This window comes from Thamnophis elegans, chromosome 2 (genome assembly GCF_009769535.1).
Source record: "Thamnophis elegans isolate rThaEle1 chromosome 2, rThaEle1.pri, whole genome shotgun sequence".
Classification (NCBI taxonomy): domain Eukaryota; kingdom Metazoa; phylum Chordata; class Lepidosauria; order Squamata; family Colubridae; genus Thamnophis; species Thamnophis elegans.
The window spans coordinates 45,132,699-45,204,787 of record NC_045542.1 but is presented as its reverse complement, the minus strand read 5'-3'; the positions used below and the strand labels follow the sequence as shown (position 1 = coordinate 45,204,787).

The following is a 72,089-nucleotide window of genomic DNA, read 5'->3' as shown; positions in this document are numbered from 1 at the left end:
CTAGAGAATTTAAAAGGTTATACAGCTTTTTGTTTGTTTGTTTGTTAAATTGGTCGGCTTGAATAAAGTCTTCACTTTGCCACCATTTTGGGATTTGTTGTACCCTTATGAGCATAAGTTTAGATGTTCTATGAAGAATCTTCTTCAAATATCCCTGTCAAAGGCTCACAGGGAAGAGTTCATTCTTAGTTTTAGAAGCCCACTGAGGGAATGTTCTCCCCAAAGAGACTTGTCTGGAATTCACCCCACTTTTCTTTTTAGTGCCAAGCTGAGATAATTTTCCCAGGTATTTCTTATGATAGCAACTTACCTTTGGGATGTGTTTACATTATAATGGGAGTGTGGTTTTAATTATATTCTTTTGTGGTACTTCTGATGTTTTTATTACTTTGAAAAGTTTTGTGATCCGCTCTTGTTATTGGAGGAATTAAATATACGTTGCTTTTCTGCAGTGCGCTATTTCAAACTGCAGATGGGAAATAAATATTGAATGTTCACCCATGTCATAGACTCTGGAGTTTTGCACAATAAACATGTTAGGAGAAAAGAAACTTCTCCCCGACATGTTAATTTTCTTGGCATAGGGACTGCTTTATGTGGGAAATACTCAGATTTATGAAAGTCCCTCTTGTATTCTTAAAAAACGATACAGCTAAGCAGTAGATATATGGATTGCTTTCCTATTTTGGAACATAGGAAACTGCCATATACCATGTACCCTCTTTCATAATGCTAGAACCCAGCTGTCAGCCAATAAAGTTGAATGGTGGGAAATTAAGGACAGAAAACAGGAAATATCTTTCACATAGCATACTGAATAGTTAAAATGAGCCATTTGTTTTCACGAGATACAGTGAAGGCTGCCAACTTGGAGGGCTTAAATGGAACTAGACAGATTAATGACAGTTAAGACTATTAATGGATACTAGTCATGTTGGCTATATATTAAACCTGGTAATGGAGTTGTTGAATTCAGTTGGGAGAGAAGATGGTTGGAAGGGTGCTGCTAAGCTCATGTCCTATTTGCAGGCTTCTTGCTAGATCTTAGAGGGATCTAATGGGCCATTTTAGGAACAGAACATTGGTCTGGAGAATGCATTCATTGGTTCCTATACAAAATATGCTCTTATGCTTCCTGGGAGCAATTTTCCCAAAGTGCAGGTTGATGGTTTTTTGCCTCAATCTCTTGCTCCCAGATCCTGGCAATGACATGTAAGGTATGGCTTCTCCATTGACTTAGGAGCCTGTCTAAGAGGGAACATATTGATTTAGCTCTTTGTGTATATGTATATGATGGCCCTGGAAGACCATTTTCTTGTACTTGTGGAACTAAGCTCTCTGGATAACTTTGATTCTAAAATAGAGATCTTGACATATATCTCCTCAAAAGCAAAAAACCATACTGAAAAGGAATAGCATTCTGAATAGAGCAAGGATCTTGTAAAACTGAGCTTAAAATGAAATGCTGGTTTCAAATGTAGAAATACTTTGCCTGCTTGCACTGTTGCTACTTTATTTTAATTAACTTATACATTTGAATTTTGTCCACATCCTCGCTCAGTGCTAAAGCCAGGAAATATTTAAGCAGATTATTTTTAAATGTACCTGTGATATATAATTTAGGTAGGAAGATGAGCTGAAGGTTCTGCTTTGATACCTGTTTCCCCAAAGAATAATGGAGACTCAGTTGTGGAGACAAAAATAAACAAGAACTGAAATACAATACATAGGGAGATTCAAGCTTCAAAAATCTAATCACATTGCCTAGGGTAATAGTAGCAGCATATCCATGTGCTAGAAGTGGTAGGATGAAGGAGGCTGAACAGCACCAAAGTAGCTTCCACAAATCTAGTATTGCCCATAGTGTTGGTGGTCCTGTGTTATGGGCTTCTAGTTTGAACTCCAAGAAGGCAATTTTTCAGCCAAGGGATCTTCCTTATCCTTAAGGGAAGAAACCAGAATCAAGTCAAGTATTTTGAAAGCATACAAATTGTGTACAAAGCTAGCTTGAATTTCATAATGATTAACTTATTAACATCTATTCTCTCTATGGAAAAGAAAGATGCTTCCAAGTTAATGCAACTGTGATGAGCAGTAATATGCTTCAAAGATAATACTATGAAATTTACTGTAAATTCAGTATTTTTACGTAAAAGCCATTACTGTCTACCTACTAATTATTCTGACTGATTCAGAATTTTTGATTTCTGCAAGACCCACTCTGAAGAAGCAGATTCCATTTCTTTTTGGTTATTTTATCTATGTGTTAGATATGTAATAGGTAGATAATTTTCTATTTCACCTTTTCTTTAGGAGTTCAAAGCAGCTTATGTGATGATCTTTCAGATTATTCCTACAACAATTGTAATCTGCCCAGAAACAAACAGTGCATTCCCATGATTAAAAATACCTTGGGAGTCTCACTTTCTCTCCTAAATGTTTTCAAAACAGAATGAATGTGAGAGATGGGTTTGCCTGGTCTTCAATAATTTTCTCAGCTGGCTAATCAAATAAGGTACTGCTGAACTTTTATCAAGTGCAAGTTCTTTAGATATACTGTACTATTTTATTCCTTCCTCATCTGAGTACAATGAACAAGACTGCAGATTTCCACAGTGTCCCTAAATGTCATTCTTTTGTCAAAGGTATTGACATTTTCAAAAAGATCAACCAGAGTGGCTTATTTCTGCCATAGAAGCAAATTACTAAATTCATTGAAATGATTCAACAACTTTTTAAACAGTTTGCCCCTTAGTTCTGTTAGGTGTTGTAAAGATTCACATTTTTGTAAGTCATAGTGATTTGGCATTGGGATGTTGAGAAAAGGGGAAGGCACTAAGCCAGTAAGTTTCATTAGGCGTTTGCATAATGCTTTCCTGCAGTACATTTTGGCAAGTGTACAGTTCTGGAGACTTTAGAAAGGATATTACAGTCAAGAACTGGTATTAAAAAGGGAGACTAAAATGCCAAAGAGGGTAAAAGATGGCAGAAAGAAAGAAAGAGACACAGAGAGAGAGAGGGAGGGAGAGAGAGAGAGAAAGAGAAAGAGAAAGACAGAATGAGAAAGAGAGAGAGAAAGAAAGAAAAAGAAAGAGACAGTCAGAGAGAAAGAGCGAGATAAAGAAAGAAAGAAAGAAAAAGACAGTGAGAAAAAGAGAAAGAAAGAAAAAGAAAGAGACAAATAGAGAATGAGAAAGAGAGAAAGAAAGAAAGAGAAAGAAAGAAAGAAAACACAGAACAGAAGAAAGAAGCCTGTTTTTTTGTAATCATATTTTAGTGTGATTCCTAACAATACACTTAGATGTTAGGCTGGGTATAATGACTTGGAATCACATAAGTTTTGCAGTACAAGAAAAAGGACAAATTGGAACCAACACTCTTCACCCTCCCCCCCGCTCCCCACCTCCACCCCCCCCCCCTTATTCTGTGAATTTTGTATTGTTACATTCAAGCAGCAGATTCCTCCAGAAGAACATCTGGGAATTGGGTGGGTGAAAATTATGGGCTCTTTCATCTCCTTATAATATGAATAGGAACCAGATTTTTATGAAATGATCCTCTTTTACTGTCTAACACCCCTCCCCCCCCCCGCTGTGATGTATTGCCCTTCTGTTCATGCTACTTGCCAGATACTGTTGAAACAGTCTTGTACCACATAAAATGACCATAGAACAACTTCTTTGTGCATTCTTTAGGGGGAAAAATCCCTGAAAGAAGCATTAACATTGAAGTAAATGGAATAGTTGACCTGACATTATCAATGATAATTCAGACCAGAACCTTTGAATCTGAACCAGTTTCTTCACACTTGCATTGAATCTCTTCAAGACAAATAATACACAGGGCTCAAGCAATTGTCTGATTCCTATTCAGGTGCTCAACACAGACAGATTCAACCTACACAGTTTATCAGCATGGTGCTACAGAAACAGCCTTTAGCACTTGCTAGATCCTATACCCAAGATAATAATTTTTAGTTTAAAAAAAAAAAAGATTTATTTATTAAAAGTCACTCCCTACAATACACATAGACAGAATGATTGATCTGATAGAAACTTCAAAGGACACTATTTTGGGGGAAAGCATCCTTACATATTACCTTCAAGTAATCAGTATTTTATAATTAACTGTTTCTACTATACCCATTTGGTGAATAGGCAAATGGGCAAGATTTTCTCCTAGCATCCATTTTGTTTGAGTGTCATAGCATGCTGTTCCCAGCTGCAAAAGTTGAGGACACCCATCCCATTGGCCATTCGTCTTTGTATATCCAAATCAATTTGCTACATGGGTGGGCAAATATGGACCCTTTATGACTTGAGGACTTCAAGTCCCAGTATTCCTGAGTCAGCGACGGCTGGCTTAGGAATAATGGGAGTTGAAGTCCACAGGTCTTAAAGAGGCCATATTGCACACCCTTAGCAGGATGTGTTTAAGTTACCTTCCCATAAAATGAGCAATTCTATTAAATTGGATGTGTGGACAGGAACAAAAAATTGACTTTATTTCAGTTTATGATGATGCCTTGCCTGCATAGTCTTTCTCCCCCAAATCAGGTAAAACATCCTTGGACATCAACAGTTTGGTTGCTTCTGTACAAAAAAAAGAGCTTCCAAATCATGAACGGACATCTATACTAATAACTATTATAGTTAACCATAAGAGCGGCATTGATTTGTATCCTTTAGAAAGTTAAGCAGCATAGCCAGTAAAAATAGCTTCTTACCAAAAAAGGAAAGGCAAATGAGAAGTAATTAGTATTCAGTGCCAGATAAATTCCACAAGACAAGTATTTCAATGATACAATAATGAAATGGAATATGCCTTGCTTATTCTTTGAAAGTAGAGCCATGAAGGAATTCAAAACATTATCTGAGTATCTGAACAGTGTCCTTAGGGTTGGAGAATTAATTTCTCCTGGTTATAGTTCCCCAACTGTTACTGATGTATATTTCTAGCAGCACCAGCAGCAAGATGGGTAGCAGAAAGTGAGAAATGCTGGCTGTTATACAGGGGTGCCTATTGTGCTGCCGAGAGAACCAGTTCAGGGGCGTGGCAGGCCGAGTTACTACCTACCTTTGGCTGAACCAGTCCGAACCGGTAGGAACCCACATCTGATGTTATAATTCTGTGGCACCTGGAAGGCTACAGGTAAGTGCTTCTTAAGATATATAGTAGTGGTGGTATTCAGCAGGTTCTGACCAGTTCTGGAGAACCGGTAGCGGAAATTTTGAGTAGTTTGGAGAACAGGTAAATACCACCTCTGACTGGCCCCGTCCCCAATCTATTCTCTGCCTCCTGAGTCCCAGCTGATCGGGAGGAAATGGGGATTTTGCAGTAAACTTCCCCTGGAGTGGGGAGGAATGGGGATTTTACAATATCCTTCCCCTGCCATGCCCATCAAGCCACACCCACCAAGCCATGTCATGCCCTCCAAGCCATGCCCACCAAGCCATGGCACGCCCACCAAGCTATGCCAACAGAACCAGTAGTAAAAAAAAATTTAATCTCACCACTGCTATACAGGCCTCAGGCTGTGCAGAGCATTAAAGGATAAACAGTTACTGTCTGCATATGGATGTAATCTACACTAGAACCAGGGTTGAAATTCAGCAGGTTCTGACAGGTTCTGGAGAACCGGTAGCAGACATTTTGAGTAGTTCAGAGAACCGGCAAATACCACATCTGGCTGGCCCCAGAGTGGGGTAGGAATGGAGATTTTGCAGTATCCTTCCCCTGGAGTGGGATGGGATTGGAGATTTTGCAGTATCCTTCCCCTGACACGCCTACCAAGCCACACCCACATAACTGGTGGTAAAAAAAATGAATTTCACCACTGACTAGAACACCAAATATTGGGAATGAATAACAAGGCAAAAATGGAGAACATTTGGTTTTCCAGATGTTGCAAATCTCTGGTCAATATGGCCAGGATGAGGAATATCATTTAGTAAAAATTAGGATCTGCATACATTTCTCAGCCCTGCAAGAGGGAATAATTATCATGATAATCTGTTTATTTCTATACTTTCCAGTTTTCACCTGGCTAGTAGTTGATAAGAAATCAAATACTGGATTGTAAATATTAGGATATTAAATTTAGTAGCTGGAACAATAAAGGCGTACAATGGGCCAGAACACACAATTGTAGTTGATTGGTTGAAGAGTTCTGTTTCCTGCATGAGGCAATCTAGAGTTTCCCCGCCTTTTTCTTCTGTGTGCTCTGTATGCTGTTTGGATTTATCTTATGACGTTCCTATGTTCCTGTCTTGTCTGCTGTAAATACAATTAAATATATTTATTTATATAAAACTACAAGTTCATGTTAGTGTTTCTGACTTCATTTGAACTCTTGCTGTGCAATTCCCTAGCAGTAATTTTTTTGCATGCGATTGTGAGAATTCTTAACATTCTCAAACAAGAAAGTGGTGTCCTTGTGTTAAACCTGAAGTGAGTCATGGTGCACAGCTGAGTCTCTGTGGAGAGCAAGGGTTTCCAAAGTAGGCAACTTTAAGGCTTGTGGACATCAACTCCCAGAATCCTGATGCAGAATTCCTGGGGAATTCTGGGAATGAAAGTCCATAAGTCTTAAAGTTGCCAGTTTTGGCCATTCCTGGTTTAGAGCAAGCAAGACAGGGAAGGCAAGGTTTAAATTGATTTAGGCAATATAAAGGAAAAACTAAGCCAGAAATCCTGTTGTCTTTTGGTCAGAAAGTGGGAGATGAAAATCAGAGATAGGAAACCACAGGAGTTGTAAATCAGTTGAGCTTGGAGTAAGAGCCAGGAAGAGGCTAAAGATCAGGAAGGCAGTTGGAATAAAGAGCAAGGCAAGGAGCCAGAAGAAGAACCTGGAAGTGACATGTGAAGCAAATGGTTTGTGGCTTTCACACTCTTCAACAGGAGACCCCTAAACATTATACAAACAACATTTCTAGCAGCCCAAACTTCACACAATGATCTTTGGTAAAGGCATGAAGCCAATCAGGATGTTGAATCTCATTTTTGTGTTGCAACTGGCTAAAGGTTAAGTCCAGCTTCCGAACATGTGTGCAACTATAGTTACTCATTTCCATTAATTTGTCTGATGCAAAATCTAAGCAAGATTTCCCATACATTGCTGAATCTGAATTGCTTCCAAGTATGGTCACCCTGTTGGGCTGGGAACTTGGAGAGTTGTGTTCCAACACATCTGGAGAGAGTGCCAGGTTGAAGAAGGCTACTGTGACACATATTAACCTTTAGGCATTTCTCATCTCATTGCAACACATTCCACAGGCAGATGGGCTCTCAACTGAGCCTGAATTTAGAAATGAAAAGTTAGTATATTCTGGAATCAGCTACCTTACTGAAAGAAAAGTTAGCGTAATGAAATCAACCTATATACATACAGACCTCTACTTACAATTGTTGTTTAGTAACCATTTGAAGTTACAATAGCACTGAAAAAAGTGACTTGTGAGTTTTCACCCATAGGGACTGTCAGGCGTGCCTCTTTCAGTATCCAAGAAAGAAAACCCACAACTCCATTTGAGTAAAGATACTTTTACTGGGCATGAAATGAAAACAGCTAAAGTGAAGCAAGATCTGAAGCAAAAAAGCATGAACGTGTACATATCAAACATTTACCCAGGACCCTCCTCCCCCAGTTACCCCAACCCAATGTCCAATCTGCGACTCCCAAAGGTGTCATGTGAGATGCATCTTCTTCAGCTGGTATGCAGAGACAGTTGACCTTGACCAAGCCCAAACATGAGCCATCAGCATGCCCAGAAGATGGTGAGAACAAAACTCCCTTCATGATAACTTCTCCAGCACTTAGCAATCCCCCCCCAAATACCACAAGCCCCCACCCTCCCCATTACTATGGCAGCCGATAGCAAGCAAAGAAGAGGCTGACAGGAACGTTGCAGAATCTCCATGGTCCAGTGGTGGGATTCAATTTTTTTTACTACCAGTTCTGTGTGTGTGGCATGGTGGATGTGGCTTGACTAGGTGGGCATGGCAGGGGAGGGTTCCTGCAAAATCTCATTTCCTCCCCATCAGCTGGGACTCGGGAGGCAGAGAATAGATGGGGGCAGGGGCAGTCAGAGGTAGTACTTACTGGTTCTCCGAACTACTCAAAATTTCCGCTATCAGTTCTCCAGAACTGGTCAGAAGCTGCTGAAGACCACCTCTGCTGGGGTCATATGATCAAAATTCAGACACATGGCAACTGGCATGTATTTATGACTGTTGCAGTGTCCCAGGATCATGTGATCATGTTTTGCAACCTTTTGACAAGTAAAGTCAGATTCACTTAACAACCATGTTACTAATTTAACAGCTGCAGTGATTCACTTAACGACTGTGGCAAGCAAGGTCATAAAATGGGGCAAAACTCACTTAGCAACTATCTTGCTAACAATGGACATTTTGGGCTCAATTCTGGACCTAAGTCAAGGCCTACCTGTATCTAATATTTAGGACCTGCTCACCTTATTTTGAGAAAATGTGTATTCTTCTAAGCCTTCTAAACTAGCTACCTGAAGACAAAAAGAAAGCAGGAACATAGCTTTCTTTCCTGAGATGTTATTTGGATGGATCATGCTGGTTTCATGGAAGCCCATTCAATTATTAAAGAATAGATAAAGGTAAAGGTTCTCCTCGCACATATATGCTAGTCGTTCCTGACTCTACGGGGCAGTGCTCATCTCTGTTTCAAAGCTGAAGAGAAGCACTGTCTGAAGACGTCTCCATGGTCATGTGGCCGGCATGGTAAATGCCGAAGGCGCAAGGAATGCTGTTACCTTCCCACCAAAGGTAGTTCTTATTTTTCTTGCATTTTATGTGCTTTTGAAGTGCTTTGGCAGAAGGTGGGACAAGTAATAGGATCTCACTCCTTTACGCAGTGCTACAGATTTGAACTGCCAAACTCCCGACCTTTCTGATCAACAAGCTTAAGCCACTGAGCCACTACATCCCCTGAGCTACTGCATCCCCTAAAAAAATGCATACCTATAAAAACCCCGTAAATCTGAAGCTAGATGAAAGAAACTAGCTAACTTAGAGAGAAGGTAAGGAAAGCCTGGTTAGTTCTTCACTGAAGTTCAAATTCTGGTCATGTTAAATAATTTTGATTTATAACTTAAACAATCAGGTACAAAAGTGTATCAGAGAAGTAACATTCCTAGAGGTCAAGGATAACAATATAAGCTAGTAAGCAGCTGGACTGAACCATGGAGACAGTATAAATAGCCCACCTGGGAAAGATATATGAGAAGGTAGTCCTGTTTTGGGAGACAGTAGAAGAGAATAAATACTTGGCATAGCATGACAGGCGCCCTCTGTATTGATGCAAGAAAAATACTGGAGCAGCGGATTATGTGAAGACGTGTACTTCATAAAACTTGTATTAGGTGCTGGAAGACTTTTCCTTGTTTTGCTGCAATAAGTTAGGATGGTTACACCTTTAGAAAAGGTTCTCAAGATTAAGGTGTAGCAAACCAACTTTTCCCAACCAAATTCCTTTCAAATGCATCTCTTTGTAAGAACATCCCACGTTACCTTCCTGATTATTCGTCCAGAGGCTAGCAGGCTGTAGAAAGCTGTGCCTGGAGGCCAATTCAAATATCACATTATGTTTTTTTTTCATGCAAAATATTGAAAGAACATATGGGCTTCCCTGAGACATATTTTCTGGATTCTAGATAATAAGAGTTGTTTTATCTAACAAGGACATGTTTCCTGAAATTAGGGAATTGCTGCTACAAGCAATAGAGAGCTGTCACATAATTTGTGCAACTTCTCCTTTGGGAATGGTTAAATGCCCTCTTTGCTCCAGAAGGAGAAATTATGCCTGAACCAACTGTTGAATAATCAAAATAGTTGCTAACCTGCACAATCCCAGTCTTCCTGCATGGGAGGTAGAGCCAGCCTTACAATACTACCATTACAGTGATTATGTTGGCTATTTATTATATCTTAGCTGCAGATTGTGGTTTTTATATTATATTCTATTTTTGCACTGTGTTTGTGTCTGCCTGCCTGCATCTATCTATCTACAGTATCTTTCTTTCTTTCTTTCTTTCTTTCTTTCTTTCTTCCTTCCTTCCTTCCTTCCTTCCTTCCTTCCTTCCTTCCTTCCTTCCTTCCTTCCTTCCTTTCAACTTCTAAACTGCCTATGTCCCTCAGAGGGGCTCTGAGCGGTGTACAATATCATACAACCAATAAATAAAAATACATAAAAATTAACATTAAAAAATAAACTAGGGTTAAATTTAAAAAAGATCTGGGACCTTGATACTTTCTGAGCTTGGTTTCTTGCAGACATTTCATTACCCAAACCAGGTAACACCATCAGTGCTAGAATAAGTACAATTAAACATCAAAAGAGAGAAAAAAAATCCTAAAATGGCCATTTAATGTTGGGAGTATTACAGATGGTGGGGGTTCATCTCTCAAGGGATTAGACAGTCCCACAATTGTGTGGTACTCTGTGCCTCCCATGCAAGGCCACAGAGCCAAGATTTGACCCCTTTTGTGGAAGGCCAAGAGATTGGGGGCTTTCCTCAGTTTGGCGGCAGGATGTTCCACGAAGTGGGCACAGCGCAGTGGTGGGATTCTAATTTTTTTACTACCAGTTCTATGGGTGTGGCTTTGTGGGTGTGGCAGGGGAAGGTTACTGCAAAATCCCCATTCCCTCCCCATCCCACTAACCTGCTTTCCAGCTCCGTTCTCCAGTTCAGGGCAACAAAACAAGATTAACTGGGAGGCTGGGAGGCAGCGGGGGCAGGGCCAGTCTATTTGCATGTTCTCCGAACTACTCAAAATTTCCACTACCGGTTCTCCAGAATCTGTCAGAACTGGCTGAATACCACCTCTGGCACTGCGGCAATTAAGGCTTTCCTTCTAGACCTCACCAGTTTTTAATTGCTATATGTTGCCAAAGGTCATATATTTGAGATGGCCAGTTGTATCAATTGGAAAGGAGAGAAGGCAGGGATAGCCGGAAAGCTACTTTAGAAAGGTGAATCTGGGTACAGGTAGTCCTCAACTTACAACCATTTTGCTTTAGTAACTCTTTGAAGTTCCAATGGCACTGAAAAAAAGGATCTAGGGCTGTTTTCCACATTTATGACTATTGCTGCATCTGTACAGCCATGTGTTCAAAATTCAGATAGTTGGCAATTGGTTCATATTTACGATGGTTGCAGTGGCCCAGGATCATATAATGATCCCCTTTTGTGACCTTGTGACAAAGTCAATGTCAGGGTTCCAAGTAACAACCCCAACGAAAGAAGTCACCAAGGCTTGAAGTTCCTTAAAATTCCATTTTATTAGAGATGTCATATTGGCACATCTGGGAAAACCTGAATCTGAAAGCTTCCAGGTTTTCCCCACCAAAATGAAAGTCTAAACCCCTGCCCAGCACCCTCATGTCCATCACATGGCCCAATCAGGCACCATCCCAACTGGAGATGCCTCCCAGTCACACCACTCCAAGTGCAGGGCAAGATGACCTTGACTCTCTGAGAAAGGAATGTTATTTAGACTATATATCTCCCATACTCCATATAATCCCCCTCCCATTTCCCCACAGCATTAAATATGACAGGCATTAAGGCCCAATGCATGGTTTCCAGGCCTGACAGTCAATGGGGAAGCCAGACTCATTTAACAATTGTATTACTAATTTAACAACTGTGGTAATTCACTTAACGGTGGTGGCAAGAAAGGCTGTGAAATGGGGCAAAACACATTCAACAACTGTCTAGCTTAGCAATGGAAATTTTGTGCTCAGCTGCTATTGTAAGTCGAGGACTACTGTATTACGAAAAAAAAGGAAAGTGTTAGGTACTATCCTGTTATTCTTGTACTTTTTCTTCCCAGTGAAGAAAGTTGATTGTGATATTTCTGCTTGCGGTATCATAATAAACTTGATCATCATGCTTTGTGTGCCAGATAGCAAAATGTCCCCCCCCCCCCAACTGGGGATAGGATATTCAATTTAGTGCTCTGTGGGATGACTCACTTCATTATTCTTTTACTCTGAATAGCCCCCTTCCTCATAAAATTAATAAGAGTGTGGGTGGAGATTGCCAAACAGGATCTGTTTAATGGCCTTTTAACATTCATTTCGATGCAAATAGTTTGGGATGGGTTCGACCTACAGCGGTTTGGCCCAACCCAAAGATTCCAAGATTATCCCAGTACATGCAAATAGGGAAAGTATGATATGAAACTAGCTACGCAGTTAGATTAGAACATTAATTTTTTTTTTAAAAAGAATGATAAATAACATAAAAGTCCAAGAAGCAAATTACAGCCTTATTTCCCCACCCCCAGCCCAATCATCCAGAATAGCCATCCCCAACTAGAGGCCTTCCAGATGTATTCACCATCACCTGCCACTATGGCCAATGGCTACGCTGGCTGGTAGGGATAGGAATTGTAATCCATGATTCTGTAGGGTGCAAGACATGATGCTGTGTTGGCTGAGCCAAGACAAATTAGTCATTCAAACAAAATGCTTGCTTAATCTTAAACAAGCGGCTAAAATGTTAAAATTTGCTCACACTGGAAATGTCTTATCTGCTTGCAGGATTGGTACTGACAGCTACACACACACACACAAACACACAAATGTGCATATACACATCTGTGTGTGTATGTGTGTGTGCATGCGTGGGTGTGTTCCTGTGTATCTATCCCTCTGGTATTTTAGTTTGTTGACTTTGGCAACTTTTTCTGAACAATCCATCAATGCAACCCTAAAATTATTGAACTGATTAAAAAGTTTCATTCAAATGCCAGGGGAGATATTACAGGCTCTCATCCATAGCAAGTCTGGGGTATGCTATGATAGAGGCTAGGAGGTGTAAAATGACCCACTCTGTATCCCTAAACTACAATGTACTGTGGTTTCCAGAATAATTGTATTTGCTGCTTGCAGCAAAAAAACATCAAATGCTATGGCATCTTTATAAAAGAGCAAATATATACAGTATATCCAAGATTGGGCTGGTGGTGTAGTAAATAGTAAGAAAGAACACCTTCTTACTTCTCCTCCTTACAGGGATGGGATTCAAATTTTTTAGCAACTGGTTCTCTGCCTGATTGCTGGGTGGGTGTGGCCATGGTGGGTATGGCCTACTTGGCTTTCTGCATCACAGCAAGGGGGTGGTGGTTTCTCCCTTCCCAGACTCTGGAGGCTTTCCTTGAGCCTCTGGAAGGGCAGAAATAGCCTCCCCTGGGCTCCGGAGGTCCTTTGGAGGGCAGAAACAGGCCCGTTTCCGGACTTCCAGAACTTTCAGGAGGCCCGTTTTTCGTCCTCCCAGAGCCCTGCACTTACCTGGCATCTAAAACAGGCTGCGTGGAGACGCCTGGGAGACAAGGGCGGGGCCAGCCAGTCCTTGCAACTACTGATTTTGAAAATTAAATGTAAAATTAGCATCTAGTTCATCTGAACCAATCCAAACCGGCCGAATCCTATCCTTACCTCCTTCCTAAATATTGAAAGAACTTTACTCCCAGGATACAGAAAATTCTGCCAGATGTGATCTCAGAACCACTGAATGAAATCTTTGAAAGCTCCTGGATCACAGGGGAGCTGCAAGAGCAGCAGTCCCCAACCCCAGGTCCATGGACTAGCACTGGGCCATGATATGCCAGCAACTAGGCCATGTAAATAAGCAAAGCCCCATTCGCAAGATTCAGGCAGCATGTAAAACCATGCCACCTCTGGTCCATGGAAAAACCTTTCTCTACGTAACTGGTCCCTTGTGCCCAAAAGATTTGGAATCGCTGAGCTAGATGATTGGAAAAGAGCTGATGTGATCTCAGTCTTCAAAAAGAGGAAAAAGTAGATCCAGGAAATACAGACCAATCAACTTGACATCGATACCGGGAAAATCCTGGATAAGGTAATCAAGCAGCAAATTTGTGAGTACCTTGAAATGAACAAGGTGTTTAATAGAAGCTTGCATGGGTTCGTTAAGAACAGGTCATGCCAAATAAATCTTATTGCCTTCTTTGATACAATGACTAAATTAGTGGACCAAGGAAATGATGTGGATATAGTACAGTTGGATTTCAGTAAGGCATTTGATAAATTAGATCAGTTCTTTCTTCTTGGTAAGATAGAACAATGTGGGATAGATGGTACCACTACCAGATGGATCTGCAGTTGACTGACCAACCACATTCAGCATGTGATCCTCAATGGCATGACTTCTGTGTGGAGGGAAGCATGCAGTGGAGTAGGTTCCGTCTTGGGCCCGGTGCTCTTGAACATTTTCATAAATGATCTAGATGAGAAGATCGAAGGGGCACGCAAGCGTTGAGATTTGGGCCCCATCCAACAAGATGCAGTTCAGTGGAGAGAAAAGTAAGGGTTTACACTTAGGCCAGAAAAACCAAATGCATAAATAAAGGATAGGCAATACCTGGCTCAACAGTAGTGCTTGAGAGGGATCTAGGTGTCCTGGTGAACTACCACTTAGGTATGAGACAGCAAGTGTGCCACAGCTGCCAAAAACACCAACACAAGCTGGGGATAGATGGGGAAGAAATGGAGGTAGTGACAGATTTTATTTTCCTGGACTCCAAGATCACCGCAGATGGGGACTGCAGCCAAGAAGTCCTTGGGGAGGAAAGCTTATGGCAAACCTAGACAGCATACTAAAAAGCAGAGACATCACTCAAACAAAAGTGCGCAGTCAAGGTTATAGTTTTTCCAGTTGCAATGTACAGCTGTGAAAGCTGGACCATAAGAAAGGCTGAACGCCAAAGAATGGAGGCCTTTGAACTATGGTGCTGGAAAAGACTCATGTGAGTCCCTTGGACTGCAAGACAATGAAACCAGTCAGTCCTAGAGGAGATCAACCCTGACTGCTCTTTAGAAGTCCAGATCCTGAAGATGAAACTCAAATACTTTGGCCACCTAATGAGAAGGAAGGGCTCACTGGAGAAGAGCCTGGGGAAGATTGAGGACAAAAGAAGAAGGGGCCACAGAGAATCAGGTGGCTGGATGGAGTCACGGAAGCAGTAGGTGTGAGCTTAAATGACTCTGGGGAATAGTAGAGCAGTGGTCCCCAACCTTTTTATCGCCGCGGACCAGTCAGCCTTTGATAATTTTACCATGGCCCGCTGAGCGCGCGCAGGGGTGGGGGTGCGTTGTTCGCGATGACACATTGATTGCGTACCTGCGCGGGGCTCTCTTCCCTGGAGCCTTTGCGCACGGCCCAGGAGCTTTTGCGCACGGCCCAGGAGCCTTTGCGCTTCAGCGATCATGTCCCCCGGCCGCTGCAGCGATCATGGCCCCCGGCCGCTGCGCGGCCCGGTGCCAGGTACTCCACGGCCCGGCACCGGTCCGCGGACCGGGGGTTGGGGACCACTGTAGTAGAGGACAGGAAGGCCTGGAGGAACAATATCCATGGGGTCGCAATGGGTCGGACACGACTTCTCAACTAACACCAACACAAGCTGCATCAACAGAGGATCGCATCAAGATCATGAGAAGTGATAGTACCCCTTTATATTGTACCACTGAGGCCACATGTGGAATACTGCATTCAATTCTGTTTACCACAATACAAAAAAGATGCCGAGGTCCTAAAAAGAGGGCAGAGAAGAGCAACAAAGATGTTTAGAGGACTGAAGGCTAAATCCTATGAAGAACGGCTAAGGAACTATGTATGTTTAGCTTAAGGAAGAGAAGACTGAGGGATGATATGGCAGCAGTTTCCCAATACTTGAAGGGCTGCCACAATGGAGAGGGCATCCTTTTATTTTCCATGACACCTGAGGGTAGGATGAGCAATGGGTAGAATTTGCCAGAGGCAGATCCAACATGATAATAAGAATTTCCTGACAGTAAGAACTATTAAGTAATGGAACAGCTTTCCTCCTGGAGTTGTGGAAGATCCTTCGCTGGAAGCTTTCAAGAAAAGATTGGACAACAATTTGATTGTTGAACTAAGGTCTTCTAGTTCAACAATCAAATTGTTTCAAAGTCCCTTCCAGTCCAATGATTCTATTAAACAGAATCTCCCTAATAACTTACAGGACTTTCTAGTATCATCCAGCTGTTCCTAGTGCTGACACCAGAAATGAGGATGGATTTGATATCCTTCAGTGAGAGTTTGGTGATCTTAGAAAATGCTTGTGAGAAAAGTACCTTCACCAGAATTTATGTATTTATTTATTTGTCAAACATGTACAAGATAATAAGTATAGGTATGAACAAAGGAAGTAGATACAGATACATGGGACTGTGAGACGGGGATGGTAGGCATGCTGGTGTGCTTATGCACTTCCCCTTTACGGATCTCTTAAGAATGGGGAGAGGTCTACAGTGGACAGTTTGAGGTTGAAGCTGTGAGGGTTTGAGGATGTAACAATGGAGTTGGGTAGAACATTCCAGGCGTTGACCATTCTGTTGCTGAGGTCGTATTTTCTGTAATTGAGTTTACCTTGAGTTTGCATTGATTGTTTACCCATGTATGATTGTGGTTGTAGCTGAAGAAGTTGTTGACAGCCAAGATGTTATAACAGACAATTTGGTTGTACTAAAAGTTGGGGTCCCAATTTCCAAATGTTTTTTCCATTTTCTATATCTTCAGAATGATTTAGATTTTTAAAAGATTTTTTTAAGTACAGTTTTTGTGGTTAGTTTATTGTTAAAACAAACTATTGTACAGATAGTCCTCGACTTACAACCACAATCAAGCCCAAAATGTCCATGGCTAAGCAAAACAGTTAAGCGGGTTGTGCCCTATTTTATGACCACTTTGCGACAATTGTTAAGTAAAACCCTGCAGTTGTTAAGTGAATTATACGTTTGTTGACCTTGTCAACTGGGAAGGATACAAATGGTGATCACATGACCTTGGGACCGTGCAACTGCCTGTTGTCAAGCACACAGCTTTTGATTGTGTGGCCAAGGGGATGCTGCAATGGCTGTAAATGAGAAAAATGAATATAAATCACTTTTTTCAATGCTGTTGTGACTTTCAATGATCACTAAACAAATGGTTGTTAAGTTGAGAACTACATGCATTATTGGTTGCTGCTATTAGATATTGGTTCCTCTCCACCATATTATGCATCAGTTCATCATCCTGCAGCCACCTGATGTCCCCTAATTTCCAAAAGGCCCATGTAGAGTTTCCTTAAAAAGCTTTTTCTGAAGGACCAGATGGAACCTGGAAAGCCAGAGAGGCTGCAAACCACTGAAGAGTTGATCATTGGATGAAAAACAGGATATTTACACAACACCCGGACATTTTGTAAGTAGAGTAAATGCAATAATCTTATATCCTACCCATGAAAATGTCACTGGTCCCCCCCCTTTCTTTTCTTTTTAAAGCAATTTATTTTCTATGAAATTATACGAGCTTGAAAAAAAAACATCGCAGAGCTGTATTTTGGCACGCTTAATCTGTATCACCCTTAATAATTATTTGGAGAATGTCTGCTCTCAAGAAGGCCATTGTTACTGTCTATGACTTCACTCGTCTGATGAAGTGGTTTGTGGTATATTAATGCTTCTGCCATAATGCATTTGTTGCTCATGATTGGGCTGCAAGAGATTTAATGATTTGCCATCTTCAGCCACATCCGGAGAAACATCTACATTGGTTTAGATACATTCGCTATAGATTTTCAATGGTGTGTTTTAGAATGTAGGGACACCACATTTTTCCAGGGGTGGGAAAAATACTTCAAATTCCAAAGAACAAGTATCGAATATTTAGCCAGCAGCCCTGTACAAACCTGAGAAAATATTTAAATACTTAGGAAACACCCAGCCAATAGCTAATCTCCAAAGTGACAAACTGTCTGGAATTGTTTTGCCACTTCTGGTGCTTCCAGTGCTTAATTTCTAAAATAAGAGGCAGCTGCTGTGTGGATTGCAGAATGTATAGCCAATGATACGTCTTGTGTATATAGCTGTACATATAGACAGTAATGATACACCCAACAGCAGATGTTGAACAAGTATAGCCAAAGACAGCTTAAGACGTTCTGGTGCCGGAGGCAGAAAATCCTAATCACCATTCCCACTAGTATAAAATAAAACATAGACGCTGAATATTTGCTGCTCCTTAATGATATTCAAGATACTCCTCGGAGACAAGCCACAGTGCCTTGCCTGGCTGCAGCTCTAGCTACTCTCAAAGCTGTCCAGATGAATCTCAATCTGATCGTCCTATTTGAATTGTTTCAGCCCAGAATTATGGAATTTGAAGTCCAACACATCAGGCTGGGGGTGAGGGAGGGAAGAGGAGGGCCTGAGTTCTAGATTAACACAGTCTGGAGGGGAGATAACGGTTCCAGTGACCCAATTTAGTTGGAATAAATGCTTTCTGAAGTTTATGGCTGACTTCCCCACATCGGGTGACTCAGATCGGCTTCCAGGGTGAACTCCAAACTACCCAATCCCTGGGGAAACCCTGAATTCAACATGAGCACCTGAACTATGGCTTTCTTCCTAGGGCATTTTTTGAGGGTCACACAGCATTGAGAAACAGAGGCTCCCAATAACACCTTATCACAGAATCAGTAGTTTACTGGCGATAGAAAACAGAAATGAAAGTCAAGCTGCTTTTTTTTTTTGAGAAAGAGCTGTTGAGCTTGTCATTTGCATAATGGACACAACCACACTCTTTGCTTGAAAGCAACATTGAAGTATCTTACTATTGCCATTTTCAATTGCCATTTTCAATTGCATTCGCCGCTTGATGGCGAACCTATGGCACACGTGCCACAGGTGGCACACACAGTGCTCTCTGCAGGCATGCGAGCCGCTCCAGTTCCGCTCCACCGTGCATGTGCCTCTTGCTGGCCAGCTGATTTTCAGGTCTCTGCCACACATGCATGGGGGGTGGGGCACATGTGGGAAATGTGTGCATGCATGGCGGGAGCGCAGGGGGCGATGCGACCCACCCTATGGCCAGTTGTTGCTCCCAGGAGGCTGCAGGGAGGCCTACTACACCAAAAACAGGGCATGGGGCGGGTGTCATGCGCACATGTGGTGCGTGGCTGTGGGAGCGCAGCAGGTTGCAAGTGCATAAATGGAAATGCACACATGCGCAGGGGGGCAGGACGCAGGGGGTGTTGTGCACACATTGCATTATGGGTGCATGTGTGTGTGGTGTCGTGCACACCGGTGCACACTTTCGGCACACAATGACAAAAAGATTAGCCATCACTAGCCTAGCCAGAAGTTCTGGGATTGCCAAAATAGTCTTCCATTTGTGTACTGATCACATCAGCCCTGCTCAGCTCCAGAAAAGTTGACAAGATGCTGTCACTTGTTTAAAGGCTTCTTTCCGATGAGGCTGCCCTAAATTAATTCAAGTTCCAGTCCCATGAATCCTTATTTTAGAATAAGTGTTAGTGAAACCAGTTCAGCTTACTGTTTAATTAGTGGAAGTCATGTTCTGTAGGACTTAATGGGATTTACTTCTCAATAAATATGCTCAAGTTTCCTGTGATAGATTTACTGAATGTGAAGCAAGCAGAATTACTGCAATACTGTTTCTTTGGATTTTGCATGATATATAGCCATATATCATCTATTAATCCATTTCTTGTTTTTAAAATGTCATAACATAAACATAAAAAGCAAGGAAATATTTACTTATTGTTATTTTGCTCATCACAGGAAATCAAATTATATACTTTTATTCAGATGCTTTAAAAAAGTTTTAGTCACTGGAGTTTTAAGAAGAGACTGGACAACCGCTTGGCTGAAAGGGTATAGGGTCTCTTGTTTGAGCAAGGGGTTGTATTAGAAGTCCTCCAAGGTCCTTTCCAACTCTATTTAATCAAAATATCATATTTTGATGCTTCTTGTTTTCACTAGTTAAGGCTATACATTTATGCACATTTAGCAGGGAATAATTCCCGTTGGAACAGTGGTGAAATTCATTTTTTTTAAACTACCAGTTCTATGGGAGTGGCTTGGTGGGCCTGGAAGGGGAAGGATACTGCAAAATCACCATTCCTATCCCACTCTGGAGCTCACCAGAGGTGGTATTTGCCGGTTCTCCGAATTACTCAAATTTCCGCTACTGGTTCTCCAGAACCTGTCAGAACCTGCTGGATTTCACTCCTGAAATTTCACTCCAGATCTCACTCCAGATCTGTTCACATTATTGCCCTAGTCTAGACAGACAGACAGACAGCCGAGTGAGTTTGAAAGGCCAATATAAATAAGCAAAGCACAGCAGATTCCAGGCCGGATAGCAAGGGCATCCCCGGAGCGGCAAAGTGGAATTTCAGAGCACGCACACCCAGGCAAGGGCTGATCGCTGATTGGCTGAGACGCCGGGCCTCCCCTTCGATCATTCCTCCGCAAACAAAGAGCTGGCACTGAGCGCGCGCTCAGTCATTCAAGGGAGGCGAGACGTCTCCCTGATTGGCCCAGCGCCGGAATGGGTGAGAAAAAGCGCGGTGGCGGGGATTTAAGGTGGACACGCGTTCCGGGCTCTTGAGCGGCCCCGGAGGTTCGGTCTGTCTGCATTTAAGGGTGGGAGAAGCGCCAAGGAATTTCCGAGCCGGCTTTCCCCGGCAGGCCGAAGAAGAGCGCGCGCTCAGTGCCAGTTCCAGCTGAATTGCGGACCTGAGTGAAGCCATCCCGCCTTAAGAGAACGGCGACAGCGTCCCCATTGATTAAACCTCCAGCGAGGGGAAGGGCAGGCAGTTTCCAGCAAAGCCTCCCCCTCTCTCTGGATCTCCCTCCTTTCCCTCCCTCCCCCGCCTGCCTGCCCGCCCGCCCCGGGCGCTCCTTCCCGCAGATCCGTGGCTGCTTCTCTCCTTTCGTTGTCCCTGGGGGTGAGACCCGAAGCAGAAGGCGGGCCGCGTCCAATGCGGGATCGTTATTTATTATGATCTATTATATATTGCACATAGTCGAAAGATAATTCCTCTCCTTTGGCCCTGAAGAAGTCGGCGTGGATCCTGAGGAGCTCTTGCAGCTAAGATGCAGCCGCTGAGGACAGAGGCAAAAAAGACCGTGAAGCCTGGGAAAGGGAGGAGGGAACGCGAAAGCAGCTTCCCTTCTGCAACGGAGAAAGAAGCCGTGGAGGAGAGATGGGGAAGCGTCGCCAGGCGCAGGCGGAGGAGAAGCTGGCAGGGGATCGGCTGCTCCAGAGAACTTTTTGCTTTGGGTTGAGGAAAGGAGAGTTTGGGAAGGCATTGTCACGCTTCAGAGAGGCCATGAGGAATCGTCCCTTGGTCGCTTTCTAAAACCGAAGAATGGCCGCTTTAAGAGCAGGAGAACCGTTTTGGAGAATCCTTTCTCGGCTCGCAAGCTTTCGGAAACCTACACCTCCCCCCTCGCTTCCCTCCAAAACGAAATCGGGGTTAGGACAGATTTAGGAGCTCTGGTGCATGGAGAGCAAGCTCCGCGATCGAGGATCGGAGGAACCAAGACCCGGCAATCCAGGCGATCCAGTCTCAATCCTGCGGCCGGCCGACCCCCGCGCTTGCAAGCTGCCGAGGAGGCTGGCATGCCCGGATGTACGAAGGCGAAGGGGGGGCCTGCACGAACACGTGGTGATGGGAAGGGAGAGGGGTCGGATCAGATCTAATTATCCGCGCGGCTTCCAATTCGGCTCTCACCACTCCCAGCTGGAGCTGCAGAATATTTTAGCCGGAGGCTATCTACCCCAACGAGAAAGCAGCCCTTCCCGTTCGGAGGTTGCGGAGCGAATCCGCACTGGATTTGCATGTTTTCTTGGGGCAGGACGGGTGGGGAAAAGGGTAGGTGACCGCCCCCACCTCGCGCAGATTTCACCCCGCCTTTCCCCGAACCTCTTTGTGTTAATAGCTCTTGGAGGGGGCGGGGGGGGGAGGGAAAGAAACGGTCCTGGAGCTCTGGATTTGCAGGTACGTAGGTTTTTTTTTAATATATCTTTCTCCCTATCCTATAATCATCCACACCCTTAATATTAATTAAATTGAAAAAAATATTTTTAAAGTACTAAAGTCGAGGGCTCCATAAGTTTTTTTTTTACCCAAGATCTTCATACTGCGAATCGATACGGCCATAATGCGAAATAATATAGTATTTTCTAATCCCGCCTCGATGTAAGAATTATATTCGAATGCAAAAGAGACAATTACAATTGCAAGAATGCAGTAGGCATCGGTAACCAGAATTTTAATTTTTTTAATGCTGGTGATCGAAAATATTTTTGACTGTTTTTAAAAACAGTGACCACTTTGTAAAATACTGGCTTAAATAGTTTTTGTGGGTTTTTTGCTATCCATATCTGGATAGTATATGTGTATTTTAAATCCCTAAATGTTGGTTTTGGGATGTTGCCTGGTCAAATTTTGAACCATATTTTCAGTTTCTGCATTGCTGGTTACGCTAACAAGATATAAATAAATTGTAACGTTTAGATGAGAGTGGACATTTTGATCTACTAATTTTCCTCACTTTCCCTTAGAAATGATTCAGATAAAAACAAGAGTAAAGAAAGCTGCCTGTGTGATTAACAAAAGTAAAAATATTTGCAAGACGCATGTTTAATGCAAATAGATCTGTAAATAGGCTGAGTGTATCAATGTATTAAATATAAAAACAGTTTCCTTAAATTGTACAGAAGTGATTTAATGAGAGTCTGGCATTCTAGATAGCCTAGAGATTCCCTAAATTTAAATGAAGGTACATTGTTCGAGAAAGGGGTATAATTTTCTGTAAGACTGTTAATTCTTAATTTTAAATTCTTGGTAATAAGTGAGTTGAAAGAAAAATATTGTGTAAATATTCCTTTAAAAAAAGGACTTTCAGAATAGTTGGGCTTCATATGCAGTGCATTCATTCATGCTCACTTTTTGTGTTTGGAAACTGCCCACAGTTGGTTTCCAGGTTTTTTTTAATAAAAATAATTGTATGGCCAGCAATAGCAACACAATTTGCAAATATTTCAGCCTATTTTACTTTTTGGATGTTTTCGAGATATTCTTTCCCAATGGCAAGGAAAAATCTGCTCAAGTGTATTTCAATTTGAAATTCACCAATACTTAACGTTACTAGAATTCTTCAGTGTTTGTAAATTGAGAGCAGGCAGTCTACTAAAATGTACATTATCACAAAACAAAAACATTTCAATTAGAATACTGTATTTGCTTAACCATATTAAAATAAAAATATTTTATTGCAACAGAATTGACTGGGCCATGTTCAGATTATTTAATTCTTCTTTATCCAGACGAAAAACCCCATTCTAAGTACAAAACTAAGTGGAATTTTTTGTTTCTTTTAACTGTGTAACGTTTGAAAATTTGCAAGCAAGTAATTGTTTTTATTTTATGTTTATTGCTTTTCATCTCTTCCTGAATTTAAAAAGATATATTTAAGAGCTGCAGTTTCGATTCGAAATAGTTTCTGGTGGGGGAACCCTCCCTCATACCCCCCCCATTCAATGAGAATTGATCCTCGAATAGAGCATATATAGAATCCAATTGCTGAGATAAAACAAGTTAAAAACTTGAGTAAAATTTGCTTCCAGTTTTAAGATGAGATTGTAGATTTTTTTTTTAAAAAAAACACCACTTTCCCACTCTATATTTTTGACCCAGAATGCAAATGAAGCTAACGGGTCTTTGCTTTGTTTTGTTCAAATGATGGCTCCGTGGCTCCCGCCCTTTTATTTCCCCCTGAAAAGTAACACATTTTCTGGGTGCGTTTAACTGAGGGAAATACATATAAAATATTGTTTTGGGTTGTATAGGGTTGCAACTTTGTCCTTGCTCTTCAGAACCATGCATGTAAACTATTACGAACCCTTCCTTATTCCACAAACATTTTCCTTCTTCGATAAACATTTATCAAGAATGAAGAAAAGGTGTTTCTGTACCACCCTCCCTTTTCTTTGTGTCAGTCTCTGCTTTCCATTTTTCAGTCCTTGCAAGTATTTTGCCAAGTTTTTGAACCGGTATTCTTTAGGAAATCGGGATTTTGCTGCCTGCCCTTGGCTAGTAAGTGCTCTTCTTTTTAGAGATTTTCCTGACTGCATAACTTGCCTATCCTGGGCTCAGGATCTTGCTTCTCCCACCACCCTCTATTTAAATTTATCCCCCTCTATTTAAATTTATTTTGATGATCTTCCTTTTTTTAGCCCAGTTATATATGGCCAGGATTGTTTCCAGGAGACTGGTTAGATTTCTGTAACTGGGTATTAGACTTCAATGTTAAGATGAGTTGTGATTGTCTGCCTCCCTGTTCATCTCCCCCCCCTTTTTTTTTCTTGTTTCTCTTTCTGCCTCATGTTGTTGGAAGTGGCAGTGCAAAAAAAAAATAATTAGATGAAAATAAAAGATTAGACTAGGAAATAGGGTAGGGCTTTAGGAGGATAAAACACTGGGGACATTAGCCACACATTAATAAATCTCCCAAGATCTGACAAAAGCTACATCCAACAGACACCAACCCCCACTTTTCACCTCTTTCTCTCCTTCATAGAGAAACTTTGGATCTGCTTTATAATTATTTTTGTGCTTATGCCTTGATCTGGAGTTTCCAGGCAGGATTCTTTTCTTCTGTGTTGTAAATTTCTGTATTTCTAAATTTCTTTTTGAGGGATATTTACTATGGATGTATTTGGGTGTTGTTTTTACTTTTTACCAGAAATTTATTAAAAAGAGTGGTCCCAAATTGGAATTCTTTTTTGTCTATTCAGATATTAGGGGAGGGGGGTTCTCAACTCTTCTTTGCCTCCCTTCTCCCCCCCCCTCCCACCCCTAATTATCTTCTATATTCCCTGATTCTTTTTAGGCTTTCAGAATTCCAAGATACTTTTATTTTCAGGAGTGCTGCTTTTTAAAATTGGTCCCCTTTTTTTGTCTGCGGTCTGGAAGCTCCATTGGTAGCCACACTTACATCGCCATGCGGTTTCACCACATTCTTAGGTCCGGAAAATTATTTCCACCTTTGTTGTGGGTGAAGATCCATATATATTCCAGCCCTTTTCCAACTGATTTGTTTGTGTGTGTGTCTGACTGACTGACTAAATGAATGCTGAGATATTGGAAAGCTGAGTTCCAAATTAATCACAGAACATCGTTTGTGAGGGGCTGGAATAATTTCGTATCTTATGTTTTTTCATGTTATTGTTCTCAGTTTATGACCTTTTCATGCTGTTAAAAGAGACGTCTTGCCACATTTAATTTTGGTTCCAATGAGATATGGGGGGGAAAGGGAGGCCGGCGTTTTTAAGTAATTTGATAAGCTATCCAGTAACAAATACGAACAGGGAGGGGGGGATTCGGCGGTGATGGGGGTGGAAGACTCCACTGCTTCAGGTAAGAGTTTTTCTTTATAACCTGAATTTACAATGAAAGCATTCTCCTTTATGGATATAATAGATTAGATTTCACAACTTAATTCAGCGGAATGGTAGCGTTTAAGGATCTCCGGCTGATTTTATTACACTGAGCCAAATTGGATGTTTGTGCTTTTAAAGGGAAAACGGTTGTGACATGAAGATATATAATTTTTAAAGTAAGAAAAGTAGACGGAGGGTGGAGGTGGGGAAGAGAAATCGAGGGGCCCGTGCCATCAGGACGCAGCCCGCTCCAAGGGCGGCGGGGCGGGCGAGACACTTTCAGCTGAATCCGGGCGGGTTGAGTGAAATTAACTCGGACTTTTCTGAGTGTCATGAAATTAAGGCCCCTAACACCCCCACCCCGCTCCAGTCCGGCGGGCGAAATTTAGTGAATAGCCTAGTTTTTAATTTCCTTTTAAAGGTGGCAATCCCATTTTAAACGTGGTGGAAGCACAGCGTCCTATGAGGAAAGCCTTTTGTAAAAACAAAGTTATTGTCCTGAGTTTTCGAAAGTTACAGGAGGTGCCTGTTTCTATTTTTTCATAGTAGAAGCGTGCAGAAAAAAACCGTTCTCTCCACGCCTCATTTACGTTTTCCGAGACGGAGAGGCCTTTTTTTAAAGGGATCCGAGGAGAACCCAGCAAAACAGCGTTATTTTGGCCTCTCCGTTTCCATCACAACTCGGCTGGGAGGCGGGGGTAACCTACGGGTCTGAGAATTTTCAAAAAATACCGGCCTAGTGTTTCAACTAACGTTCTTTACACGTTTGTGTCGAAAAAGAGTTAAAAGACTGTTAAAAGAACGAAGAGGGCGTAGAAATCTTTAAAAAAACAGTTGAAAAAGGTGCAAATTGGGATGCCTTTTTACAGTGCAGTGGATTTTTAAAAGCAATGTCTGAAACTCTTCCGCCCGAATTAATGGGGACAAAATCATTCGATGTAGAGGTTTTAAAATGCCTTTTGCAGAAAGATTTGGTGCAAATCTTGCCTCACGGCCCACATCTTTCTTTTCCGAGCGCAGAGAGAACCCGGTAGACCGAGTACCACGAGGCCGAAAGATTTGATGCCCTTTTCCCTTGTCTCTCTCACGCACATACACACACACACCATTTCCCGCCCTCCTCCCCAGCTCCCCCCGAAAGACCCTGCAGCCCAGCAGCCTCTTTCCAACGGTAGCCGGCCAGATGCTTCCGAGAAGCCCCCAAAGGAAGCCGCGGAGGCAACCTGCTTTCCTGGAGGAGGTGGGGAGCTTTGGTCTAACGGCCAGCACCCCTACTTCCCTCCCTCCCTTCTCCCGCTGGGCTGCAGCGCGCCGACTCAGTCCGACTTGGTCGTCTGGAGCTGCAGGGCTTTTTCCCGCCGCGCCCCTCGAAGGCTCGCCCGAGTCTTTTCTGCACGCTGCTGCCGCCGCCTTGCCAGGCTTCGGGCGCGCCTGACCACCGCCGTCTCTCCCGCCGCGGGAGAGCGCAGCATTGTCTGCTTGAGCGACGAGCCAGCCGAGGGACGCCCACCAGGTCTGTGATCTGTAGCCCGGAGGCAAGCGACGAGCGCCTGAGAAGCCGCGCGCGGAATCCCCAGCCTCGCCGGACGCTTCGCCTGCGAAGGATCCCGCGGCTGGGAAAGGGAGAGGCGGAAAGGATCTCCGCGGTTGGCCTGGAGAGGAACCGGCCTCTTCTCCGAGAAAACGCCCCGCCTGGTCAGGCACAAGGCCTTCGTGCTCGCGGGACTGACTCCGCGCGCTTTCTTGCCCTCAGTTGAGCTGCGCTCTCGCCCTTCCCCGTTATGGGCGAAGTACCGATTGAAGCGGGTTTATGCCCCTGTTGAGGTGAACGAACTGAACATCGATTTTTTTTTTGGGGGGGGGCGCTAAATTTCACCTGCCACAAACACTTAATAGAAAGTTAGCCATACGATTGTGAGGTTACACGAAACAAGAATGCTTCCATCTCGCCGTCTTCTGCAATTTGGAGCGCCTTTATGATTATGATTAACTGACTTTATTTCTCCATTTCCCACCGTTTGGCTTCCATAGACGATTAAAATCTTAAAATGTTGCCCGGGTGGCTCTTTTTTCTTGGGGGGAGGGGAATAGAATTTTTATTAATTTGATAACACCGCAATAAATAACCCTAGTGGAGGACATTTTGGTACAGGAACATGCATGTGCAAGGTGTGTTTTAGAGAAGAAATGACAACTTTGCTAAGAATTTGCAGGTCCGCAGGAAAGTTCACATGTAGGCACCGGCCCTCCTTTTTGCAGATTGCTGTTATTGATTCATGCTGATGCTGAGCTCTATGCAGCACACAAAGTGGAATTGGAAGCTGGGTGGGAGGGGAGGGCAGAAGGGAGGGGAGCACACAGCCAGGAGGGGCTTCCTGGCAGATTTGCACTGGAGAGATGCTGTTAAGCTCCCTGGCTAGAGAGTCCTATCAGCTGTCTGCCTGCCCTGTAGTCCTACTGAATGAAGTCAAGAAGGAAGGTGGATGGGCTCCAGATTCTGCTGAAACCTGGAGGGATCCTGAGTTGCCTATTCACTTGTCTTTCAAGAACTCTTTGCTGATCCTTTTCCTCCTGCGCTGGTCCCAACCGTTTGTCTTTTAGATTCTGCCCCTACTCAGACAAACACACATACAAAAGCTCCTTAAAAAAAACAAAAAAATGGTCAACCCTCTGAGGCCTGAGCTCCTGCTGTTGCTGCTGCTTCGCAGGACAGGAGGAAGAAGATCTCAAGACTTAGCCAGAGCAGGTCCACTCTTGTGTGTAGGAGAGGGGAAAGCCCAAGAGGTTTTATTGGCTATGCCAGCAGAAGGCCACAGCTTCAGTCAGCTCTTCTAGTTTTCCTCTGGCCAAACAAAAAATCCAACCCCGCCTCCACACCACCACCACTTAGGACACATCCTGAGCTGAGGTGCCAGTTCTAAACATACAAAGAAACGCTGCCTTCTAGAAGAAATCCACCACTTTTTACATATATCTTCAACATGAAGAGAGCTGTAAAGTTCCTTTGCTCCCCAATCTCTAAGACCATGCCCTTTCTTTCCTGACATGGTGAAGAAGCAAAAGAGACTGCTACTTTCCTGGTTAATAAAAATAAACGTCATTTTTTTTTCATTGTAAAGACATCTCTCTCTCCCCCCCCCCCCCATCCCAGTCATAAGTCGTCTTGATTAATTTGAATAATTTCATTTTGAGATTAGCATTAACAGTTGTAATTGGCTCTTGGTTCTACAGATTTTCACAGCTCTTCTTTGAAGATACAACTCTAAATCTATCCTAAATACATCCAATGTTATTCTGTTTCCTCAACCTCAGGGCATATTTGATTTTTTTTCCCCTTGCCTTTATTATTTTTATATTTAAATTAATTTGTTTTGAGTATTGGAAAATTATGTGGGATAGCCAGATACTTAAACTTCAGAAACAGACTTGAAGTATACACTTATACTATGTTTCATTGTATCTTTTTTAGGGTAAAATGCTGTGGTAAGATACCTGAGTCTTTCCTACCCAGTATTTGATTCTCCCAGCTCTACTATTTTAGTTTGTTGCTTGAAGCACAAAATTATGACTGTACACCAAATTCCACGAGGATATAATTATGATTTTATTGTGATGCACAGATAAAGTTAAGGCATTATGAGACTTCTCTTTACATGGACATTTTTTATTATTTAATAAAACATTATTAAATTGATTTAATTTGAGAACATCCACAAAGTAGTAGATTTCAGGGCATCCAGAGTGATCATGTAGCAAAAACCTATATTGACCTTCCAGTTTCCAAAGTTAGGATGCCTCTCAAAAAGTCATCTTTATTCTGCAATGAAGTTTTAAAATAGTCTTCTTAATCAAATTTAATAAATATTTCCAGTGTCTGTGGTTGAGTGAATGAAGAACGTAGATGTGACTGTTGGAAAAGGCAGAGGCAACCACACAATGTGGTACCCATGTCTGTTTTGAACTGTGGCCTAACCCATTCAAAGCATGCAATTCCAAGATTCCTGCAGTAAATCTGATTCTTGGTTCAAATTATTTCCCAATTCTTGTCTTATAGAAGCAATGCCTTTCCAATGAGCAGGGAATACTGTAGTGCTCTGGTTCTGAATACGCTTTGATGTAAATCCTACTTCATTTATTCCTCCCTTGAATGCTCCTAAATTATTTCAAAGGTTTCCCACCTGTAAACAGGGAGTCATCTTCCCATCAGAATTATTCTCAAGCTAAAGAAAGTTGCACATAGATACTTGAGAGGTGTGTTACAATCAGACAAGTACATGGCAGGGCAGATTGGAGAAATTATTAATACTTGCTATGTAAGTCAATGGAGTTTAATGTCTAATGAATATTTTTAGACTAGTTTTCTAAAAATGTTAATGCAGCCTTTCTTAAATTCTGATTCTGCTGCAACCTAAAATGATGCATCCATATGTCTATACTCCCTCTCACCCAATAAACTAGTGGTTTCACTGAAGTTAGTAATACTCCAAAGTCTGAGTTGTCATTTCTAAAACAGGATTCCTTTCTCGGCTATTTGTGACTTCCAACATATAGTTTGAGAATTTCTGTGCTAACACAAAAGTCATTGAAAATGCTTGGAGGAAGAAAACCATGGAAGATATAGTGCCACCACACCAAAGGAGGAACACATACAATATTATTTTAAACTTGCAATGAAATATGCTTAAGTTTTATTTGCCTAAGCACACTACTTTATATAATTTGTCTGGGTATGATAGAAGCTTCACAGCAAATGCTATTGGCATTTTTAGCAGGGGAAAAAAAACTATTGACAAGAGGTCTGCATATCCATGGCCCATAACCCTGCACACAGACATACACACCCACCCATAGTTATCCCATCTTCTGGTTAAACAGGTTTGGCAGGCTTTTAAAACAAAATAACTGGTCTTTTTCTCTTAAGAAGCAAAAGTTCCCATCCTTAAAATGGTCCCTCCCTTTGGGAAAAACCACCACAGCTAACCTATTTCCAGCTACAGGATTGAGGATGATATCTAGAGGCATCCAATAGAAAAACAACTCTGTGCCTTTCATTGCAGCTCCCGGCAAAGAGATCCGCCAGAAACAGCTGCAATTTGAGGCTTCAGTTCTGGTTGATCAAAACCAGCAGGCCAAGCCCTGATTCCTTACCATCCATCTTACGCAACTTCATGTCCTGCAAATGTGTTCCCAATTTGTTTGCCTGGCTGCAAATTGTGGGCTTTGAAGTTTAAACACAAGAAGGCGAGAGGATGTTCCAGACTGTCCTGTTCCCCACCCCCTTTTGTCTTTAGTGCACAGGTGGAAGCATCAACCCTTGGATCTAGGATGGTTCACTTAAGATTAAATGGATCACTAGAAGTTTAATTTCTGGATGAGGCAAAAATCCCAACCATCCTTTTGTAGTATAAAATTGAATAAAATGCATATCTTTAGACAAGTTGATTAAAAGAAAAGGCTCCATTTTCTTCGTAAAGCCAAACTGGGATGAACCTTGATATCACATGTGAACCTGAATATCAAGGCAAAAATTATTTCTTTTGCAAATAGCTTCCAGACCTGGCTTTAATCAAACATTTGGGCTACTGAATTGGGAAATCCAGACTCAGACTCACCTTGAGCCACCCAAATCTTCTTGCCACCTTATAATGCCTCCCCGCTCTGCCATTTGACTCTGGAATTTGCCCCAGTATACTTGATATAGGCTCTGTCCCAAATAAAAAGTTTGGAGACAGAATCCTTGGGGTAGGTTGCTATGCAAGGAAGCCCAAAGCTTGATGAAATGGCATATCCACCTGAAGAGTGCACCTGTTTCAAGCAGCTGAGCATCCTAAATGGATGTGCACAAATAGACTTGCCCGCACATTTTCTTTCATTGCACACCTGTTTCTGTTTCACTTAGCTAGGTTGCAGCCAATTTTAAATGTATTTGCTTGCCTTCCTTCTTAACCCTTTGTGAGGCTTTGGAAGTGCAAAGACGGGCCCAAAACATGTTGCTGTCTAAGAAGGCAAAAGAAATCTACTTTCCCCACCTTCATTTTATGCCTCAAAGCTGATTGGTTAGATTTTATTTCAGCACTGACTAGGACAGATAGTCTACTGTATCTTCCATTTACAAACGGTATCAAGGGGAACATTCCAGCACCTGGCTACCTTTTTCAAGCTGCTCTCTGACACAAATGCTAATGATAAGAGCTGCCCCTGGTTTCTAGTTCCACCCACTGAGACTTCTTCAGAAAATCATTTTCCTCTTCCTTCACTCTCCCTCTGAGGAACAGATCTGTTTACCAGATTTCTGAGTCACATGGGGAACTGGATCCAAAATCACTGTCGGAGGCAAGGCATCTAGAATGCCACACGAGTGCCAAAAAATATAATAATAATGGCCTGGGGAGAAAGCGGTTTAAAGGTTTGATGTCCTTTGCTTAATCCATTGAATGACACAATTCTTGGAAGATGCCTTGGAGTAGAGGTGAAATACAGAGAGGTCTTACAAGGAAAATGACCCAGGAATGTGAGTAACATCCTCCTCCCAATGAAACGCAGCCTTAGGTCTTTCTTTTCTTTTTTTCTTTTGCAACAACTTAAGTACCTGTAGCTCAAGGATGCCATTTGACAATCACCTCAAGTTTTTATTATGTCCAGCTAATATATCCCTCCAATTATTGATTGATATAGAATAGAATAGAATTCTTTATTGGCCAAGTGTGATTGAACACATAAGGGATTTGTCTTTGGTGCATTTGCTCTCAGGGTACATAAAAAGACAAGATACATTTGCCAAGAATCATAAGGAACAACACTTAATGATAGTCGTAGGGTACAAATAAGCAATCAGGAAGCAATATCAATATAAATAGTAAGGATACAAAGACAATCCTGCAGTCACAAGTGGGAGGAGACAGGTGATAGGAACAATGAAAAGACTCATAGTAATGCAGCCTTAGTGAATGGTTTGACAGTGGTGAGGGAATTATTTGTTTAGCAGAGGGATGGAGTTTGGGGGGAAAACTGTTCTTGTGTCTAGCTATCTTGGTGTGTAGTTCTCTATAGTGTCATTTTGAGGATAGGATATCTGAGAAGGACAATCTGCATTATGCACTCCCTCCATATTTGTAAAAATTGAATAGGTTTTTGCCGCTCTTTAGTCATTAGTGAGAAGTTCACAGGACAAGATGCAGGTGACAGCTGTATCCCTTTTTAGACCACCACTCAAAAGCAATAAAATAGATTTAACTAGTATATTTTAAAACTTGCAAAAAGAATCAGAAAAGTTCAAACGTATCATTTCTTATACCTCGAATTAACACCTACCCCTCACAAAGGCATTCTCTTCCCTAATGTAGAAAGTTGTTCACTCGACATTTTTTCCCAAGCCAATGATTTGAAAATGCATTTTGGATCCATTAAAAAAAAACCCAAAATAAATGAATGCCTTGGTTTGATTTTTGGACCCTTCGTGATGTATAGGATATCCAAAAGTACAAGTAGTTCTTGACTTACAACCGTTCGTTTAGTGATGTTCAAAGTTAGGAAAACACTGGAAAAAAAGTGACTTATGACAGTTTTTTACACTTACAACCATTGCAGCATTCCCCCATGGTCGCCTGATCAAAATTCAGACGCTTGGCAATTGGCATGCATTGATGATAGTTGCATAAGGACTACTTGTAACCATTTTAAATAGATACAATATATTAAAAACATCAAATCTTACAAAATTGTGTGGTGTGTGTATTTATTTATTTTGTTGTCTAGAATGTTTGTTATTGTTCAATTGTTTTTATACCTTTGGATTTGTAAGCTGCCCGGAGTCATTGACTGAGATGGGCAGCAATAGAAATTGAATGAATGAATGAATAAATAAACAAATATTGTTGTTTTGGTCAGAGTGTTTAAAAAAAAACCAGAACAATTAAAGAATGTAGGTCAATTGATAAAGCCATCTTCAAGGGCACATATTTACTGGGGAATGGATTTCACAGATGCAGCATAATCAAAGGGAAGGCCTGACCCCATATATCCCTCCAGTCAGGACTGACTGGAAGGTGAGCTTCCCTGGGTGGATCTTCGTGGGTGGGTAAGTCTCTTGCAGGAGAAAGGGCTCTTGTAGATGTTTGGACCCAAGCCATTTAGGACTTTTAAGAATAGCAAGCAGCATTCATATTGTACCTATAAACAAATTGACAGCCAAGTTAAAGATTTCAAAATGGCTATCACATGGTCTTTAGGGACTATTTCAGACACCAAGCTAAGCTGTCTAGCATTTTAATGTATTGAAATTTCTGAAAGATATAAAGGACATAATTGAAATCAGACCTGGAGGTTATCAGTAAAGGAATCTCTGGTTTTAAGTCATTATTATCTAGGATTGGGGGCAGCCAGTGTATCAGCTAAAGTTGATAAAATGTGCTTCTGGCTTCAGAGTAGAAGGATGAGGGAACAATCTAGAATTAATCTCAAGATGGCAAAGTGTGTGACCACCATTTAGAACAGGTCGGAACTTTCACAGTCCTAAAGTTGTAGCTCACCACTAGAATTATTTCTGTCTTATCTAGATTTCTTTTCTTTTGTCCAGTCCACAACTGTTTAGGAATTTGATGTCACTAGCACACTGACAGGTTAACCTATTTCGGAAAGCTATGTGGGGTTAGATATGGTAAGCATTTGAACAGAGGAATCATCAGGACAGCCAAGGCTGTAGTCCATGCTGTGAAGCCAAAAACCAGAAGAAGACAACAGCAGATCATTTTAATTTATTGCCAGAAAACTACATGTCTATATCCAGTAAGTTACTATTAGTCCACATGGATCTTTTATCTTTTACTTTTATTAGCATAACGTTATTTAACCAAACTCCAAAATCTAGTAGGAGAAGTAGCAGCAGTAGTGCTACTATTAAGAGGAGAAATGAAAATAATAGTTGAATAGTCTCCAAATATGCCCACACTATGGATACAGGATATTTATTTCCACTAGTGTCTGTGCAACTAGCATAACTGTCCTCAATACACTGCTTGGGAAACGCACTTCACTGGCAAACATATTTCTGTAAATAAATAAGTAATTTAACTCTCTCTTCATTTCTTCTTTCTGTGCAAATCTAACACTCAACTGCCAGCTTTTTTTTTTTTACTGGCTCAGCTTTTTGGCTTTGATAGCATTTCTGAAATGCAGTTATTAAGTGGGCAGGCAGGGCTAATATTAATTTTTAATATTTATTTGTTATGCTCAAGATGTTTCATCTTTACCCTGCCAGGAACGCTAACCACAACCCTGTAAAGTAGGTCAGAATTATTACCCCTCTATTGCACTATGAGGTGCAAAATAGGCAGTTGGTGAAGACTTAATGGCTAGGAGAAGATTTGAAGGAGGGCTTCTAAGCTTTCCCCTAGAGACAAATTAAAGGTGGTGGTATTTGAGAGTTCTTCATTTTCTTACATCACTGGAGGGCCAATATGAATCAGTCACTGGCAGGAGTGAAATCCACTTACCTTTGCTACCAGTTCAGTAGTAATGTGAGCATGTGCATATGACCACAGAGTGTGCCTGCAAAGGTAAGCAAACAGTGAGGGGTGGGGTGGGAATCCACTGTGCCATGTGAATTTAGATTAGCTAGAAATCATGCATCACAGCTGATTGTCGGAAAAACTGGTTCGGGTGAATGGGTAGCATTTTAACTATCAGTTCAGCCGAACTAGTCCGAACCAGTAGCATTTCACCCCTGGTCACTGGAGAAAATATAGTCCTAACTCAAGTTCATGGGGAACTGAAACTGAAAGATGACTATTATCTAACAAAATATGAAGAAAATGCCAAATTAACCATATGACCATCTTAAAAACTGATTTTAATACAACTTCTAGATGGAGCTGGCAATAAAAACTACATCTGCCACCATGGCTGAAGATTTTTGCTTCTAAAAAAGAAGAAATTCTTCCTTCTGCTGGAAATATAATGCCTCACTGCCAAATTTTAATCATGATTTCCAGGGATGAACTAGCAAACTGAAGACAGCACCACTAAAACTGGAAATGATGACCATGATGGAATGAAAATCCAGCAAGTAGACCAGCTCTTTGTAATTCTTCTCTGGACATGGTGAGGACTTGAGATCACCCACAAGTGCTCCCGACAATTGTTCCTCATGAGGAGACAACAAGATAGTGGTCTCCAGCAGGGTTCTGGGAAATGAGGGAATAGCCATCCTGTTCAAAGCATGGTAAGCACTTTAATAGACACTGAGTTTACTTGTCCACTGCTTGCTAACTGCATTTCCACTATGGGGAACCTTTGGATCACAGGTGGTATTCAGCAGGTTCTGACCAGTTCTGGAGAACCGGCAGGAGAAATTTTGAGTAAATACCACCTCTGACTGGCCCCACCCCCATCTATTCTCTGCTTCCTGAGTCCCAGCTGATCGGGAGGAAATGGGGATTTTACAGTATCCTTCCCCTGCCACACCCACCAAGTCACACCCACCAGGCCATGCCACGCCCACCAAGCTATGCCCACGGAACCAATAGTAAAAAAAAATTAATCCCACCACTGCTTTGGATCAATACATTACCAGGTAACTAGGTACCAGGTGAGTTTCCTTCAGTCTAATGAAGGAAGTTTTAAATATAGGTTTAAGGGCTTATTTTGTTTTAAATCAATGAAAGGAAGAGTAGAATGTTGATTTTAAAAAGTACACATGGACCAAGGATCCAGCTGGATTTGAAATAATAGTTTGGAATTAATTATTAGAATCTTTCTCATGGGAAAATGCTTTCACTGAATTATTATTTTTAAAAGATGATAGGATGGGACTTTGAAGTTGGACAGTAGAGGGAACCAGAAGGAACTAAAGATTACAGTGAAAGGAAAACATTTAAATTTGACTTACTATTTCAGAATGGAGCAAAATATTTTAAACTGAGTATACTGAAGTATATTTGTGAACAATGCACCCAAAGTTAATTTTAAGAGTCTACCATTATAGACAGATTATGTTTAAAATATGTTATGGAAGAGGAATAAGCCATGACTCGACAAGACTGAGACAATCTGAAATGGATTATAAAAAGTTATAAGACTATAAGAATAATATGGGAAAAGATGCTATACTGGATATACAAATGAAACTAGATGATATCTTAATAATTAAAAATGATATACAAGTAATAAATAAAAATGGGTCCTGGATAACTTTCTTATATTGGATTTACAAAAAAAAAAAAGACTTGTTAAAACTTTGAAGAATTGGTGGGAAGAGACAACGAAAAAATGAAAAGAAGTAAAGTTTGTTAGAGGCAAGGAAGGAATATAAAGTTGGTTTATTTGATGAGCGTGAAAATGAATATGTTACTATGGTAACCCTTAATGAAAATTTTGCTGATCAGAACTGAACAAAAAGGATTTAAAGAGTTGTTTACAAATGAGATATGGGAAGAAGAGATCATTTGTTGTATATTAAGAAAATTAATATTAAGAAAAAAAGTGATAAGTTACTAACATTATGTATACTTATTGTTATGAAAGGGGAAGTCATTCTTTATATTTATTTATTTCCTTCCTTCCTTCCTTCCTCCCTTCCTTCCTTTTACAAGTAATTCACCGTGGTATTTAACAAATCTTGCTCCTCCATTTAACACAATTTGCTCCTCCTAGAGAGGGACTGGCCCAAGGTCACCTGCAGGCTTTCAGAACTAAGGCAGGACTACAACTCAGAGCTTCCTGGTTTCTAGCCTGGTGCCTTAATCACTAGACCAAACTGACTTTTCTTTACTATATTCTTATTTTTTTATTTTTTATTTCTCTTTCTGCTTTTTCTTTTCTGCACTTTCTGGTTTTTTTTAAAAAAACTTGTACTAGCTTTTTTCTTTTTAGTTGCAATGTTTAATAAAATTACAAACAAACTCATTTAAATCTTATTTACAACCCAATAGGAAATACCCAATCCCATTATTTACAAAATATGCACGCAAATGCTTTAAAAATAAAGATTGAATTGTATTCAGAAGCCCTTCATGAGGTCCATGTCCTAGAATTTCCCATTTCACAGACGTGAGGCAGACAAACGTGCTTGGCACACCCGAGCCAAATTCTGCCATAGGCAGTATCAGGCGACAGGAAACTGTGGCAGGCAAGCTATCTGCCAGGGCGTTCTTGTGAAGAGCATGTGGAGAGAGGATAACTTTTCCAGGCCACCTGAAAAAGATTCCGCACAGGCAGCACCATCCCTGCATTATTTCAGTTAAAATAATTGCTCCAATATAAATGGAAAGGGAGATAATGCCTTCCTTACTTCATCACTTATTTATTATCTATTAATTATTTGCTCAATGTATGTCTCCCTTTCCTCCAGGAACGCCAAGAGCTGTCAACCAAATTTCCCCCTAAAACAATCCTGTAAATGAGTCGGGGTTGAGAAAGAGCAAGCAAAATTAAGACAACCAATCAGTTGCCACAGCTGAGGGTGAACTCAAACATGGACCTTTCCCCCACCCTACCCCAGCCTATTATCCAGAGCATCCTTTATCTGAATTGGCTTGTCATCTTTTTTACAACACACTCATAAATCTGACCTAATAAAGAAAACCCACATTATTTTGGCCCCTCTATTTGGTTTCTATGTGACCTCATTGTATCTCTTGTCTTTTGGGACTTCCAGCAAGAGTCCCTCCCCTTTCAGCTTCACCCCTCTGCAGGCTACCTGCAAGTACCCAGATGTTCTTGCAGGCATGGCTTTATCTCGGCTATCCAGTGCTTCCTTCAAAGGAAAGCCATTAGGCTCAACACAGGCCATTCTTGCTAAAGTTCTAAGTGTGCTTGCTTGTGAAGGCAACTGTGCTTCAGCTGCTTGTTCTTTTCTCCAAATAGGGAAGCAGAAGGCACTCCATGCAAGGTAAGGGCGGAGGGCTTTGTGTCAGTTTATGGGAGAGAATACCACCTCTGGTCTGGCTCTTGGGTTGGATCCAATCTCCATCCTTGCTGTGGCTGGGATAGAGAGGCTGAGACTACTTACAGTATTTTGATTCTTCCATATCCTACTCCAAAAGGCTGCAGGATGAGACAGAGAAAGAGAGAGAGAAAGAGAGAGGGGGGAGGAGAAGAGAAGAAGATGGAAGGAAGGAAGGAAGGAAGGAAGTGAGAGAGGGAAGGCTATCCAACTAGAGAAATGTGTGCATGAAAACAGAAGGGCCAGAGCATATGATTTGTGTGCAAAAAGTCCCAGGTTCAAACCCTGGCATTTCCAGTCAAAAAAGATGAGTTACCAGATAATGAGAAACATCCTAGCTTAAATATCTGGAGAGCCACTGTTTATGCCCCTTGAACATGGCCAGTGCTTTCACTTCCTCAACTCTCAGGAACAATTTTAGGTTAATCCCTACTCTTCTATACTTCTGCTGAACTAAAACCGGGAATGGGGAGGTAAGAATATCAATAAATTACTGTTTCATTCCAACTACTGCAGATATTGATGTTTAAAAAAAAACTCTCCCCCATTCCATATAAAAAAGAAATAACATCAGTAGCCACCATCATGTCCTATTTTATGAAGGGTGTATATGTCTGAGCAAATTTACAAAAAGCAGTTGATCTCTGACGCCCTCAATCCAGGATTTCCCATGAATGAAGTGTAAAGCTCAGGACCTGGGAGTGGAGTTAGGCAGTTTTTTCCCCCCAATGATGACATAGACTGCCCACCAGATCACTAGAATTGCTGTGTTTGAAAACGTTACAAAAGACAACGCTGGCTTTACTTCCATTTCAGCTGCTCTGCATACTGGGGAAAATGGTTGTGTTGGTCCCCTCAGTTAGAAGAGAAAGACTGGTTTCACTAGGCAGAGTTCTGTCAATCTAATCCAGGTAGAAAGTGTCTTCTTGTCTTTCCTACTGAATGGACTGCAGATCCTACTGATTTGGACCAGTTCACGTGAACTGGTAGTAAAAATGCTACCTGTTCGCCCAAACCGGTAGCAAAAGTAAGTGGATTTCACCCCTGATCTGTCCACATTGCATTGCCTTTCAGCTAGATGCACACTTAATAAATTTTCTTTTTAGTACAATGACTTGCAAGTCAGGGCATAACAAATGAACCTGAATGCAATCTAATATGGGTGTAGATCCTTTGAAAGACCAGGACAGCCAAAGACACCATGCAGCAAACAAGAAAACCCAGTTAAATCAAACATATTGAAATAACAAGACTACATTAAAATACCAAGACCAGACTGGGCCTTCTGCCCTGACTTATTCTAAAGCAATACCTCCAGATATATCTGACTTTAGCCGTTGCAACCACCCCACATGGAATTATAAAAGAGCCAAGGTGGCGCAGTGGTTAAATGCAGCACTGCAGGCTACTGCTAGATCAGCAGGTCAGCGGTTCAAATCTCACCGGCTCAGGGTTGACTCAGCCTTCCATCCTTCCGAGGTGGGTAAAATGAGGACCCAGATTGTTGGGGGCAATATGCTGACTCTCTGTAAACCGCTTAGAGAGGCCTGAAAGGCCTATGAAGCGGTATATAAGTCTACTGCTATTGCTATTGCTATTGCTAAAAGTATTTCATCCAGTACATCTAGAGAACATCCGTCTGGGAAACGTTCTAGAGTCCCCATTTCATTACTGTCTACTACTACAGTATCATAAAGAACATTTGAGAAAATACTTACCATATTTTTCAGAGTGTAAGGCGCACCAAGGTTTTGAAGAGGCAATTTTTTAAAAAAAGTTTTTGTACTCTGCAGACCTCCCAAAAATGGCCCATTCTTCGCAAAAAGGGCCTGTTTGTTTTTTTCAAAAAAAAAAAAAAGGAGGGGCATACACAGCCTTTAGGAGCCTTGTAGATTGTTCCGGGGGGGGACGGACAAAAATGAGCAAAAAATGGCACATTTTCCACAAAAATGGGCCCACTTTTTGTCAAAAAAAGAGCATGCATAGCCTTTAGGAGGCTTATAGAGTGCTCCTGGGGGCTGGGGGGGGGGGAATTGAGCAAAACATGGCCTGTTTTTGCACATTTCTACCCTCCCCAGCCCCCAGAAGCAAGGCTCCTAAAGGCTATGCACGACCATTTTGGTGAAGGGGGCGGGGTTTTGGGAGGCAAAAAATGCTGTATTCAGTGTATAAGACTCACCCAGATTTTCAGCCTCTTTTTTGAGGGAAAAAGGTGCGTCTTATACTCCCCAAAATACCATATGTTGCAATTGCACTTAAATGTATATATCGCTTTACGGTGTATTACAGCCTTCTCTAAGAGGTTTACAGAGTCAGCATATTGGCCCCAACAATCTGGGCCCTCATTTTACCCACCTCCGAAGGATGGAAGGTTGAGTCAACCTTGAGCCGGTCAGAATCGAACTCCTGGCAATGAGCAGTGAGTTAGCTTGTAATACTGTATTCTAACCACTGCACCATCACAGATCTTTGTGCTATTGCTCCTTTAAAAAAAAGAGATAGAAAGTAGATGTCTACCTCCCTTCTTACAACAGATGTTAGGGGCAGTAAGTTGGAAACATATTTTCAAAGCACAATTCTCCTTTTCTTCTATGCTGAGGGAAACCAAGCAGCTTTCACATTCTTCCCCATGACAGGTGGCAGGTCCTTTTCTACCTTTTTCTTTTTGGGTGTGATCAATCTGCCACTTGCCATGCACTGAAGTGGGTTAACAAGGGATCTTCCAGAGTCATGTTGGATAGTGAGATAGGTGGCATTTAAATTAATAATAATAACGATCATAAAATTGAGCAAGAAATGGAAAATGTGGAAGTTAAAGTGCTCTGGGACTGTAGAATTCTGCACTTGCCACGTAACACCCAATTGTCAATAAAAAAGACAAAAAAAGTCTGGCTAGTGGATGTGACAGTATCTGAAAACAGCAGAAAAGAAGAGAAAGAACTGGAGAAGATAACAAGATGCAAAGAAATACAAATAGAAATAGAACGACTGTGGCAAAAGAAAGCAAAGATAGTACTAATAGCAGTAGGCACCTTGGGCACAATCTCAAAATAACTGGAGCAACACTTGAACACCATCAGCATTGACAAAAATCATTAGCAGTCAATTGTAAAGGGAAGCTTTAGTTGTAACAGCTTCCATCCTGTAAGAGCTGAAGAATCTTCTTGGATGAGAAGCGAAATGTCTTCAAAGAAAAAAAAAACAGTCCAGTTGCCTTTTGAACAAGGTGACAACCATGACATGGATGACTGAGAATCCCCATGGACAAACAGCTTACATCCTGCAATAATACCTCTAACACCATCAAACAACAACATCTGCCTATACCAGGTCCTTGGAAAGGACTCAATAAGTGGACAAAAATGTCAAATTTAGTTCTAGTCTGAACATCTGGTTGACTGTGGAATGAACCAAAATAATGATTATTTTATCAGTGAAGAAAATTATGTACCAAAGGCCCTTAGAGGGTAGAAGACTGTGAAAGGAGGCAGAACATTTTAATTGACCCATAAAAAAGTAGAATAGGGCGCTGTGTGGCACAAGACTATCTCTTGGGTCTCCCCCACCCACCCTATAAACTGCATTTTTTCAGAATGGGACAATTCACCAGGGCCAAACTCGGCATGATCATCTTGCTGTGGGACAACTTGCCCAGATAATTCCACGCGGGATTAACTTAACCTGAAAAATGTTATCCACCACTGTTTCTTTGACATTTTTGTTGATGCATATAATGTCAAAGAAACAGTGATGGATAACTCGTGTTGAGTTCTCCTGTGTGGAATTGCCAGTGATGAATGGTCCTGCAGCTAGATGGCCGTGGTGAGATGGCAGCAGCGAGTTGGCCGTGTCCTAGGTCCACATTTTTGTTCCTGTTTGTCCCTGTCAGTCCCTGCTGGCATACCTCATGCAGCTTTGCAACATACTAAATCTAAGTTGATATTAGAAACAGGCATTTATATACCCATGTCTATATTTAGATGGTTCTTCGCATTTATTTTTCCAAAAATGTAAATGGGGAAATCCACAATCTGTCCTCCAATTTGTAGTTTGTGTTCTACATCAGTGGTGGGATTCAAAAAATTTTTACTACTGGTTCTGTGGGCATGGCTTTGTGTTCTGACCCCCCCCCTCTCCGTTCAGGAACGAAAGCCAAAACAGATGTACGAAAGAATGTTTTAATCAGTCCAGGCTCTTGTTGGCTGTGAGTCCAAAATAAACAAAGATAATCTCTCTGGCAGCAATTAAACAAGCTTCTCACAGCAAACCACTTATCCAAGTTGGTTTCTCTGAATCATGAACATGAACGAGAACGTTGACTCCTCCAACCAGGGCGTGGCACAAACAGTCCCTTTTATAATCAGGAGAGGATCTTAATCAGTATCAGCTGCTCGTAATCACCTCCTGTAGTTACTTCGTTGTTCTTTCCGTTGAGTAGCCCTTCGCCTGCATGCATCCTGAAACAACTCCCAAATGTTTTCCTGAACATTTCCTTTGATTCAATGCTCTGCCGCCACCTGGTGGCCAACCAGTCTCTCCTTGCCCTGCTCGGAGTCGACACCCTGTCCAGGGTCCTCTACCTCCTTCAAGGCCGACTCATAAGACCCCTCACTGTCGGAGTCTGGCGGCAGCTCCAATGGCTCCTGCCGGGCCACAACACTTTGTGAGCATGGTGTGGCTTGGTGGGCATGGCAGGGGAAGGATACTGCAAAATCCCCATTTCCTCCCAATCAGCTGGGACTTGGGAGGCAGAGACTAGATGGGGATGGGGGGCAGTCAGACATGGTATTTGCCAGTTCTCCGAACTACTCAAAATTTCCGCTACTGGTTCTCCAGAACTGGTCAGAACCTGCTGAATACCACCTCTGTCCTACATACAAAGACCATTTTTTCCATTGAAAAAGAGGTTTTGGGATTTTTTGCTTAATTCTCTGAGAGTATGTGAATTTTATTTGGTGGTGTTTCTGGGAGGACTTTTTGCCAACGTGAAATGGCAGAGGCTACTGATGCTTTTGTACTCACCCCTCTATCCTTCTGCAACCTCTCCAGCTTTCTATGCTTCATGATTCGAAAAAGCCCCACAGAGGGTAGGGAGTTCTTCTGCCAGTCTTCCTTGGGGGATGTCTGTGGAGGTTCTCAGTCATCCAGGTGATAGTTGTCTCAAAGGTGCTTTTTTCTTCAAAAGGCAACTGGACTGTTTTTTTTCCCCCTTGAGTAAGAAGAAGAAAATATTTTGCTTCTCATTCAAAAAGCTTCATCAGTCCCCATGGCGTGGGAGATGGAAGGATAGCAGAGGTGGTATTCAGCAGGTTCTGACCAGTTCAGCAGGTTCTGGAGAACCGGTAGCGGAAATTTTGAGTAGTTTGGAGAACTGGTAAATGCCACCTCTAACTGGCCCCGCCCGCATCTATTCTCTGCCTCCCGAGTCCCAGATGATTGGGAGGAAACGGGAATTTTGCAGTAACCTTCCCCTGGAGTGGGGAGGGAATGGGGATTTTGAAGTATCCTTTCCCTGCCAGGCCTACCAAGCCACGCCCACCAAGCCATGCCATGCCCACCAAGCCACGCCCACAGAACCAGTAGTAAAACCTTTTGGATCCTACCACTGAAGAATAGGTAGTGACCGTTTCCGGCATGGAAGCTGATGAAATGATGGTAGAATGATCATCCACAACCACAGAACTTGGTATTTTTCACTCCGCATTTTCTTCTTCTTTGAATCATGTTTTTGCAAGCCATTTCTTTCCTGTCACACTGAGAATGGTTAGGAAACATAGAGCCGAAATTTCCAGCGTGGCACTAATATTGTCACATCTCCAGTCTATTCTGTCAAATGGGGAGTAATTACAGCATTAAGCGCTTTTTCAGGTTTCCGCGGAGATGGGGAAATAGTTTTAAGCTCTGATAATTTCAAAGACAGCTCCCTTGACACAAAAAGGACATCCAGCAAGTTCAAAGCTCAACTTGATTCAAATCCCCACCTGCCCTGAGGGTTTATCCTGGCCCCATCAAAGAGGCGGAAGGGAATGGCTTAGGAGCGTTATGTGCAAGTGCCTATTTGCCTCATGATGAGAGCAAGGCTGGGGGTGTGTTATTCCAAACACTGCTTGTTGTGGTTTCATTTTTTTTATAGGTAGCAATGTTAACCAACATACAGCAAACAATTACTTTCTTTTAAAAGGCAAAACAAAGTGAAATGTTTTATGCCATTGGCATGCCTAACTACTTCCTTAATTGTCAGACAAGGTACTGGACAGGAAAAAAAAGTTGCTCCTGTTTATGAAGTCTGAAAACTTTGGGTGGATGTTGGAGGTTTGGGGGTGGAGAAGGGGGAGGAAGAATAAGCATTTTGGTCTTGCTCTGCCAAGATTGGCCCTGCTATTAGATGAGCTAATTCAACCACTGGGTTTTGAGAGTTATGAAAGCCCCACGTTTTATTCATTTTTAATTCATTTGTGGTGGAGAGAATGGATAGAAGACAGTGCTTGTCCATTCCCTAATAACTCACCTCACACTTGTTTGGATTCTCCAGTACCCTAATTAGCAGGGTGGGGAAGTTATTTGTTACTCCTACTTTAATCTTGGGAGCTGTCTCTCCAGATTAGGTGCTTGACACAAAATATGGAGTGCCAAAAATCAAATAACATTAATTAGCCTTATGAAAATGTCCTTTATTCCTTCAGACTCAGGGCAGGTTTAAAGGTTTTGGTTTTTTTTTTTTTTTTTTTAATGTGACTTCACTTTTGCGGCTTATTTTTTCCCTCCAGGAAAATAAGCACAAACCTAATCCACCAACATTAGAACTAAACAACAAGCTGTAGCAAATGAGTATTGTACCTTAGCTAGAATTCTGTGGGGTTTTGTTTTGCTTACTTTGCTTTGTTGGAAGAAATGTCCTTCTTGGGTTCAGTTCCACATGGGGAAAAAGACACTGGAAACATGGAGGCTGCTTAGAAAGATGGTTTAATGGTGAACAGGTTCGCATGGCTTGAGCTCTTGAACAGAAAAGGGGAATCACATGCTTCCAGATGTTGGGTGAAGAAGAAAAAGAGACCGGGATGTTGGAAGGCCCTGGTTTTATGCCCTCTCTGGCCTTTGATCTTGAGTTTGTATTCTGATTGGTTGCCAGACTCCTATGGGGCCAATGCAGGGGCAACTCTCTAGGCTGTGTTATGAGTCCACGTTTGGTTGAACATTGCTTCTTCCCAGGTCCCCGGTGATGAGATAGGTACAGGGCTAATACTATCATGCCTTAATCCCATCACCTTGGAGCTGAAGGGAGATATCTTTGTTATGTAGAATAGTCTGGCTGAAGCATTTTAATGGCTCATTGACAAAGGTGGGAGCTATTAAAGAGTGAGTCTGTTTCCTGCCTAAAACATGTTTCTCCATTTCCTTATCCAGGGAAATGTAATATTCTGCCTTTTTAATATTTTCCAGGATATTTCATTTTTCTAGGAGAGGGGTGGGTTTTAACTTCCTACAGCTTCAAGGGGTCAGCCCCTCCAATTTAGTGTGCTGTCCTTCCCTTTTTATAGATCATTTTATCTATTTTATTTTACAGAAAATAATCTCCATTCTCGATTTGCAGGTTCCTCCTATGTTTTTGAGGTGGGGTGGGAGGTGGGGCCTTCTTTGTCAAAAGGCCTTGTAGGTTTCCCATTCTCCTCCCTCCCCTTCAGATTGTTGGAGCACGGTGATAGGAGCGCCTGAAGATTTGGAAGTTCAGTTCTGCACACGTTTGTGCGCTTTAAAGACCCCCTTTTCCCAAACGGCAATCAACATGGTTAAAAATTAAACAAGCCGCTCAACCTTTCCGAGGCTGGTCTGGGAAGGCGAGCAGAGATAACAGGGCTTGGTAGTTACCATTTGGGCAGCTCCGCTCCTTTCGCAAAGACGGGCCTCTTTGTTTGGATGTTAAACATTACAGAACTTGGCCCCTTTGTGGGAGAATCTTTGCAGAGATGCAAGGCCCCTGGGTGCCCTTCATGTTGACATTTCTAAGCCCCGAGGGCAGGGGAGGGGGTGTCCATCCTGGCAAGGAAAAATAAGGGAGGATTCTCCTCTCCTTTCCCTCCCCCCAAACCCAAGGTTAATCATTCCCCCCCACTCCAAAGACTCATGATGAATGGGTTGGTTTTCTTTTTCTTTTTGGAAAACTTAAGCTATGCCTCTTAAACATTATATAACATTACACAGTACGAGATTGCATCCTTTGTTTAATTGTTCCTAAGCTCCACAGCCTGTTATTTATTTATTAAACACATTTATATGGACGCTGCATGGTGACTCCGGGCGGCTTACCCCATTAAAATTCCACAATATAAAAGCCCTAATCCCCCTAAACATTAGAACGTGGGTTAGGGGTGTTGTTGTTTTCTTATCCCCAAACTTTCCAGAGATAAGATGGAGTTGGAGGAGGGAGAGTGGGGAGGTTGACTTTCTTTTTAACTTTTTAATCTCCACCATTGGCAAGATCATCCTGATCATAATCAGTGCCAAGGCACAGTAGTCTTTTTTTAAAAAAAAGAATAGATGTAAAAATCAGCGATGAAGATCATGAGGTAGCAGAAATTTTGAGTAGTTCAGGGAACTGGTAGCAGAAATTTTGAGTAATTCGGAGAACTGGTAGTGAAATTTTGAGTAATTCAGAGAACCGGTAGTGGAAATTTTGAGTAATCCAGAGAACCGGTAGCAGAAATTTTGAATAGTTCGGGGAATCGGTAGAGGAAATTTTGAATAATTCGGAGAACCGGTAGCAGAAATTTTGAATAGTTTGGGGAATCAGTAGCGGAAATTTTGAGTAATTCAAAGAACCGGTAGCGAAAATTTTGAGTAGTTTGGAGAACCAGTAGCAGAAATTTTGAATAGTTCGTGGAATCGGTAGCGGAAATTTTGAATAATTCGGAGAACCGGTAGCAGAAATTTTGAATAGTTTGGGGAATTGGTAGAGGAAAGTTTGAGTAGTTCGGGGAATCAGTAGCGGAAGTTTTGAGTAGTTCGGAGAACCAACAAATGCCACCTATGGCTGGCCTCAGAATGGAGTGGGAATGGAGATTTTGCAGTATTCTTCCCCTGGAGTGGGGCGGGAATGGGGATATTACAGTATCCTTCTCCTGCCACACCCACTAAGCCACACCCACAGAACCGGTAGTAAAAAATTGAATTTCACCACTGTTCTGGGGGGGGGGTAACACAACTGAGGCACAGCAATTGGCTTTGCTATGCAAATCAGCTGAGAAGATATAGGTTAGTATAGCACAAGGGCGGGCAGGTGGGCCCACCTGATTGTCTGAGCAAACCGATTCACTCTCAGCTGATCGTTGGAGCTACTGGTTCACTCGAACTGGTCTGAACTGGTAGAATCCCACCCCTGGTTAAGAAGGTTGCAAAGTGTTTTTGTATTCTCTGTCTTGACTGGCTGAGAATAATAGCACCAGCTCTATATCTGAGCTTTCATGAAGAAACAAAACCCACCGCATTGCTTATTCTCTGTATAGCATCGTGTGTGTGTGTGTGTGTGTGTGTGTATCGTTTTTCCTGCAGAAAATAGAACCGAGAGATCACATCCTTCAAGAATGCTACCCCCTGATTCTGCCATCCCTGCCAAAGGCCTGATTCCCATATGCTTCACTGGACACAGACTCTATCAGGAGGGCATCTTGTATAACATCTCGTGTATTGGATGGCATCAAATGTAATCTATCTAGTTTATTATGTTGAATGCATTGGACATAATGTACCGGACATAAAGCTGAACATGATCGGTTTGTGATGGAATGGGTACAACTGTACATGGCGGAGTATAATGCTCTTCTTGTCTTTGGTTATGCGGATTAGACCTGTCATGTTTAGAACCTGATTTAATATATCTATAAGCGGTAGGCACAGCCTCCGTGCGAAAGAAGCAGATGTCATGAAATAGGAACCGCTACAGACTTCCTCTCTATATTTGACTGTTTATGTCAGCATTCCAACAATGGGAGGTTTGGGGATTGTTCCTCAGCAATGAAAAAGGGGGTTACATTTTGTAAAAATTACAAAAAAAACCCAAAAACTTTTAGCCCAGTTACAGCAGGAAAGTAGGCCTGACACACACAACTGGCCCTGGAATGACAGGAATGTCGGCAGAAGGAGAGGATTATTTTTCCTGGCCTAAAGTACCTTCATGTTCACACAATATGCATTTTGCTAGCCAAGACAATATGTGGGTGCAAACAAGTACACGATGCCCTTGATCAGAGCAGGGGAAAGACGGGAACCTCTCTACAGCTCACGTTAACTCCTTGGTGCCTTCATGACACGCACCATTCAGAATCTCCGCGCAATTATTTGCAGAGGATGAACAAGCATTTGTGACTCCTGCTTGTTGGATTTTAATGCAATGGAATATCAAGAAGAGCAAAATGATCCCCGTTTCTGAATTAGAGCAAAGATAACCGAGAAGTGGCTTTTTTGTGTGTAGAAAGATTGTGAGTTCATCTCATTTCTTCTGCTCAAAGTAAGCCTCTGTTCAGCCACTGCTCTGAGACCCAAAGTTCTTTCACTCCAAATGTGCATTTTTATAAACTGCTGGGTTAAGTCTTCCCTTTCCTGGTAGTGTCTGATGGGAGAGCTCCTTTGATGTAATGGTTAAGGCATCAGGCTAGAAGCTAGGAGACTGGGAATTCAAGTCCCACCTTAGTTATTACACTGTCTGAGTGAACTTGGGCCTGCCACTCTCTCTTAACCCTAGAAAAGAAGCAATGCTAAACCAATTCCACAAACTTGCCATGAAAACTGCATGGACTTTTTTAGGTAGTCCCCAGGAGTTAGAAACTGACTCAAAGGCGCAAAAACAAAGTATTTGATGTGGACATCTGTACAATTCCAATACCACAAAAGATATCTAACTTTTATTTCTTAATAAAATATGACAACTGAGAAACATTGCTCTGAAACTAATTGGAAAATCACCTAGGACAAAAGCATACTTATCCTTATTTTTCAGACTATAAGATGCACTGGACTATAAGATGCACTTAAATTTACAGGAGGAAAACAAGAAAAAAAAGTTTTTGACCTCCATGCATCGCGTTTTCGTCCTTCCAGGCCTCCAGAAGCATTCTGCAGTGCTCCGCACATCCTGTTTTCGCCAAAAATGGGCCTGTTTTTGGCCTGCAGAGTGCTTCTGGAGGCCCGGGGGGGTGGGCAGGGACGTGCAGTCAGGGGAGGCAGGGGAGGCAGGGCCTCACCACTATCATCATTGAAAAGAAAAACAAATGTAAAAGGAAAAAGCCTGAGGTAGTTGCTGACAGAGTCACAGTGGATGACTCTGCTTAGTGCTTAACTGCAGGAGGAGGCGAGAGAACCACATGCCTCCTTTACTCTATCTTTATGATCACTTGAGCAGAGTTAAGCAAGAGTTAAAAGGTGAAAAATTCCTTATGCAAAGGAGGCACATGATTCTCTCGCCTCCTGTAGAGGGCATTTTTTGAGGCGTTTTAGAGTTCTCTGGGAGCAACTAGCTCAGTCTGACCTCAGAACTCTTGCCTTTCTCATTTTACTTTTTTTTTTCTTTTCATGATGGCAGGCAAGAGCAGAGTTGAAGTCCTCTCTGAAACAGCTAGAAAAGGTGCATGTGTGGGGAGGGGGGAGGAATTCAAAAAGTTTGATTGCATGCAGAGCCACGTTGCCTTTTCAAAAACACACACACACACACACACAGACACACACACACAGAGCTGATAAAAGATATAAGCCCAACTTTACTGATTACAAGTTTGAAAAGGCAATGTGCTCCACCTGCAATCAAAGGCTCTGATCGGAAGGCAGCAGGGGAAGGGGGAGGGTGTTATAGCAGAGGAGCTGCTTTCAAGCCATTGGAAAATATATCCAATCCAACTTCTGTGTTTATGTTTGTTTGAGAGTGAGTGAGTGAGAGAGGGATCCAATTTCTCTGTGTGCATGTGTCTGTTTGAGAGAGGGGGGAGGGAGGGGGAGAGGGAGGAAGGAGAGGGAGGGAGAAGAAAAAGCATGAAGGAAGACTTATTTTGCAAGGGGGAAAAATGCTGTCGCTTTAAATCGGAACTGAGCATGCCTGGCTGTGGAATTCTGGGAGTTGAAGTCCACAAGTCTAAAAAAGTTTGAAACCCCTGTGTGACTGTGTCAGTGCCTCAACAACTATAAACCTCACCGCACATCACTGCGGGGAGGATGAAAACACAAAGCACAAAGGGCTTGGGAACTCAAAACCGGGCCCATTTTTTAGCGGAAACAGGACATGAGGAGCACTGCAGAGTGCTTCTGGAGGCCTGGAAGGATGAAAATGTGACGCGTGGAAGGTTCAGGAGGCCAAAAATGCCCATATTCAGTTTATAAGAGGCACCTACATTTTCACCCATTTTTAGTGGGGGAAAAGCTGCGTCTTATAGTCTGAAAAATATGGAGTATAATATTTTATATCCCAATTTAAAATAAATGGATGTATTTATTTATCAACTATTGCCTGCCACAATCAACCAGATTCTTGGTAGTTGATAAGAGCAGCAGTAACAACACCACCAAAAAAACTAAAGAGGTCACAAAATCCATGGTGGGCCACATTATAAACCTGAATCTGTAACCATAACTATAATCAAAACAATCCAGAGTCTCCTATCATTCACCATAGCAATAACAGTTATTCATTTATTACTTATTTGAGGAACATGTATGGTGACCCAATCACCTGAGGGTAGAACAAGAAGCAATGGGTGGAAACTAATCAAGAGAAGCAACTTAGAACTGAGGAGGAATTTCCTGACAGAACAATTAATCAGTGGAACAGCTTGCCTCCAGAAATTGTGAATGCCCCAACACTTGAAGTCGTTAAGAAGATGTTGCATGGCCATTTGTCTGAGGTGGTGTAGGGTTTCCTGCCTAGGCGTTGGTCTAGAAGACCTCCAAGGTCTCTTCCAACTCTGCTATTGTAAATTGTAATGAAATGATTCTAGGCAGCTCACAACAATCAATGAACATTCAGTTCAAAACAGAAATACCCTTCTTTTGGGTGCCAGACCAAGCAACCACCCATCTTAGTCTAATGTTTGAGGTCAGAACTTTATGGCTCTCCAGAAAGTCAAAAGCGTAAGGATCCCACAGGTCTCAGGTGAGAAGTTATTCTAAAGAGCTGGGGTGGCCACTGAGAAGTGGTGTTACTTGGGGAAACCCAAAACTGTTTGTGCTGCTGTATTCTAGACTAGTTACAGCTTTGGCCTGGTTTTCAAGGTTCACCTATTGAGGGAGATTTTATTCTTGCTCCAAGATCCTGAAGTCCCAATTATACTCCTCCTTTTGTTTTTCACAAGCATGATGGCATCTTCTAATAGAGTCCATCCATTCATCTTTGGCATGTGCTTGGCCCACTTCAACGGATCTATCTATTATAAAAATGTTTGCTAGTGTCTGTGTTTATTTCTATTTTTTTAAAAAAATCTTGATGCTGTCTAATCACCGCTCTTTTATATAACTAGATGTCCTCTATAGGGTCCTTTCTCTCATTTTTCTAATAATGGCCTTAAATTTATTCACATTTCTAATATGCCAGGTATGTGACTGGAGACGCATTGCATTTTCTAGTGTGTGCTGAAGATTATGAGTTGAACTTTAGTCTTTGAGTAATTAAGGTCCTCTGAAAAGGCTCTTTATTAATGGTTGTTTATGCAATAAAAACAGGAGAACTAGCCTTATTTGTGATATAAAAATACAATTTCTTTTAACTTAGTTTGGAAAATCTCCAGTGAGTTTGTTCAGGAGCTCTGGAAGTCATCTTCCTAACACCAGGAGAATTGTGTGCATTGAGAAAGAAAGGAGGAACAGAAAGACATTGCAGCAGCCTTGACTTGCCATGGATAGCTTTCTTTTCATATAGGTCAGTGATGGCTAACCTTTTTGTAGTCGTGTGCCAAAAGAGCGCGCCCACCTGCACTCATAATGCACTGTGCATGAACCCCCTGCATGCCACGCCCCCAGTGCCTTATTTTGGGCCTAGTAGGCCTCCCTGCTGTCTCGTGGGAGCAGAAATGGGCCATGTGGGGGGCCACCCCACCCTCACACATGTACATGTGCCCCCTGCATGCACCCCCTCTCCATGCATGTGCAACAGAGACCCGAAAATCAGCTGGCTGGTGGAAGCCATGCTCGCATGCGCCATAGAGCTGAGCTGAGGTGACATCTTCCATGCCCGCAGAGAGAGCTCTACATGCCACTTGTTGCATGCGTGCCATAGATTCGCCATCACGGACATAGGTAGTCCTCGATTTACAACCACAATTGAGCCCAAAATTTCTGTTGTTAAGTGAGACATTTCTTGAGTGAATTTTCCCCCCATTTTATTGCTACTTTCTTGCTGCAATTGTTAAGTGAATCACTGCAGTTGTTAAGTTACTGACACCGTTGTTCAGTGTATCTGGCTTCCCCATTGATTTTGCTTGTCAGAAGGTCACAAAAGTAGATCACATGACCCCCTGGGATACTGCAGCTGTCATAATTATGATTATGTTGCCAAGAGTCCGAATTTTGAACATATGACCATGGGGATCTGCAATGGTCGTAAGTGTGAAAAATGGTCTTCAATGCCACTGTAATTTTGAATGGTCACTAAATTTAACTGTTGTAAGTCAAGGATTACCTGTACTTGGGAAGACAAGTTGCTGAATGAAAAAGAAGTAAGGTCTCACATGTACGTCCCAAAGGTTCTTTTCTTCAAGAGACAATTGGACTTTCTGTTTTGTTTTTTTTTGAAGACGTTTCACTTCTCATCCAGGAAGCTTTTTCAGCTCTGACTGGATGATGGGGAATGTTTCATCCAAACTTCTTGGATGAGAAGTGAAAAATCTTCAAAGAAAAACCAGAAAGTCCAGTTGCTTCTTGAAAAAAGCAGCTTTGGGACAACCATGACCTGGATGATTGGGGATCTCCATAGATGCACACACATGCACACACAACACACTGTCTCACCTGTTCTACAACCCTCATGACAAAAGAAGGAGAAGGAAAGATTGCAGACATTGATAGTCCTGGTGGAAACCTCAAAATGTTGATGCCAGCAACTTCCTTGAGTCACAGTTTTAAATAATTGTAAAATACAGACAGAGATAGGAAAGACTGGAAACTGGTGCAGTCAGTGCAGATGGTATGCGTCAACTTAGGATGGCTTTGTCGTCTTTCTGTCCTCCCACCTGACAAAACTGTGCATTCAAGACATATTTGCTAAAAAAGGTGGAGGTCAGGAGAGGGAGCTTTCACAGGAAGCTCATGCTAGCCTATATTAAATATTGACATCCCTGACACTGCCATGGCATGATCTAAGTAGGCTTGGAAGCAGACATCACATTCTAACATTGGCTGCCACCTAAGGGAATGGGGAAGACCCTGTTCTTTGTGGAAAACAAACCCAAAGAGTTTCCTTGGACTCATGACGCCCATTCCCCAGATCTTTGGATGCCCATGATTTAGCAGAGAGAGCAAAAAAGAGAGAGAAAAAATTGATTTACTAGCTGCTCAGTAGAGATGGTAAAATGGTTCTAGGCAGATTTATACAGCTCCCGTTTTTCTAATCCCTTCCAAACATTTTCAGGCAAACGGAAAAGGATGACTACATTTCAAGATTGATGGATGAGGCAATTGATTATTGATTGATTATGTGCCATCAAGGCAATGAGGATTCCAGCAAGCATGAAGGCAGCTTTTCTCTATGATGATCTGTCCCTAAGATGATCCAAGGGCATCCATTGCTACTTTATTGCCAATTGTCCTCTTCTTTCCTTCCATCTTTCATAGCATTGGGGCTGGGTCTTCACATGATGTATCTCAAGCAGGATAACTTCAGCCTGGTCATTTGTGCCTTGAGTGGAAACTCTGAGTTGATTTGTCCAATGAGCCATCAATTTCTTTTCTTGGTTGTCCATGGTATTCTCAGGAGTCTTCTCCAAACCCAAAGTTCAAAAACATCAATACTCTCCCTCCCCTCTTCTTCAAAGTCCAACCTTTGCTTCCACAGAGTGTCACAAGAAATGCCATGGCTTCCACGATTCTAAGCTTTGTAGTTATAGATTCAGGAGCATCTGAATATCTTCTCCATGGCCTTCATGGCTGCTACACCAAGAATTAGTTTGCAGCATATTTTTAACTGCCTGTTCCTTTACTGTTAATGCTTGATCCCAAAAGGCAGAAGCTAGCTGCCATTTCAACATCTCCCTTGCCAATTCTACATGTTGCATTCAATTTGTCTTGTTTATATTTAATTGTAGACCCTTTCCCCCCACTATGTCTCAACTCTCATGACATTATTGGAACTTGCAGATCTTTTGAATTTTCAGCTATCACAGTAGTGTCATCAGCATTGTACAGGTTATTGATGTTTCTTCCTTCACTTTTAAAATCATGTTCATCTTCTTCCAATCCAGCTTCTGTTCATATATACTCAGCATATAAATTGAATAAATTGAGGAGGGGGAGAGTAATAAGCTGTGTTTCACTCTTTTGCCAACCTGCAGCCAGTTTGTTTTGCCATGTTTGATCTGTACTTTGGCTTCCTGACATATACATAGGTTTCACATGAGGACAATTGAGATGGTCTGTGATTCCCATTTCTCCAAACATATTTCACAGCTTGACATGATCAATGGGTTATCAATAAAGCATATAATGACTTCTTTTTGGAATTTTGGAGGTTTCTCGATTATCCATCATGCATCTGCAATAATGTCTTATATGTTCCTTGGACTTTTCTAAAGCCAGCTTAGACATTCAGTATATCTTTTTGCATGTCTGATTCTAATCTGCATGGATGTTGCTCAGTGTTATTTTGCTAGCATGTGAATTAAGGATATTGTACAATAGTTTGCAAACTCTATTAAATCTCTTTTTTTGTAAACTAATCTCTGTTAGATCTCCTTAATGTAGGCTAATCTCTTCTGATCTGTTGGCCACTATATTGTTTTCCAGATTTGTTGGCATAGTTTGGTTATAACCTTCACTGATTTTTCTTCAGTTGCCTGCAGATATCTATGGGTTTCTGTAGCCTTCTGACTTGGTAAGAACCAGAATGCTGATCTAACTGAATCTTTTTGTACTAGAAGTTCTTGTCTTCTTCTAAGTATCGTGAATGTCTTCTAAGTGTCGGATGTTGACATCTCTACTGTACAGTGTGTCATTACATTCCTTCCGTCTTTATTTGATCTACTTTGAACCAGTTAATATCTGTCCACTGGAATTCTTTAGGCAATCAGTTTGAAGCTGGAACTTCCTTCAAAGACCTTTTGGAAGACTTTCTTTGTGAAAAATGTATCTGTTTCCATATTCAATGTCTTTAAAGATGTTGCTCTAATTCTGCTTCTTTCGTCTTTCTTCCAACAGCTCTCTGAGACTCCTTGTTAAGTTTCTTCGTAAGATGTTTGCCTTTCTTGGCTTTAGCTTCTCTTCTTAGCAATTTCCACAGTTTGCTCCAAAACTCTTATGCTTTCTTGTTGTTTTTTCTTCACTTTTGGCAGCCTCTTTTCACATTAATTCTAAACAACTTTTTTAAGTTCATGCCACAGTTCTCCTGGCTCCTTATCAATGAGATTCAAAGTGATTCCTGATGTTCTCCTTGAAGTAGGTGGGTATACACTCAAGATCATATTCTGGAAACTGGTTGTCTTCCTTCTCTTTAGTTTAACTTGAAATTTGCACATGAGTTTATGAGCTGTTCTACAGTCAGCATCTGGCCACATTTTTGATGCTATAACAGGTCCTCTATCTCCTATAGACAATAATATAATAATTTGATTTATATATACTCAATTGGGTGATGTCCATGTATACAGGCATTGTTTTTATTGTTTGAAGAAAGCTATGAAGAAATACAGTATCTAGAATGGCAGAAATTGGTAAGTCATTCTATTTCATTTCAGTTTTTTCAGCAATATAATCCAATGACATTTCCCACCTTAATTTTTCCAGTATTGGGATTCCAGTCTCCATTCACAAAAAATTATACCTTGCTTGCATATTCTATCCATTTCAACTTGAACTTGATTGTAAAACTCATCAACTTATCTTCCTCTGCATTAGTGACTGGAGCATAAACCCAGATTATTTGTCATATAAAAGGGTGCCCATGAACTCTAATTGGTTTATTTGATCATTGATTGCATGAAATGCATGAAATGCTTTTGCCATACCTTCCCAACTATAAAAGCAATGCAGTTCCTTCTTTATTTTTTTATGTCCTGAAAAATAAACAGCATGATCTTCTGAGAGAAAGTGTCCAATTCCAGTCCATTTCAACTCACTGATGTCTAAGATGTCAATGTGTACTCATTTCATTTCATATTTCACTGTGTTGAGCTTCTTCATGTTTATGCTTCTTATGTTCCATGTTCCCACTATACAATAATCTTGTCTTTGCAGCTTTTTCTGTAAAGAAAATTTCTATTAGCAACTATCTGTCTCAAAGGCTTCAATCTAGCCATGTCATAAATAGCATTAGGCTCACAGTTCTTCCTCACTTGGATGTTGGGTGCCATCCAACTTGAAGGGACTATCATCTGGCACTATATGATCAATCATTTTATATGTTCTAATCTGTGTGATTTTCTTTGTAAAAATACAGAAGTGATTTATTATTGCCTTCTTTCATGCAGTATGAATGGATGCCTTTGCCACTGTCACTAAACTGATCATCTGGAATAAACTGGGATGAACTTCGTGTTGGAAATACATACTCTTGCCATTGTTGTTAAGTGAATCACCTCAGTTGTTAAGTTAGTAACACAGTTGTAAAATGAATCTGGCTTCCCCATTGACTGCTTCTCAAAAGGTCACAAATGGTGATCACATGACTCTGAGACATTACAACAGTCATAAATATGATGTCAGGCCTGCAGCCATCTTTTCTTTTGGATCTTTGGCCTGCCACACTTTCTATTATTCTACTATGCATTTTCTATTGTGGAAAAATGGGAGAGGGGTTGTACGGAGTTAGATGCTATGTAGCCATAACAAAATTCTTTCTAGAAAGCCAAGGTCATCCTTTGTGTTTGCACCTGACCGGATCTGGATGGGTGGAACTGCAGGCATGGCAGTGGAAGATTGGACCATGTGATGAACTTGTGGGAGTGGGGGCAAGATCTTGGACTTTCAACTGGGTGGGGAAAACCGGGAAGCTTTCAGATTCGGGTTTTCCCAGATGTGCCAACATGGCTCTCTTAATAAATTGGAACTTTGAGCAATACTTTGTCTTGGACTCTGATTTACTTTTGGATGCTATTTGGAACCCTGACATATGAGTTAGTTGCTAAGCATCTGGATTTTGATCACATGACAGTGGGGATGCTGCAACGGTCATAAGTGTGAAAAACGGTCATGTCACTTTTTCCAGTGCAGTTGTAACTTTGGTCACTAAACAAATGGTTTCCCCGAGACCCTTTAGTCAATCTACAATAGAGGTGGGTTGTAGGCGGTACGCACATACCGGTACCTGCCGAAAGCAGCAGCCACCGTACCGGAATGGTGCTTTGGAGGGTCCGCCCGCCCCCATTCCTTATCTGTATTTGAAGGAAATGGGCCATTTGCACATGCCCGCGCAGCGTATGGCACCTGTGCAGCGCTCTGCCGATCAGCTGGAGCGTCGCAGGTGGAGAATGCGCATGCATGCGCAGCACGTGTGCCTGTGGTGCAGTGACGTGCAGTGACCTTCATGGCCGGTGAGGCAAGCGCGAAAACCCGCTGAAGCCCCGCCGCAGCGTCCGCCATAGAGCTGGTCCCAGTCCCGCTCTATGGCGGACGCGGCGCCAGGACTTTAAAGTCCTGCCGCTGGGCCCTGCCGCCACTTTAAAGGCTATAAAGTGGTGGCAGGGCCCCGGAGGCAGGGCTTTAAACTCCCGGCATGCATCTGCCATGGTCCCGCTCTATGGTGGACGCGGCACCGGGACTTTAAAACCCTGCCGCCGGGAACCTCTCCCGGCCGGGCTCTTCCCTCTTGCTCTTCATCTTGATGATGTCGCTGCAGCTGCCGGGCGCAGATGGACAGAGGTAGCCAGAGCAGCACCAAAGCGGTCTGGGTGGGCAAAACAGCGAGTGAGCGAGCAATGGGGGATCAGGCAGCCTGATCCCTGCTCTGTTGCTCGCTGGGAGGCGCAGAGAAGAGCGTGAAGTCCAGCGAACGCAGGAATGCAAAAATGAATGCAAGGGGAGTGAAGGAAACCGCCTGGGTCTCCGCTCCCTGCCTCACCTGTCTGGAGCCACCAAAAGCTTTAGATTCTGGTGGCGGTGCTGGTTTCCCGCTACTTTGGCGTCCCTGAAAGGCGACTCCGCATTCTCCCTTTCCTTCGCCCCCTCCTCTCTTCAAAAGCCCCCACCCCACCCCACAGCAGCTATATTCATGGCCGGCCCAGAAGGCATGCCGGCACTTTAAAGTGCATGCCGCCGTGGCCCGCCATAGAGCAAAACATGTCCTGGTTTGTGGCCGGGAGTCACGCTGGCACTTTAAAATGCATGCCGCCTGGGCCCACCATACAGCAAAACATGTCCTGGTTTGTGGCCGGGCGGCATGCACTTTAAAGTGCCAGCATGCCTCCCGGCCACAAACCAGGTCATGTTTCGCTCGATGGCAGGCTGAGGCGGCATGGCTTTAAAAAAATAAATAAAATAAAAATAAATGTGCCAGCCCGCGCACCAGCAGAGGCGGGTTAAAAACACACACACACACACACACACACACACACACACTAAAAACAAATTACAATTACTTACATTACAAATAATTTTGAAATCCCCCCCTCCCTCCATCCGAGCCACATACCTTTTCCAGCTGTGGATTTCAACTCTCCTCTTGTCCGCTCGCCATGATGAAAGTGTAAAAAAATTAAATAAAAAAGCAACTTACTTAGGCAAGGCTGCCAAGGAATGATTTGCTGCTCCCAGATCAGGAGGCAGGAGAATCACGTGCCTCCTTTACATACGGAATTTTTCGCCTTTTAACCCTTGCTTAACTCTTAAAATTCCTTATGCAAAGGAGGCCCATAGTTGTCTCGCCTCCCCCTACAGTTAGCACTAAGCAGACTCAGAGTCACTGTGACTTGGAGTCTGGCAGCAACTACCTTAGCCTTTTTAATTATTTAAAAAAAATTTTTTTCCCCACATGAGACTGGTGAGGCCCCGCCTCCCCTGCCTCCCGTGACTGCATGTCCCTGCTGTGGTGCAAGCCCGGCTCTTGTTGCACCGTACCAGTTGCAACGGGAGCCAAAAACCACTACTGATCTATAAATATTAAATTGTGAGGAAATAAGTTGAACAATTAAGCCAGGAAATCTTTTTATAGTTGAAGAAGTCAACTAAGAGTACAAACTTAAAGTTGTTCAGAGCGTATTTTAATATCTATAAATGCAGTGCAGTACTGCTATAATAAAATATTGTAATTTGATAGTATAAGGATGAAGAAGGTGGACTGCTTGCTGAGTGGAAGGTTTTCCTTGACTAATAGTAGGTGATTGTAATGGCTGCAGGGGATGGGAAAACTGTAAGATGGCATTAGAACAGAATAGATGAGGTTTTACATTCACAGCTCCAAAGCCTCTTTATTGGACACACTTTTGAAACAGAGTTGTTGTTATTGGGAGGGAAACTGTAAAACCTGAAGCATGTGCTTTTATTTTCCTTCCAACTAAAACCAACGGCTACACAAATACAACAAATATTAGCTGTGCAAGTCGATGAGAACACAAATAAAAATAAGAAGTTCTCCTGTCCTTAGTTTTATGTGGTAGTTACTCTACCAATTTATGAAACTGAAATAAACTCATATATTTCTGTCCAGCGTACATGTGTGCGCAGAACTTATTTCAGTATATACTTCTGAGAAACTGGACAAACGGTGAGATAGCATGAAGTTTAAGAACATGTACCATATAGCAGTGTTTTTCAACCACTGTGCCGCGGCACACTAGTGTGCCGTGACATAGTGTAAGGTGTGCCGTGGGAAAAACACTTTATATATAGTCAATATAGGCACAGAGTTAAATTTTTTTAACATTTTCTAATGGTGGTGTGCCTCGTGATTTTTTTCATGAAAAAAGTGTGCCTTTGCACAAAAAAGGTTGAAAAACACTGCTAGCGTTAGCATAGCTGTTTCTAATTTCTTTTTCATTCCATGTTATATTAATTTACAATTAGAATAGCCTCAAGGAAAAAAAATTGTATATCTTTCAATTGAGGCCCACATATTAAAAAATGTGTCTACCCGCTAGAACTTGCATTCCTATAACATTTATAGGGTTATTATAACCCGTGAACAATAACAAACAGTAAAAGGGTGATCCTTGACTTATGATCACATTGGAGCTCAAAATTTCGGTTTCTAAGCGAGACAGTTGTTAACTGAATTTTGCCCCATTTTACGACCTTTCTTGCCACAGTTGTTAAGTGAATCACTGCAGTTGTTAAGTTAGCAATACGTTTGTTAAGTGAATCTGGCTTCTCCGTTGACTTTGCTTGTCAGGAGGTCGCCAAATGTGATCACATGACTTTGGGACACTGCAACCGTCATAAATATGAATCAGTTGCCCAGCATCCCAATGTTGATCATGTGACCTTGGGGATGCTGCAATGACTGTAATTATAAAAAATGACATGGTAACTTCAAAGAGTCACTAAACAAACTGCTGTAAGTCAAGGATTGTATGTATAAAAATAAGAACACTCACTTGAAAACCGAGTCTTCATCAATTTTGGACTAATAGTCCAACATTAGCCAGAATATTAGACCTCGGCCATGGAAAAGATTTGGAGCCTTTTTGTCCAAGAAACAGAATCCAAATCCTTTCCACGTGACAGTTGTGGAAGCATCAGTCGAGCATCTTTGACCTCAACAGAGAACAAGAGCTAGCAAGGAAGTTGTGTGCCCTTAAGACACAAATTAGTTTTAGATCAGTGATGGGCACCCACTGGCCCTCTATGCGTTCATGGTTTTAAAAACTGAACGCTTCCATGAAATTGGGATGTACAATTTTTAATCCTTTGTCTTGACAACAAATATCGTCAGAAACCAGTTCAGATCAATGATAAGAGCAATTTATTCTTCTTTCCCTCCCTTACCTGGAAACAAAGCTGTCAGAAAAGAAGAAGAAGGGGTTCCAGATGGAACAAGGCCCCCCACTTCCTTTTGTCCCAGGTCCTCCCCACCAAGGGTAGGATTCTACCGGTTCAGTAGAACTGGTAGCTCTGAAGATCTAGCAAGTGGGCCCGTCCGGCCACCTCTGCGCTGTACCTATTGTATTTTTTGGAGTATAAGAGTATAAGTATTTCCCCCAAAGAAGAGGCTGAAAATCTGGGTGCGTCTTATACACTGAATGCAGCATTTTTTGGCCTCTTTAAACCCCGCCCTCTTCACAAAAATGGATGTGCAGCGGGCTTGGGAGGCCTGCAAAGTGTTCCTGGGGGCTGAGGAGGGCAAAAATGAGTGCAAAATGGGCTGGCCCTCAGCCCCCAGAAACACTCTACAAGCCTCCTAAAGGCTATGCATGCCCTGTTTTTGGCAAAAAAACAGCTCTGTTTTTGCAAAAAATGGGCCATTTTTTGTTCAGTTTTGCCCCTCCCTCTGTCCCCAGGAGCACTTTGCAGGCTTCTCAAACATTCTGCATGCCCCCGTTTTTCATAAAAAATGAGGTATGCAGAGGGTTTGGGAGGCTTGCAAAGTGCAAAACCATTTTTTAAAATTTACCTCTTCAAAATCTTGGTGCGTCTTATACTCCAAAAAATACGGTACCATTATCTTCTCAGCTGAGTCGCATGACAGAGTGGATTACCATGCCTCAGATGTTTTCCTTCCCAAGCAGTAATCCGGAAGGTAAGTCTTCTCTAAACTGTGCTCACATGTGCAGTCTGTTTTCTGGTGCGTGTGCGAGCATGCTCAGCAAACCGGTTGTTAAACTGGTAGGATCCCACCCCCTGCTCCCCGCCTGTTCTTCACTATGGACCCCCTCCACAAATGGCTCCAGCCTCCCGAGGAAAAAGCTGGAAGGGGGGAAGGGGAGAAAAGGGAGGGGAAAAACAAAAAAAGCACAAAGCACCAGATCTATTCAAATGATGTTGGCACCCCGCTTCATTGAAGTTGTGGTTTACAAGAGAAACCTGCCTTCCTACTGGCCCAGCCCCTCAGTCTCTACTGCTCATAAATCTGTCAGATTCTGTCTAGTAACTAAGCACATGGTTTTTACTACTGACAACCTGGCAGAGTATATCCTCACCACCTGGATAATGGGGAAAGCACCAGGAAGGCTCTTCCGGAGCATGTGGGAAAGTGGGCACTGGGAGGCAATTATATTAGGGCCCCTAGAAGTCACATTCCCAAGTTGACAAGACCAGGATCAAAATGGCTAAGTGGGGATGAAAAAGCAGATCAGCCTCCTTCCTGCTTGAATTCATCCTGACTGGACTTGTAAAATTGCCAGCTCTTCCTGACTGCAAAAAGGAAATGCTTGAGCTTCTTGATGGATACAACCTCCGCTGCTATTTAAAGCCCTTGCCTCTCTCATTGCAGAGCTAGTCTTATGTTGTGCCGATACAAAGTTTGTTTTAACCACGATTGGTTCACACATAACATCATGAGCAATTATACAAAATGGGTAGAATTATATTATTTCCAAAAAGCCAGGGAGAAAAAAAGATCTGTCTCAGCCCCACTACAATACTGTAGTACGTGTGACATAGGGTTATTAGATCTGCTGCACAAATCCAGCCAGCCACCAGATGGCCACAAGGAGTTGGAACATTGTGTTTCTCTACTGCCATCTATTGATCACTCAGAATTTTGCAGCCTAGTCACAGTAGCAATAGCACCGCTTCACAGTGCTTTACAACTAGAGGTGGGTTCCTACCAGTTCGCACCTATTCGGTAGAACCGGTTCATCAAATCTACCAAACCGTTTAGAAGAGGTTCCACCAGTGGACCCGGAAAGCAGGTCACACCTACAGAAGAGGTTCCAAAATTTTTTGAAACCTACCACTGTTTCCTCTCTAAGCAGTTTACAGAGTCAGCATATTGCCCCCAATAATCCAGGTCCGCATTTTACTGACCTTGGAAGGATGGAAGGCTGTGTCAACCTTGACCCAGTGAGATTCGAACTGCCAAACTTCTGGCAGCCAACAATCAGCAGAAGTAGCCTGCAGTACTGCACTCTAACCACTGCAATAATAGGGCTATCCATTTTGGATCAACACTAAGATGACCAGACGTCCCGCTTTTGGCGGGACAGTAATGATTTTTCAAAATTTGTCCCATGTCCTATGGTGTGTTTAAAAAGTCCCGATTTTCCAAAAGAAAGAAAAGACGCCAAATCATCAATTTAAAAAAGGACACCGTTAAAAAAAAGTTTTTATTTCTCTGAAGTGTCATTCCCGATGTGGCCTTTAGAAGGCAGTGGTTTCCCTCCCCTCCTGCGCATGCGCACGCCGATGCGCAACATTTTTGCGACAGCCGTCCGGCGGCCTCGGACAGGGAGGTGTTTCCAGCAGCGGCAGCGTGGCGAGGAGGAGGCTCGGTCCCGGCCAAGCAGCTCAGCCGTCGGAAGTTTTTTTTCCCCACTTCTCTCAGGTGCCGTTCTTCCTGCAGCCATGCCATGCAAGCCGCCATCAGCAACCTGGTCTGGGTGAGCCGAGGGGAAGCAGGTGGGGATCCGGTTGGGAGAGGCTGGCGATGGGGGTGGCTTTTGAAAGGGTTTTTTCCATTCTGTAAACTGTTCAGAGAGGGCTGTAAACCAAAGCACCATGAAGTGTTACCCCTGCCGCCGCCTCCTCCTCCTCCGCCGTGCTTTTGAGGAGCCACGAGGCCACGGGAGCCGGTAGGAAGATGGCGGAGGGGGCAGGAGCAGGAAACAAAAGGCCCCATGTTCCTCAAAAGCACGGCAGAGGAGGCGGCGGCGGCAGGGGTAACGCTTCATGGTTTTACAGCCCTCTTTTTTTTTTTTTTTTTACAGCTCAGGTGCTCCAAGCCCCTCCCCCCGTCAATGGTGTCCCACTTTAACCATCTTAAAATCTGGTCACTTTAATCAACACCCCAGCCACTGCAATGTTGTTTCTTCTCATATGAAAACCCAAACCAACAAACCAAGTTGCCTATCCTTATTACAGCATTTCTATGCAGGGAAGCCTGAATTCCCCAATGTTTCAACAGTCAATAGTTACAAAAATGCAATTATACCAGTGAGATTGTGTCCTTGGTATCACTAGTAATTCATGGTCCACCTGTCTTGCACCCAATTTTGAGGCCTTCTTAATAAAATGCTGGAGAGGAGGCTTAGTGCAGGACTTCCATTGGTCAGTATTTTCAATCCAAATGTGGGGGCTGGTAGCAAAAAGAGCAACTCCTCCCTACAGCCATATTCAATATTAGGTTGACCTCTTCTGTTTTGTTTTGTTTTTAAAAACCACCATGATAAATCCCTGTTTATGGAATGGCATAACAGTGCCCCATAGTACTTGATAATTCGATCCCAGGCTGAGAGAACTCAACAGATTTCTGTTTTCCATTAAAGCTTCTTCCAATATATAATCCTTTTAATGAATGGCATACCTGGTTTGTACTAATACCATTATCATTCATTAAGGGTCATTACATTACATTCTATTTTCATGTCCAGAGCAGGGTCTCCAACCTTGGCAACTTTAAGACTTGTGGACTTCAACTCCCAGAGTTCCTCAGCCAGCGAAGCCCACCAAGCCACGCCCACAGAACTGGTAGTAAAAATAATTGAATCCTACCACTGGAGTAAGAGAAAGCAAATAGCAATATGTGCCTGACATAGGTCTACATACAAATACCGTATTTTTTGGAGTATAAGATGCACCGGAGTATAAGACGCACCAAAATTTTGAAGAGGCAAAGTTAAAAAAAAAAAATTGCACTCTGCAGACCTCCTAAAAATGGCCCATTTTTCGTGAAAATGGGCCTGGTTTTTGCCAAAAAAATGGCATGCATAACCTTTAGGAGGCTTGTAGAGTGCACCTGGGGGTTGCCCCCCCCCAATGAGCAAAAAACGGCCCATTTTTGCAAAAAAGGGCCAATTTTTTGAAAAAAAAGGACATGCATATCCTTTAGGAGGCTTGTAGAGTGCTCCTGGGGGCTGGGGGGGGATGAGCAAAAAACGTCCTGTTTTTTGCTCATTTTTGCCCTCCCCAGCCCCCAGGAGCACTCTAGAAGCCCTTTAAAGGCTATGCACGGCCATTTTGGTGAAGGGGGCGGGGTTTCAGGAGGCCAAAAATGCTGTATTCAGTGTATAAAATGCACCCAGATTTTTACCCTCTTTTTTGAGGGAAAAGGGTGCGTCTTATACTCTGAAAAATGCAGTACTTAAGGGCTCTGCAGGTAGTCCTCCACTTACAACAGTTCATTTAGTTACTGGTCAAAGTTACAAAAGCACATATGGAGAATATAAAGTAGAGGTATTTGATTTACTCTGTTACATGATAATTAAACTGAGTTGCTAATTGATTGAATATGATAATGGAAAGACAATTAAATATAGGTTAAAATATACAAAATATGGATGCATATAGAATTCTTATGAAGATGCACAAAGTGAGGTGTGTATTGCTTGTTATTTTACACCGCAGATCAATGGAATTGTAATGAACATAGAACAGCAAGGATTGTTTTAAAGACAATTAAAGGTAAGCTGTTAAGATATGGGAAAATAGAGGGGCAATATGAAACATACATTTAATGGAAAATTGAGATCTTAAAGACAGAACTAAAAATTTGGGGCGTGTAATGATGTATAACTATACAATATTATGATGAGAATAGCTGGGAATTGTAACCAGGTCCAGACAAAAATAGGTTGGGGGGTTTAAAAAAATAATTGCTATATATGTATACTCTTTTTCTTTCAAAAAAAGAAGCAGTATATATGTTAAAATTAAAGATGTTTATTGAAATGAAATTATAAATATTATCAACATAAAATGGAGCTTGCTCAGAGGCTGAAATACACCATGTAAATGAGATGAAGATTGTGAAGTAGAGGAGAGAGGTAAAGGAAGAAGAGAGGGTTAGGAGAGAGGGCGGGGGGAGAGGAGAAGAAAAAGAAGGAGTGGAAAGGGGAGAGAAGAGAAGGAGAGAGGAAGGGGAAGTAGAGAAGGACGACAGAGGGAAGACAGGAGGTAGGGAGGAGGAGGAGACAGGGAGAAGAAAGTGATGGATAGGGTACAAATATGGTGTATGGGGAGCAGAAGAGCCAATAATCGTTTTGGGGGGTTGATGGTAAGACGAATTGATGCAAATATTTAATAATATAAAATAATGTTGGTTATGTAACAATATACATGTGGTTATTTGTTATGAAAATGGAAAAATAAAAAACTTTTTAAAGAAAGTTACAAAAGCACTGAAAAAACTGACATGATCATTTTGCACACTTACCACCGTTGCAGCATCCCCATTATCACATGATCAAAATTCAGATGCTTGGCAACTGACTCATTTATGACAGTTGCAGTGTCCCAGGGTCGTGTTTTTTGTGACCTTCACGTTACCAACTTAACTGCAACAATTCCACTTAACCAACGTAGCAAGAAAGATCGTAAAATGGGGCAACTCACTCACTTAACAAACATCTCACTTAGCAACCCGAAATCTTGGGCTCCGTTGTGGTTGTAAGTCGAGGACCATCTGTAGTTGTACTATGACATCGTGCGTGTGTCATCAAATTAATCTCATCATTGCTGCAGACAATCCTCAGCCACATTTTCTTGCCCAGTTTCACTAGCATTCTTCGACCTCGTCCCCAAGGAGCAAATCATGTATCTTTATCCACTAGATGTCTTCAATAATTCAAAAACTCATTTCTCGGCCTGCATCAGTCTGAAAGTCCAATAAGTGCTTTTCTGATCCCTACCGCTCCTGGTCACCTGATTGCATCTCCAGCATTAAGAATGGTGAACTCCAAGAGATTTTTCATACTTTGAGAATGCCCTTGCATGGTATTGAGGGAGTAGGACAAAGCCTATTGTAACACCCCCATACACAGTTAAGGACAGTGGAGGTTAGTTTTGCTCAAGGGGTGGGGATGAAATGAAGGAAGCATCCCAGAGAAGAGTGGAAACATTGCCATAATCCAGGAACAAATGTGCTACGGTTAAATACAAGTGGTGACATGGGCAAAGGAAAGCTTAAATCACTATTATTTTAAGGGGGAGTGTGATTTAAAAAACAAAACTAAAAAACTAAGTCTCTGTCCTGAAGTATCTGACAGCAATTTCTCTAAAGTGCTATAAACAGAGATGCCTTGACATCAGTAAAAACCAAAGTATACGCAAAGTCCATTTGGCCCTCATTTGAAGGTTGCTTGGTGCCTGGAGGCCTCCTAATGCCTAATGCTTCTGGGAGAGGAGGGAGGAGTAAAGATTTATCGGTAGTCAGCCCTGCTGAGTGAACTCCCACAGAAGCCCTTTCCATGGCTCAAGACTCCTCCGGTTTCCTCTCAAAGCATTAGCTGCTTCTCCTGGGGCAGGATGCAGAGATCTGGGGGAATATTTTCTCAGGGAGCTTTATCACTTCTAATGGAAGAGTATATATGTAGCTCAAAGGTTGAACTGTGGAGTCCTTGCTGTTCTCTGGCTTGGTTGTTTGCTTGCAGTCGTTCCATTGTTACCTGAGCAGGTAACATCATAAATGCTGTTGGGTGTGGAGTTTCCTCCGTGTGGCTTGGTGGCTAAGACACTGAGCTTGTTGATCAGAAAGGTCGGCAGTTTGGCAGTTCAAATCCCTAGAGCCATGTAATGGAGTGAGCTCCCGTTACTCGTCCCAGCTTCGGCCAACCTAGCAGTTTGAAAGCATGTAAAAATGCAAGTAGAAAAATAGGGAGCACATTTGCTGGGAAGGTAACAGCATTCTGTGCATCTTTGGCGTTTAGTCATGCCGGCCACATGACCACGGAGGTGTCTTTGGACAGTGCTGGATCTTCGACTTTGAAATGGAGATGAGCACTGCCCCCTAGAGTTGGGAACGACTAGTACATATGTGCGAGGAGAACCTTTACCTTAATCATTAGAGTCCAACTTGTGAACACAATTGAGCTCAAAATATCTGTTGATAAAGCAAGACAGTTGTTAAGTGAGTTTACCCCATTTTTTAACCTTTCTTGCCATGGTTGTTAAGTGAATCACTGCAATTGTTAAGTTAGCAACATGGTTATAAAGCGAATTGGGCTTCCCCGTTGACTTTGCTTGTCAGGAGATGGTAAAAGGGGATGATATGACGCCAGGACACTGTAACTGTCATAAACATGAGCCGGTTGCCAAGTGTCCAAATTTTGATCACATGACCATTGGAGATGCTGCAATGGTTGTCAAGTGTGGAAAAACAGTCATAAGTCATTTTTTTCAATGTTGTTGAATGGTCACTAAACAAAAGATTGTAAGTCAAAGATGATCTGTAGAGGCTTGTCCTGCTGGTGTTGGTGGGGGTGTGGTTTGCTAAAGCTTTATCACTGCATCACTCTGTTCTCCGCTAAAAAAAGAAAGTAAACTTGGTGCAATTCTCTTTTGAAATCCAGATGAAAGGGGAATACAAGTCAAACAAGAGAAGGTAACAATTACACACCCGAAATTCCTAATAATATCAATAGGCAATCTTCCTCTCCTGCCAAGTTGAAGGACTATCCACCTGTCCTTGTGCTGTCAGAAAATTATACTGGCATGAAATCACCATTGCTTGATCCATAACTTGTTTCTGTTCCCACTGACTGCCAATCACTTGACTTCCCTCCCAACAAATGGATAGTAAAGCTGAACAGATTCTACCTATCTTGGGACTGCTCTTTACAATGTGTGAATAACAGGAGCAATATTATTTTAAAGCTGAAATCTCTGAGAATGGCTTAAAGTGCTGGGAAATGATGAAGACTTGTGACTAGAATACAGAAGAAGAAAAAAGATATTGCTAGGATGTATTCACGTTGTGGTTATGTGTGTTGTGGCCCGCCAGCAGCCAGCAGAGCTGGCAGAAGATTCGGACAGTGATGAGGTGGGGAGGAACATGGGCCAGTCCTGGAGTCTGGGGAAGGCTCTGATGGGGGCTCTGCATCAGAGGCAGAGATTGGGCCAGGGCTGTCTGACAGTTACCAGCTGCCTTCGGAGTCAGACATCAGTGAAGCAGACAAACAGCTGGAGCCGGTTCTCAATGTGTGCATGTGCAGCGTTGCCAGAAGAAAAGAACAGCTAAGGAACAAGAGTTGACTTGGGAGTAAGGCCACAGGTGGACGGTGAATGGCCCCTTCCATAGGGAATAAAAGAGGAGCAAAAGTGGAGGGGTGTTTGCAGGAGACCATTAGTTCATTCCTGCATTCTTGCCAAGTATTGCGGCGTCTGAAAGATATTGGCCTGGCCACTCTCCAAGCCTGATAAAGGTCGGTAATTGGGAACTGTCTTGAAAGACCGTGGGCCAGGACTTTGCTGGAGAGCAATTCACTGTAAATTAAATAAAAGGGGTTTATTGGGACAAGGATTCAGCTTTGTGCTGCTGGGGAAGCCTAGGTCAGAACATTGTGCAGATAGAAGAAACCCCATAGCCAGTCTAGCTAAAGTAGCTACTTATTACTTATTATTGTCTTGCACAACAGCACAGAATGCAGCTGATCTTCAATTCATTTTAGAGGGGATGGTTGAGGAGATCTCTATTTTCTGTTTGGATCTTGTTAGGCAGACACTCCTCTGAATGTTCCTCCTTTCCTGAGCAGTAATGTTTGATACAATACGGGGGATAAAACAAAAACAATTCTCTTTGACAAAACTGATACTGTGAGCCCAAACAAACAGATGCTCCATTTCCGAGTCTTTGCTGGGGACCAGGGGTCTCCAACCGTGGCAACTTTAAGACTTGTGGACTTCCACTTCCAGAATTCCTCAGCCAGCTTTGCTCTGTCTTACTCCTCCCACCCATCAGATGTCCACACAGGAGCTAAAGGGAGCAGTGGTCTACATAGCAGAAACCCTGGTGGAGATACAAAGCTAAGGAACACTCAGCCAAGATGAGGGCCCGGAATAAATTAAAATCTAAGTGAAGCTCTGTATTGTAAGGTAAACACTGAACAAACTTTGGATCTAAAGTTCAGAGAGCTACCTTTGGAAGTCAAAAGGCTACTTGATTTATTTCTTCAGAGCATTTAACAAGTATTCAAATGACTGGCTCTTATTTCCTTGAGCAGTTGCTTCTGGCTGAAATACACACATGGAAATTAGTTCTTGTGAAACAGAACAATCCTGCCATAGTGAAAATGAGCTTGTGGATGTGGAAAACATGTATGTTAGCGGCATACAGAATAGCCGCCTCACTCTCTCTCTTTTTTTTAAAGTTATCCATTACTCTTTGTGGATCGTTGTCCACTTTATCAGCAGTTTTCTTGACTGAAAGATTTAGTGGGATCCCTGCCACTTAGGCCTCTCCATGCTGTGGGTCAGCTGATTTAGCTGACCCAAGCTGGCTGGGGAATTCTGGAAATTGAAGTTCACCCATCTTAAAGATGGCAAGATTGAGAAATACTGTTATAGATCAACATGTTTAGGAACTCCTCATATTGTGAAACACTGCTGTAAAGCTGACAGGCCTATTTTCCTCTGCTAAATGTTGAAATGGTGAACCTATGGCATATGTGCCACAGGTGGCATGCAGAGCCCCAGTTTAGCTCCACCGTGCATGTACGCACACCTCCCATCTGATTTTTGGGTCTCTGCCACGCATGTGAGGGAGAGGGGCACATGCAGGAGACCACACATATGTGCGGGATGGGGTGGGGTGACCACAAGAGCATGCACGGGGACCAGATGGGGTGCGCCCTCCAGCCCATTTTTGGCCCTAAGGGGCTGCAGAGAGGCCTACTAGAGCCAAAACGGTGCATGGTTGGGGGAGGGAGTTAAGCACGGGGGGGGGAGTGCAGGGGGTCACATGCTCATGCATGGGGGGGCGCTGGGGGAAGGTCGCACATGCATTGCATTATGGGTGTGTGCACGTGCATGCACTGTTGCATGAATGCATGTGTGCACTGTCGTGTGCCCATGTGCATACTTTTGGCACGTGACGCCAAAAAGGTTAGCCATCAATGTGCTTGGTGAACCTATTCTTTCCTAAATACTCCCAATATAGCACAGACACTCCAGAACATGCATTTTCTGCTGCTTCCCAGCTCTGTAAAATAACACAGACTCAAGACCCAATCTTGAAATACACCGAGGCTTACCGTGCACAGATCTCTGGCGAACAAAACTAATAGCGGTAGCGGTTTCTTCCGGGGCGCAGCCTTTTTTTTTTTGCTCAGCGCACACACATACAGACTGACTCCCCTTTGCTCTGAACTTGACTCGTTCCTGCACATTTAAACTTGGCCCACAGCCTTTGGCTTGTTGAGATGGCCAGCAACAGTTGCTACAGTCCCACACCTGGAAAAGTGACTTTTACTCCTCAAGCTTAGGATGATGGATAGGATTGCTGGGTCAGAAGTGGAGACCCGACTTGTCAATTTTAAAAGCTCAGGGCAGCAAGACAATACACAGCGGGGAACTTTCTCTCCCTTCAGTTGTGAATGTTCCTTACATTTGCAGAATTCTCTGTCAAGTGTCTTGAGGCAAGGCGCATGAGAGAGCTGCTTGTTCCCCCCCCCCTACTTTCCTTGAAGCAAGAGAAACAGACAAATGGGCCATTCAGACAGCGGGTGTCACTCTTCCTGTCCAGCTACAGCCGGACTCTGGAACAGTTGATACAGTTCTCGGAAACACAGAGGAGTTTGAAAAGCTGAATGCAGACTAAGACATTCCATAACAATGAGACCACAATG

At 42.4% G+C, this 72,089-nt stretch overlaps 3 long non-coding RNA genes across 4 annotated transcripts; 2 read left to right on the top strand and 1 right to left on the bottom strand.

Annotated features, from left to right (window-relative positions):
• The first annotated feature begins 20,378 nt into the window (after nucleotides 1-20,378).
• Nucleotides 20,379-38,224, top strand: LOC116504127. The gene is made up of 3 exons (XR_004254774.1): nucleotides 20,379-21,876; nucleotides 35,312-35,541; nucleotides 37,669-38,224. It is a non-coding gene; the product is annotated as an uncharacterized LOC116504127 (long non-coding RNA).
• On the bottom strand, nucleotides 33,058-45,193 carry LOC116504126. Of its 2 annotated transcripts, XR_004254773.1 has the most exons (5): nucleotides 45,136-45,175; nucleotides 43,866-44,088; nucleotides 43,285-43,471; nucleotides 34,814-34,868; nucleotides 33,058-33,491 (listed from the first exon to the last, which is right to left on the bottom strand). It is a non-coding gene; the product is annotated as an uncharacterized LOC116504126 (long non-coding RNA). The 2 variants fall into 2 exon arrangements; XR_004254772.1 differs by having other exon boundaries at nucleotides 43,866-45,193.
• Nucleotides 45,194-63,654: 18,461 nt separating this feature from the next.
• Nucleotides 63,655-69,263, top strand: LOC116502732. The gene is made up of 3 exons (XR_004254584.1): nucleotides 63,655-63,911; nucleotides 65,875-65,931; nucleotides 68,817-69,263. It is a non-coding gene; the product is annotated as an uncharacterized LOC116502732 (long non-coding RNA).
• The last annotated feature ends 2,826 nt before the right edge of the window (nucleotides 69,264-72,089 follow it).